General features: G+C 37.0%; 1 protein-coding gene and 1 pseudogene across 1 annotated transcript; one reads left to right on the top strand and one right to left on the bottom strand.

Moving 5' to 3' along the window:
• Nucleotides 1–19,133: 19,133 nt before the first annotated feature.
• Nucleotides 19,134–45,345, top strand: Fas (Fas cell surface death receptor). Its single transcript, XM_026381101.2, has 9 exons — nt 19,134–19,410; nt 33,769–33,922; nt 38,615–38,752; nt 39,798–39,906; nt 40,653–40,714; nt 40,873–40,926; nt 42,097–42,164; nt 43,071–43,095; nt 43,833–45,345. Exons 1-9 carry the CDS (start codon nt 19,381–19,383, stop codon nt 44,168–44,170), a joined length of 978 nt encoding a protein of 325 aa, XP_026236886.1. The 5' UTR covers nt 19,134–19,380; the 3' UTR covers nt 44,171–45,345.
• Nucleotides 45,346–60,322: 14,977 nt separating this feature from the next.
• Nucleotides 60,323–61,028, bottom strand: LOC113176619 (rho-related GTP-binding protein RhoU pseudogene; annotated as a pseudogene).
• Nucleotides 61,029–72,089: the final 11,061 nt, after the last annotated feature.

Here is a 72,089-nt window from a genome sequence, read left to right as displayed (position 1 = left end):
TTTCATTATCATTTAAAAGTATATTTTGTTTTCTTAAAGCAGCTTTATGTTCCCAGTATCATGATAAGGTTTTGGCTGGTTTACTGCTTAAAATTTTCAGATCTCTAGGATGATGAGTTTATCAAGGTAAGATGTCTTCCTTGACCACCGTACCAGTCTCTCAACTAGATCTATCTATTTGCTTTATTTTTGACTCAAATTTTTTGGTTGTTGTTGGTTTGTAAAAGTGTTTTTTTGTTGTTGTTGTTGTTGTTTTTCTTGAGACAAGGTCTTGCCATGTTGCCCAGGCTGGCCTTGAACTCCTAGGCTCAAAAGATTCTCCTATTTCAGCCTTTGCTTTAGCCTTCCGAGTAACTGGGATCTCAGGCACACAACACCATGCCTGGCTTAGATATTTTTATATACTTGAATAGTACTCTATCTTTTCCTCATAGTACTTATCATAGCTTATAACAATATATTTATGTGTGATTATTTCTATTACATCTACCTTCCTCACTGGGCTACGACAGGGACTCTGATTATTCACCATTGTATGCCAGTGTCTATCACAGGGCCTCAGATAGAGTGCTGAGACCATCTAGACAGGTCTAATTCTAGCATTTGGCTTAGTAAAGATTGTTTGCATGGATGTTGTAAATTACAAATTTTACCTTGGCTTTATGATGAATGAATAAATAAATAAATGCCTCTAACTCTTCAAGGAAGGCACTTTTTTTGAAAAATATGCTGATGGTAGATCTCAGATATAACTGTACTGATAACTGGAAAGAATGTGAATTTAGATGAGTTTTGAAAGAATGTGAATTTAGATGAGTTTTGAGAGACAGAACAATGTTCCAAATGTTCAAGCATTCTACATATCCTTCTGTTCAATGGTAAAATTCTGGATATGGTGCTCTGGAAGAAGTTTTAGTTTATGTTCCTACTTCAAGGCACTTATCAATTGTTTCTTGGTTAAAAGGCAAAGTCATTGCCCAGTTCAAGGAGATTCATTTCTCTAATGTCTGCTTCCTATTCTACTCCCTGGATTGGAGACTGGGATTACTGGGATTTGCAGTGTGTAAAAGATGTAGGTACATTCCTGGGGCTCCTTTGAGCCAAACTCTCTGGCATGAGGTTGGTTGTTTTGTCTTCTTTGTTGGGTTCCCTTTGAATGCAGCAAATGTTAAGCCTCCTCCTGACTGCCATCTCTGTTTTCATCCAGTTTTGTTGGAACTCAGATTCCTGCTTTTCAGGGAGGATACCCCATTCACTGTGCTGGGACCATCCAAATAGGCCTAGTTCTAGCTGTGCACAACTCAGCTTAGTTCTAAGGAATGAGAAGAAGAACATTATATCAGAATATCAAAATTACATTGAGATAGTCCAGGAATTAGAGGGTTTGCATAGCTGTAGAATTTCCCATTTGATATCTATATATCCCAAATCTGATTAAAAAAAATGTTTGCATTTTGACATTGGGATTCCACCACTCAAACTTTGTTTTCTATGGCCCTGATCCATGAAAGGTATATACTCTTAAGAGCTATCTTCCTGAAAAATGGAATTTGATTTCTAAGTACTGTTCAGTCACTTGTGGGTTTGGGGAGGAAAGGGTTTTCCAGAGCACCTGAGCTGGAGAAGGCAGATGTTTTGCTTTGTCTCACTTTTCCTAAAGTTGCAAATTCCAACTACTTAAATGGGTATCACACCTCCAAATGTGTACAGTAATAGATAGTACATTTATTTTCCATCCTCATAGAGTTAATTTGATGAAATAAGTATAGCTAAACACAAAAAAGCAAATTCCATGCAGGATGTTTTATAAAGAGTGGCAATGGCAAGGAGTCATCTAATGCCATCTCAATCTTTGCCCATGTGGCTCTTTTAAATTGAAGTTAGGATTTGAGGGTTGAGAAGAGAAAACACTTTTTTATTAGAAATTGTCTCTTCTCCTTTGTAAAGAAAAATACATTACTCCATCTTAATAATCAGATTACCATGGATGAGAGGCAGTGAGCCTTAACACTAGGCCCTGTTTGCATGCAATGTAATGCCTGTCCCCTACTCCTCATATCCTTAAAGCCTTGTTAACGTGGGCCATTCTTTCTTCAGGATTGATGAACTTAGACTGAACTAACTTCAACTGGTTCTAACTAATTTACAGACATTTGAATAACATCCATATTCATTTTTGCTACGAAATCAAATCCTTTTCCAGAAAGTCACCTGGCAATCTACCTTTTGCCAGACCAAATATAAACAGGTACATATGCACACACATAATAAATATTTACCTATCTGTTTTGTTTATTTACATAAATATATTCTTCTGGAGCTTTAAATTCTTAAAATTATAAAACTGGGATCAAATCAGATATTGAGATGACCTAGAGCCAAACTAAAGTGATATTTCAGCCGGCTTGACTCTTTGTTAAAGAAATTAAGCTCTCAATTTAGGAGATATTGAAAAATAGAAAAATGTTCTTGATATTTTTCTCAAAATAGATGTCCAAAAAGTTTGTACTTTAAACTGGATGTTATATGCATTAAAAGTGAGACTGAAGCTAAAACTCCACTCAATTCGTTTGAAAATTTGTATAATGCAATTGCCATAGCATGCGATTTATAAAATTCCGGTGGTCCTCTGAAATAATGGATTCCTCTCTGGTAGTCAGAGAACTCAGTTAATGTTTATCAAGTAATAAAAATATTTCTGTGAATTCCACCTGACTATTGTTGACCTTGGCATAGCTCATTTAAGACCTTAGTAAAATAAATCTCTTTCCTCCTAATTAGGAAGCATTTTTGGGAACCTGACTAATGTTCTAACGTGGGGTCAGAAAATATGTGGGCAGTGGCTCCTGTTTTAAATAATATTCTCTACAATTGACAGGAGCAGGGAGAGGGGCAGCTTTCTGGGACAGATAGTTGAGTTTTTAGTAGTCAGCGGCCTAAAACTCCATGTCTGGAGTTAGCTGTATTGAATTTGAATCCCAGATCAGCCAATTGCTAACTCTGTGACTTGGAGTGATTCGCTTCATTTTCCAAAATCGCATCTTTAAAGTAGGAAAAATAATATAGTTATCTTGAGAGTTTAATGAAATTGATACAGATTGTTTAGCGCAATGTCTAGCATGCTCCATGCATTTAACCATGACTATAGGTTGCGCTAGTATCACATTAAGCTACAAAGTCAAAGTAAAATTAGTGTGTTGTCATAGATTAAAAAAATAAAAATTTAAGCAAGAGCAAACAATGATACTGCCTCAATATTTTCTATCTCTTTGAATATTTGGGCATTTTAAGGTTTGTGAAGAAAAGATTGCTTAATTTAGATAAATGCAGAAGATAAATCAGAGGTGGAGAGGACCCCTGTGATTCAGTCTCTGAATTTCAGTTGAAGTACTATTAGCCTCATGGAGAGAAGGAAAATAGCACTGCTATTTTAAATTTTTTTTTTTAGGAAACAGAAAATGTTTCTCCTTTTTGATCTTTCTTTTCTTTCTTTCTTTCTTTTTGCTTGTTTTAAATTAGATATGACAAAAATTTTCTCTTCCAGTGTTCTGAAAAATCAAGTATTTCAGGTAAAAAGTGAGAGAATACATAGTATATGAAAACATAGAGAAAAAGAAAAACAATCATAAAACACATCTATGGAATTTGGACTCTACAAGATTGAGACCCTAACTCCTTTTTTTCTTAATTGTAAATCTCATGAGGGTAGGAATATTTTTTTCAATTTTCTTCATTATTGCAGCTCTAGGACATAAAACAGTACCTGCCACATAATGTGATATCTGAAAATATTCCTTTTTTTTTTTTTTTGTCCTGAGGGTTGAACACAGGGGCCCTTAACCACTGGGGATGCATCCCCAGCTTTTTAATTTTTTTTTCTTTTGAGACAGTTTCTCACTAAGTTGCTTAGGACCTCTATAAGTTGCTGAGGCTGGCCTCAAACTTGTGATCTTCCTGACTCAGCCTCCTGAGTCACTGGGATTACAGGTATACACCTGCCATGCCTGGATTAATAAAAATTATTGAATAAAAGCCAGTTGGAGGCCACTATACTATTAGGACAGGAAGAGCCTGGTACTAGGGTAAGGCTTTGGCAGTTTGCAGCTTTGGAGGTGCATCCTTTAGATCTGCCTCCTCCCCTGAGGAGTGCTCCCTGTAGCATGGTATATCATTCTAATTCTATCGTGCTGTATTACAATACTATAATTTAATGATCTATAAGTCAATAAGCTTAATCTAGAATCAGTATTTGTGAATAAGTCTCATCTGGCTATTCTTCAGTTTGTTACCAAAATCTGAGTTCCTTATCAGACTTGAGAACAGGGCCCATGGCCCAGCCACTGAATCTTGTGTCCCTTCTAGATGAGGACTCTACCACAGATTATTACTCTTAATTATATATAGAAATTATATAATGCATGTAATTGTATATAAATAAATAATAGTATTATTATCACAAATTACGGAGTAAAACTTCGAGGCAATATTTCATCTCAAACAGAGGAATGGATAGAGTCAAGATTGAAACAGTGGCTCATGTAAAACAGGGTCATGAAAAATGAAGGGAGAAAGTACATTGATCACATTTAATATACCTTACAGTGTACTGATATAATTCAAGGTTTTTCAACCCTGAAATTCTATAATTCGATAATTAAAATTCACTCCCTCTTTAGTGATTTGAAAATGACTAACATATCTGTAATGGATCCTGAACATAATGAATAGCAATCTGTGCTATTACATTTTAAAAAAGTATATTCTAAGTTTGAGACAGATTGCAATTTTAAATTAATTATATTCCTCAATTAAACAATTCTATTCCTCATTAAAAAGCTGTGGTAGAAGTGAAATGTTGAATAGAATTTCTCTTGAAAATGTTTGTACTAAAGAAAAAATGTAAATGTCCAGTGTTTGGGTTGAGACAAGGAATTGAATAATTCTTTCATTCATTAAAGATTATTTGAACTTCTTAGAGGCTAAAACCAAAACCAGTTTGTATGAGAGTTGCTTTGTATTTGAGATGCTTAATTCTAGTTAGGGGAATTTTTGCCTATGTCCCCCTACTTTGGACAATCAGAAAAGTAATACTCCTAAGGATCCCACTGGAGAAACTTGTTCTCTGCTCCTTTGGCATCTAATGAATTCATGCTTTTGTGGACTGAATTGTTAAAAAAAAAAAAAAAAAAAAAAGCTAATTTCTTCACTCTTCATTTCAGATGAAGAGTGAGAAAACATAACTGCAAATACATTTGTTAGAACCTGAAAATTGGCTCATGCTTCTATCATACTTGCTCTTACCTATAAGAAATTGCTAAAAGAGAGAAAAGATTATGTTCCATTGAAACACAACCTCAAGAAGGAAGAAGTGTCACTCGGGCAGGCCCATGCTGAGACTGGGGTAGACACTGGCAGGCTCAGTCATTTTGCACCAGAGCTCCTGCTCAACCTGCTATCAGGGGCCAGACGCAGGCTAGTGTGTCCAGCTAGTGTGTTTGAGAGGGGGAAATTATTAAAACTGAGTACCCTGTCCTACTAATTCATGCTAAATTATTCCACATCTAGTGGTATTGTCTCCAAAATCTCTTTGCTACCTGAAGCTAGACACAACCTCTCCTTCTTTTTGCTTAGATTTTTGCTTAGATTTTTACCTCTTCTGTGTTATCACTAGGAATTAGTTTTTAAACAAGAAACTTGTTGTATATTTGGCACTATGTAGCATGTTTTCTATGAAGTACCTCCTTTAACTCTCATAATAAGCATATAAAGTTTATTCTGTCATCATTCATTTTAGAGATCAGGAAACTAAAAACTCAGAAAAACGAAGTACAGATGATTGGTTTAACTTCAGGTTTTTCAACTTGACAGTGGTGTGAAAGCATACCCATGCAGCCAGTCTGTTTTTCCTTTTCAGCACTGTACTCAATGACTTACATGAGATTTCAACACCTTATCATAAAATTGGCTTTGTTATAGATGACTTTGCTTAACTGTAGGCTAATGTAAGTGCTCTGAGCCTGTTGAAGGTAGGCTAGACTAAGCAAGGATGTTTGGTAGGTTAGGTGTATTAAACAAACTTTTGATTTATGATATTTTCAACTTATGATGGGTTTACCAGGATATGACCCCCATCGTGAGTTGAGGGACATTTGATCCAAACCCTCATAACTACCAGGCCTAGTGGTACATTCCTGTAACCCTAGCTGCGTGGGAGGCTGAGGCAGGAGGATCTTAAGTTCAAAGCACTCAGCACTCGCTAGGCACTAAGCAACTCAGTGAAACCCTGTCTCTAAATAAAATACAAAATAGGGCTGGGGATGTGGCTCAGTGGCTAAGTGTCCCCAAGTTCAATACTTGGTAGCCCCCCTCAAACCCACAAAAGCCAAACAACAACAACAACAAAAAACCCTCATAACTAACATGGATAGAGCTAGATTTTATTTCAGAGCCCATGTTGTTAGCCTGTAGACTATACTCAACTGCCTTGTGTTTTAATGGATTGGACCCAAATCCTGTTCATTTCTGTATCCTAATATTCCTTTCCTCTTCTCACTGCAAAAATAACACTATCCTCAAAATGCAATAAACATTTTTGGAATTGAAGCCCAGAAATGAATTGGTTTTGAGTTTCACTTCTAGGCCAAGGCAGACTGACAATAATTATGAAGTTGTTCCAGCCTTTTATTTCTTCCACTCCACCCTTCTTTTATATCCTCCCTCCCTCCCTTCCTTTCTTGCTTCCTTTCTCCAGTGTTGAGAATAAAAACCAGGGCCTCATGCTTGCTAGGCAAATGCTCTACAATGGGCTACATCCCCAGTCCCAATTTTTATTTTTATTTTTTGATGGTCTTTCCATATTGCCCAGGCTGACCTTGAATTTGTAATCCTTTTCAGACTACTATGTAGCTATCATTACAGAAATGCACCACCATGCCCAGCTCATTACTTTTTTAAAATTATTTGTCTTTTTGGGGGGCTGGGGTTGTGACTCAATGGCAGAACACTTGCCTCGCACATGTGAGGCCCTGAGTTTGAGCCTCAGCACCACATAAAAATAAATAAATAAAATGAAGTTATCATGCCCATCTACAACTAAAAGAATATTTTAAAAAGTTATTGGTCTTTTTAGATATACATGACAGCAGAGTGTATACTCCTTATACACACAAGGAGTACAACTTATTCTAACTAGGATCCCATTCTTGTGGTTGTACATGATGTGGAGTTTCACTGGTTGGGCAGCTCATTACTTTCTAACTGGAGGATACAGAAATGATATAACTCTGGGAATGATATAACAGGTCTGAAGATGGAAAACCTTGTGTCCATAGATGGTTTTCAGGCTATCCTAAAAAATTCCTCTTCTTCTTCCTTGGTGTGTTTAAAATGCAAAGTCAATTTTCATTTGATCATGCCACTACTTAAATCTAGAATGCATTCGTTACCATCCATAAAGTAACGAATGACCCTCAATGTAAGCAAGCTTTTGAATGTAGGAAATATGGGTAAATGTGCCTCCTTCAGACAAAAGGTTAGTTCTAAGAGGATTCAGGCCCCTAATAATCTCCTGGAGCTGAGGTGTACAGGCAATGTTTTCTGTCCTGCTCTACATTCACACGAGCAAGTTGTCCTTCTGTTCCTTCTGGAAAAAGATGGTAACCAAAGGCAGAGATAAATGAAAAACAAAAAATAAAAATCAGCATAAAATGGGCATTGATAAGGAAAAAGGTTGTCATTTTCTTTTATATTGGAAAACATTGTCCACTGTCAAGAACACTGGAAAATTAGGGAGAGAGAGAGAGAGAAAGAGAGAGAGAGAGAGAGAGAGAGAGAGAGAGAGAGAGAGAGAAGCATAATTCAAATGATGGATTCCTTAGCCAGTTGTAATAGGTTACACTATGTGTGTGAGTGTGCAGAAGGCAGTGGCCCAGGGAGGGAGGTGAGAGCTTAGAGAAAACAAATTTTTTAAAAAGAGGGGGAGCAGTGAGTTTCCAAGCCTTGCAGCAAAGAGCTTGGCCAGCCTTGCCTCCTAGGAAGTGAGGTCTTGTGATTCATCACATACCAGATTCTTACTGACTTTAAAGAGAGATGTTCACAAGGAAAAGATGCCAGCATTCAGGAGGGATGAGAGTCTGGCCAAATACCTGTCAGAAGCCCTTAAAATGTAGGACACTCATTATGGCATAAGATTAGACTCTGGTAGGTGTAGGCCTCAAACCCTACTGAAGTATGGGGAAAAAGAAAACAAGACTTTCATACTGAGGCTAGTCTCCCCCACTTCCACCTACCCACCCACATACTTTAATTGTGATGATGATGATGTTTTTCTTGACATGTCTATACATCCTGGGGGGGGGTGAATGACAATATAAACTGTTTGGATACTTCTATAACAAATTAGGACAAAATTAAAACTCAATTCACCCAGAAAAGGTACACAGTACTTGGTCATATAATTTGATGATTGCCTAGTTGGTCCTGACTCTGCTGTCCAATGCCTGATGGACCCACAGAGCCACTGTAAAGGTCATTTCAAAGGGACTATTTTCAAAGCAACCTTTCAAAGGCCACTGCAAAATGTCTGTGACTCCCTACCACTCCTCCTATGTGTAAAATAGGATGGTAACAGGACTACTTCCTGGGAAGCTATGAAACTTTGATCTGAGTTAGCAAGTACACGGAGCCTACATGCAGGTCCGTGTCACTATATAAGCATTGCATGTTACACATGTCATCTTATCTATAATTCCTAAGTTAAACCATCGTTCTCAACATATTTTCATCGTTTACAAGAAAGTAAATTCGAGGAATTGACTGACTCGCCATGTAGAGAGGTGTCTTCAGAGTATCTTGCCTCAGCCTAGAGGATGCTGTAAAAAAAAAAAAAATCTCAATTTCCCTCAGTTTACTGTGATCAGTGAGTCAGACTGGCTGCCTAGTAATTCTGGTTGCTGGAAGAAAAACTCTCAAAATGCAGGTTTGTGGGGAAGGTTTTCAATGGCAAAATGCCTCCTCCTAAGTTGCATAATGGGGGATTTGAGAGCACCCATTTTTAATGGAGCAATTCCAGTTCTGTTTGTAAGTAGTTTCTTTGCACAGTGGATGTTGATCAAATACTTGCCAAACTACAGAAGGTTATAGCACAGGGGAGAATCTGTAACCACTGGAAGGCTCTCTGAAGTGGAATGAGCTGCCTTGGCAAGTGGTAGGAGCCAGGGCTGCTGTAGAGGAGTCTGGTTTAAACTCTGTGTGTGTGTTTGTGTGTGTGTGTGTGTGTGTGTGTGTGTGTGTGTGTACGGGGAGGTGTTAATATCATGGTTCCAAAGGTGTCTGCTCCCTAACTTTCTGCCTACATAGGTCAGAGGCTATCAGGTATGCATGTGAATAGCCCAGGCCCTACATCTATGAAAGGCCTCAAGTAAAACCAGGATACTAGATCCTGGGTCAAATGATAAATGACACTACAGCTCTAGCTCCAAATGTGATCTGTTTTCAGAGTTAAAATCATCAATATGTTACATGGAAACACTCAAGACATCCTATAGTTTTTGTAAATTCCTTCGGTACTTGTGAGTTTTGTTTTGCTTTGATGTACTAAGAGAACTCTAGAAAGCATATGTGGTCCAAGCTCTCTGAGCCAAGCCTCTCTTGACCTCTGATAAACCTTGTCCTTGCTTTTAGTTATTCTAATTGAAGGCAACAATGGACGGTCATGGGAACAATAATTCCTTTTCTGTTCTTCTTTTGGTTTGAATGTGTCCCACAAAAGTTTGTATGCTAGAAATTTAACTCTCAGCTTCAAATTTGATGTTATTTGAAAGTGAGGTCTTGGGAAGTAATAAGGTTCGGATGAGGTCATGAAAAATGTGTTGCATGTCAGATGAAGTCAAGCAGTTATAAGGCATTGGTATGTGAGAGTGGAAGAGTCCAATGCCAAGCGAATCTGGATTTATCTGAAGTGTGTATTTAAAAACAGAGAATTAATTTGACAGATTCCATAAAAATCACTCTCCTTAAATTGTCAAGGAAGCTCTAAGTTTGGAAAGATCTCAAGCAGGTACAGTGAGTCAGGGGACGCTGCAAGTCTTCTGTTTTACCTTACAGGAAAAGTGGAATTTGGTTGGGGCTGTCAAAGTGGAGGAAGAGTGTCCTTCCAGAGAGGATGACAGGTTGGGGACAGGACTTCAGGATGCCAACTGCAAGGAAATCAACCTAAGCAGAAAATAGACCATTAAAGAGGAAGTAGGATTAGTTGACAGAGCCTCTAGACCTGTGTCCCAACCCTAGTTCTAGCACTTACTAGCTGTGTGTACGTTACTTTAACTCACCAAACCTCAGTTTCTTAACCTGAAAAATGGGGCTAATATTAGATTGTAAGAAAAGGTGAGATTATGCATGTACAAAGCACTTTTCTAGTGCAGTTGAACTCTTAATCATTATTATTCATGTTGTTGTGGGGCAGATGAGGCTGGATGTCAAGGAATTAGTAGGAAGCAGGTTTATTGTCTGCAGCCAGGTTCAGAAGGGGGACTTTCACCACAGTCCATCAGTCCCTCTGAACCTGAGTTCAGAAAGTTTTAGAACTTTATACCTAGTGTGTAGGGGGAGGGGCTCAGAGGCTCACAATCTGCAGAAGTTCATATAACAGGTTTTTTTTTTTTTTTTTTTCTCCTACTGTTCTGGGCAACCAATTCAGGTCAAGGACATCGTCTGAAAATCAGTGCCTGGGAAAGGGGGAGTTCTCCCTCTTTCTTTCCAGCTAGCTTCCCTGCCAATGCAAATGTCTCCGTGAAGGCCTTGGGTTAATCTTTCTTATGGACTCTGCTTATGCAAGCAAATCCCTCACATAAAATTCTTTTGCAGAAGTTTTACTGAGAGTCTAAGAACAATTATGGTGAGGGTCTCTGAAAAAGCTTAATTAAGATTTTTTCTCTAGAGGAGGGTGTGCCTCTACAATGTATTAACTACTGGATTGAGAGAGGGTTGGTTGTGAAGGAATTAGGCGTTGCTTTGTCCTTTATTGTTCAGGTTCATGGTCTTTAGCTGTATTTGCCACAAGAAAAGTTGATGGTAAAGTCTATTTTGAGTGAGGACTAGCCTAAATCTCCAAGGAAAGAAAGGCAAAATGAAGACACAAGATCCTAGGACATGGAGAATGGCCAAGGTTAAGATAGGACAGATGTTTTTTCCAGTTCAATTCAATAACCTCTTTGTTTGGCAGCAAAGAGCAGGAGGTGGGCATGATGTCCAAAGAAGGGAGAGCTTTGGGGAAGGTGGGAAAGATGAGATGGGGACAAGGGTGGAAAAAATGTTAGGTAAGGTATTGTGGCTCCTTCTAGAAAGTGTCCCAGTCTCTGATACTGTGATACTGTGTGTTTTGGTCTGGACTCAGTGAATGCAAAGTTTCAGACTGCAACAAGAGTAAAATTTTCTAATGCACAAAAAAATGGCAGGAAATATGCTATTGTGCAAAGAGCACAGGCCTTATTTATACAAAACTTGGTATTTCACTTGGAGCATAAACTTGATCAAACTTACTGTTTATATGAATCAAAAAAAGCTCTGCTTTCCTTATAAATTGGAGTATGAGAATTAAATGAGATGATGTAAGTTTGGCAAGCTGTAACTGCTCAAATAACTTGTATGTATTAGTTTAAGTTGAAGGAAATACATTATTAAATGCAAGAAACAACTGTCTTGATTCAAATTCCAGCCCTGTCACATACTGGATGACTAGTGCAAGATCCTTAACCCTGGGGCCTTTGTTATTTCACCTACATAGTGGGCATCATAAGAAGCTATTCACAGGATTTTATAAGCATGAAATGCAATCATATTTACAAAATCCTTAGAATGGTACCTGGTTCCTGTTAGGTGGTCTTAGTGTGCTAGGTAATAAAAGATTTAAAGCAGCATGTGAATTATTTAATGGCTTTTAACATGCAACAAATTTTTAAATGAGAGAGCCCACTGAGCTTAATTTTTTTTTTTTTTAAGAAGAGGGAAAAGTAAGACATAAAAGGCAGAGCATGTGACACAGAACTGCATGATACATGTCTCCATGACAGAAATAAAAAAGGCAGAGATTCACTGACGGGGTAATTCATGGACTTTTATGGTCACATTATTCTGATTGGTTGATAGAAGCAGCAGGCTTCTAGCCAGTTTTCTTTCTGTTCACGGAAATAAATGCTCAGTATGTTTGAAAATGAACTAAGTTTTCTTTTTTTTTTTTTGATAGAAAAAAATTTATTTATGTAGTCAAGCCCAATTTATTTCTGCTAAGTGAAAATTTGACCCCAGAAGTATAATATTAAGCTAAAGGGAAACTGGATAAAAATGTGTGTTACAAAATTATTAAATTTGTTGATTTTCTTACATTTTTCATCTAATACTCTAAAGAGGTGCTTCAAATAATAATTCAACTGACAAAAAAATGTGCAAGGTAGAGGTAGAATCAGTTTGTTTTTATCTGTGATATATCAAAAAACTGAGTTGATGAATAATGTCCCTGAGCAGAAAGCAGACCCTTGTCACCTCATGGGTCCTTGCAGATGGTGACCTCAACATCATGGGTGCATGAGGGAAGTACAGATTCTCACTCTCCTTGTTTGACTTACTGACTCAATTTGAATTTTAATATTACTAGGTGATTTATATTCCTCTTGAATTTTGAAAGCCACCAAGTGTGGAGTTGTGGCCACACCATCTAAATAATCAACAACATTTCTTACCAAACAATTACTCCATGCAGTAGAGTTCCCTTAGCTCTCAGTATATTATGGTCTTAGCCAATGAAATCTGGAATTTAAGAAAAGAGCATGATAAAAGTATGCTTTTAATGAGCAGAAAACCCTAATGTCCAACAGAACAACAAAACAACCAGGCTTTGTACTCCTGGGAGGTTTACATCTTGATCATGGGACCAATGACAGAACACTATAGAAAAAGTGTGTTTGGCATGGACTATAGAAATTCACCTTTTCTAGGCTGGGGTTGTGGGCTCAGTGCAGAGCACTTATATGTGAGGCACTGGGTTCAATCCTTAGCACCACATATAAATAAATAAATAATAAAAATCAACAACTAAAAAAATATTAAAAAAAAGAAATTCACCTTGTCACTGTGTGACCTTGAGTAAGTCATTACATGTTTCACTTCTGTAAAATAGGATGGTAACAGGACTACTTCCTGGGGAGCTATGAAACTTTGATCTGAGTTAGCAAGTACACGGAGCCTACATGCAGGTCCGTGTCACTATATAAGCATTGCATGTTACACATGTCATCTTATCTATAATTCCTAAGTTAAACCATCGTTCTCAACATATTTTCATCGTTTACAAGAAAGTAAATTCGAGGAATTGACTGACTCGCCATGTAGAGAGGTGTCTTCAGAGTATCTTGCCTCAGCCTAGAGGATACTGTAAAAAAAAAAAAAAAAATCTCAATTTCCCTCAGTTTACTGTGATCAGTGAGTCAGACTGGCTGCCTAGTAATTCTGGTTGCTGGAAGAAAAACTCTCAAAATGCAGGTTTGTGGGGAAGGTTTTCAATGGCAAAATGCCTCCTCCTAAGTTGCATAATGGGGGATTTGAGAGCACCCATTTTTAATGGAGCAATTCCAGTTCTGTTTGTAAGTAGTTTCTTTGCACAGTGGATGTTGATCAAATACTTGCCAAACTACAGAAGGTTATAGCACAGGGGAGAATCTGTAACCACTGGAAGGCTCTCTGAAGTGGAATGAGCTGCCTTGGCAAGTGGTAGGAGCCAGTGCCTGGAGGTTCAAACCAAGGCTGGCACCAATTCCCAGGGCTGCTGTAGAGGAGTCTGGTTTAAACTCTGTGTGTGTGTTTGTGTGTGTGTGTGTGTGTGTGTGTGTGTGTGTGTACGGGGAGGTGTTAATATCATGGTTCCAAAGGTGTCTGCTCCCTAACTTTCTGCCTACATAGGTCAGAGGCTATCAGGTATGCATGTGAATAGCCCAGGCCCTACATCTATGAAAGGCCTCAAGTAAAACCAGGATACTAGATCCTGGGTCAAATGATAAATGACACTACAGCTCTAGCTCCAAATGTGATCTGTTTTCAGAGTTAAAATCATCAATATGTTACATGGAAACACTCAAGACATCCTATAGTTTTTGTAAATTCCTTCGGTACTTGTGAGTTTTGTTTTGCTTTGATGTACTAAGAGAACTCTAGAAAGCATATGTGGTCCAAGCTCTCTGAGCCAAGCCTCTCTTGACCTCTGATAAACCTTGTCCTTGCATTTAGTTATTCTAATTGAAGGCAACAATGGACGGTCATGGGAACAATAATTCCTTTTCTGTTCTTCTTTTGGTTTGAATGTGTCCCACAAAAGTTTGTATGCTAGAAATTTAACTCTCAGCTTCAAATTTGATGTTATTTGAAAGTGAGGTCTTGGGAAGTAATAAGGTTTGGATGAGGTCATGAGGGCACAGCCCCCATAATGATATTAGTAGATTAATAAAAAGAGGAGAGACCCAAGTTTGCAGGCTTCTGCTCTCTGTGGAATAACCTCTGTCATGTTATGACAGTAAGAAGGTTCTTACCAGATGAGGACCATTGATGTTGGACTTCCCAGCTTTAAGAGGTATAAGAATAAATTTCTGCTGGTGACACCCACCTGTAATCCCAGCAATTCAGGAGGCTAGCCTAAGCAATTTAGCAAGGCCCTCAGCAACTTAGCAAAACCTTGTCTCAAAAAATAAAAAAGGTGGGGATGTAGTTCAGTGGTTAAGCACCCTTCAGTTCAATCCCGGTAACAATAAAAGAATGAATGAATGAATGAATGAATGAATGAAATTTCTTTATAAATTACCCAGTCTTTGGGATTCTGCAGCACCAAAAAATAGACTAAAATATTTCTTTTCTGGAAAATTTAGAAAATATGATTTTCTTTGTGGAGAAGCTCAGAGGATATTTTCCTAGCTAGCAAAGAGGTAAAGCAGTGTAGGTAAGCCTGAGGGCACTCATGTTGGTAAAGATGGGCAGGGCCTGCATAATTGTCACTATAAAAGGTGTTGGTGATCCACATGGTCTTAAGAGAGCAATTTGCAAATTACAACACTAAAATAAAATTATGAAATTCAAAATCAAGTCCCATGCAAATCATTATTATTGAAAAGCCTGCCTATGTTTGCCAAGTGAGAAAACTGAGGCTGAGAGAGCTTATGTATCATGCACAGTCTTGCATAGCTTATGAGGTAACAGAACTAGGATTTAAATCCCCGGTGTCTCTCCCTTGCAAGTTGCTAATGTTAGGTGTTTTCAGGGAAAGGAAAATGTCTCTCTGAGCAGGTGCACAAATACTCTATCCAAACCAAGCTCTCCATCTTCTCTCTCCCCTTTCCCAGTTGGACTGGGTAGCCAGTCTATTAACTGGCTGATGCTGCCTTGGGTGGAAAATCATCAACCTCTCCCTTCCAAGAGCAACCAAGTACTTTGTGTACTCAATCAGTCCTCAACTCCCCTATTCTCTCTTCTCTGACCTCTCACTCTACTATCTCTCTCCAGCTCTGCAGGATTTACTGTGGTTTTTCCCTCTTACTTAACCATTGTCTCCTATCAGCTGTCCCTTGGCCTTTTCTAATAGAGAAAAACTGTCCTGGTAGTGCCAGCAGCACTAAATGGGATTCAAGAGACAAGCCACTTACTGCTCTGAAATCTGTTTTGCTTTAACATCATCTACTGTGTAGTCTCCTAGGGATAATCTGTAGCCCAGATTTGCTAGTCTTTTCTCTGGTGGTCATATGGGGGTAGAGAGGAGAGCTGAAACAGAGAGAAGGCATTACCACCTCTTATGTTAGCTGTTCCAGAACGATAAAACCCTCGCCAATGGTATTGGGAAATAATTTTTAGTGGCATGCAGGCAAATATTTTATTTCAGTAGATGTCTATTTATTTTTATGGGTACCTTCTATTTTTGGCAAGGAATGTTGATTTTTCCACTTATGGTGATAGTGTAATATTTTATTTTAAAAATAAAATGACTGAAGAAACAAAGTGATTTTAAAAATACATACTGCTTAAACATATATTTATTATATACAAGTGGACCACAAAAATGGCAAGAGGATGCCTGGGGTTAATGAAGATGCGGCCCAATCTTTGTCTGCTCCAGAGCAGCAGTTATTGAAAACTGTGTCAGTTTTGAACTCCTGGCGTGGGTACTCTTCTTATGTATGGAGTCATGGAGTATCTCTGCTTTTTAGAGCACCCTATACGCAGAAATGGTAGGGGAGGGGCACCCTGAGAATATGAAACCAGGGCCTGCAAAACAGCATTTGCTGACCCAAATGCTATTTGCAGCCCAGGTGCTACAGTCTAAACATCCTTTAGTGCGTTGTATTTTCCAGGTCATTGCCAAGTGGTTGGTTAGCATACCACCAATCTTTGTGGTGGGAGAAATTGGGAGATTTAACAGTGTCCTCCACATCTCGGTAGAGGACCCCCAGCCCTGGTCAGCTGGACACCAAGGCATTTGTCCAAGGGCTATGCAGTCCCTTCTGGCACAAGAACATGCTCATATAGGAGTCATTTCAGGAAAGGAGGTTATGAGCCATTTAATTTGTCTTTATTTCCTTCTGCACTGTGACCCAAATTAGCAGTTTGCCCTGTAAATATTTGCATCTTATTAGGCAAAGCAATGTGAAAGTAGCAACTAGTATTTATTATGATAGATGTTTTGCATATATTATTCCTTTAACCCTATAAGAAATGATATATTCTCTGGGAGATAAAAATGTCTATATGACCGGGATCACAGATTACCTATTAAATAAGGCGCTCTCTCCTCTTTTTCCTTTCCAAGAAGCTAAATATATTTTTATTGTTTCTTTTTATTTATACATAACATTAGGTATATTTTGACATAATTTCAAAAGCATGTAGTATAATTTGCTTTATCAGTCCCCAGTATTTCCCTTTTTATTAGTTGATAGAAAATTCAGTTTATCATTTGGCAAATGTGGGCTCTGATGCCCTCTAGTGACAGAAAAATTCTTTGGTAAAAGTAATATCCCTATATCCAGCTGTCTCCATAGGGTTGTATAGGCAGTTATCTTTAACTGGTTTGAAGCCCCAGAATAATAATTTGGAGCAACTGATTTTGGAAATAAAGGATTTGTTATTACTGATAATAAACTCTGATGATACATCAGGATCCTTTTAAGTTGTAAGAATTTGGCTAAGGTAAAAACAGAATTTATTGAGTTAGTAACTGTGGGTAGTACAGGTTTCAATTTCAGGACAATATATACCCATCCAAGACTCTGATGACAGCACCAGCTTTCACCTCTTGATATGGATTCCTCTTCACCATGAAGTTAATTGAGAGTTGTAGGGAAAATGGATACAAAGCTCTTTAGATCTGTGTATGGAAATGTCACAATGAAACCCATTGATTTGTAGAACTAATACACACAAATAGTTAAATTTAAGTTTAAAAAAGTAATTAATTAAATAACCCAGAATTTTCTAAAATCATTTTCCATGAGATACATTCCTTCCTACAAAGCACCTCTACCAATTTCTTTGAACTTGATCGTAATTAGATGCATAGGTGGGAGGTGATGAGTGGTGGCAGAAAAAGCTAGGCCCTGGGAGCAAGAACATCTAAGATCAATTCCCTCACTCTGCTATTTATTAACTAACCAGTTTTGCCAGTGTTGCTTAAACTTTTTTTGGCTATAATTTTTTCAAGGGTAAATCAATTTTGAAAGTTGCTGACTCAGAACTCACACTCAGGAGATGTTGATTTTGCCAGTTGTCCTCCCTTTCTCTTTTTCTCTTCCCTTTTCTTTCCTTCCCCCTTTTCTTGACATTTTACAATTCAAATGAAATTTTTAGAATAGTATAATATTTACAGAAAAGCTGCAAAGATGACCTAGAGGGTCCCCATAGTCCATCCTCCCTTCCTCCACTCACTTCTTTGCATCAGTTATAGGTCCAGACTGAACAAGACCTGCACAGCCAGAGTCCTCTTCAGATGGCCGAACAATCCACCCCAAGGTGAGGCAGAGACAAGTGAATCAATACTAGGCTGAGTGACAAGTGCAGCAACAAATGCAAAACACAGGGTGAGTGCATTCAGGAGTGAGACCTAACCCAGATTTCCAGATTTGGGAGCCTGAACAGGCTTCCAAAAGAAAATGTCCACTAAGAGGAAGCCTGAAGGATGAAGAGTGGGCCAGGCAAGGATGCTTCCAGAGTAGAGTGCTTAAAAAGATGAGTCCAGCTGAGGTGGAAGACAAGTAGTAGTAGCAAGGTGCTAAGCTTCATGGAGTATGCAAATACTAAAACCTGCACTGGTGCAGTTGATTAACTGCTTCTAGACAAAACCTCATTAATGATGTCATTGCACAGACTTACTTTCTGTAGCAATCATGCAAAACCATCTGCGGAGATATATCTCCTTTTCCAAAATAATAGTGTCTTTGAGCTGTGTTAATGAGAGCACTAAAGAATTACAAGTTGTTGTTTTTTTTTTTTTTTTTTTAAGAACATTCCTCAGGAAATAATGAGTAACAAAGGAGAGGAAGTCGTTGAGAACCTTTAATACAGCTGGGTTTTTTTTTTTTTTTTTATTTGTCCTAAGTAGTTAACTTTGTTCTTCTTTTCAGAAATACAACCTAACAGACCCTCTCTTTTCAGAATCCCATAGCACAATATCTACCTTTCCATTTGATGACTGCCACTTGATACAATAGTAAGAGGCTCCTATGAGCAACCCCAAGATCAAGAGCTAAGTGAACGCCAAGTCTTCTGCTGGTGGTTCCCCGCAATTGGCCGAGAGTCCTGCACTCAGGCAGGAGCTACCAACTCTTAGTTCCAGGTTCCGTTCAAGTCTTCTCCAACCTTCCCAGGTTGAACTCCGGTAGGGTTCTCAGGGTCCTCACCTGAACTGAGCTTGCCAGACAACCGCGGAAACACCCCGGGAGGGGAAATGCCCATTTGTGCAACAAACCCTGACTCTCCCCTCTTAGGCCTACCCAACCCCCACCTCGCCCCGCCCCGCCCCGCCCCGCGCAGGCCAAGTTGCTGAATCAATGGAGCCCTCCCTCGGGCGTTCCCCAGCAAAACTTCCCTTCTTCTCGACCCTAGGGGTTTTCTTTAGGTCGTATCTCCTGTCTCAAAAGAAGCGGCGTACAGGTGTCCAAAGACGCTTCTGAGAAGAGAGGGAAACAGTTTGAGAAAAACTTCGCCGGTGCGCCGGGGCGGACCCTGGCCGAGCACACACCTGGACGCCAGCCAGAGCTCGAGGTGCGGCTCTCCTGGCCGTCACGTCTCCCAGGGCGGGTGACTCGCTCTGCTCCGAGTTGGAGAGGCCCTTTCACTTCGACGGATTGCTCCACAGCCATGCCCAGGATCTGGGTTCTCCTGCCTCTGGTGATCCCTCTCCCGCCGGGGTGGGGCTTCTCCCGGCTTAGCCCGCCCGGAGCGCGCGCTGGGGGGCGGGGGCGGGAGCGGAACCTACCCCGGAGCTGCAGCGGCGGCAGGTCGCCGGTGCTTGCGAATTGGGGCGCGCCGGCCAGCGGGTGCTGCGGGCAATAGACTTACTAGCTCCGGGTGGTCAAGAGGCACGGGGACTTGCTTTTCTTGGGGCTTGCTGGGTAGTGCTGAGCCGCAGAGCAGGCGGCGCACCGCCAACGCTTTGCGGGTTGCGGGTGGGGGGCTGCTGTGCGCGACGAAAACGTGGACGTGGGAGGCGGTCAGGGTTGCAGGCAGGGCCCGGGAGACTTTGAAGTCGCTGGAGGAGTACCCCGGCCAGGGGGAAGAGGAGATCTTCTGGATTTGTCGTGCAGTGGCAAGCCAAAGGTCCGCTTCGTGAAGGGTGGGATGGTGCGCGAGCGCGCTGGGTGCCTGGGGCGACGGGGAGCGGTACTGCTAGTTTTCTGACAGTTCTCAAACTTAGGGAGCGAGTCAGTCTTAGGCAGTGGTTCTTGGTGAGTCTTCGGAAGGCACCGTTTGTTTCTTTTGAAAAAGTTATGTCGGACTGAATACACTTCTGGAGGTTTGTTTTCCTCCTTTTTGCAACACAGAAAAAGAAACTTAGGTTGCTTCCCTTCCGGGAAACTCCTCTCCTTAAGACTGTTAGTCACTGTCTCAGCGGGTTCTGTTTTTGTTTTTCTACCTTCTTTTCCTCTTACCCTACCTCAGCTAGCACTGTCACCATAGTTTCTGAAAGCTCAGGGCTTCTTGCCAGGGTGACACAGCCCACTAAACAAGGTTAACTGTATTACTTGGCCAGAAGCCTCTTTTAGAGAGTCTCTTGCTCAGAAAATGCCAGCTTGATGATTGCAAATCTAAGGGACTTGGTCCCAAGAGGTTCATTTGAGTCAATGGATTATTGTATTGGGCCCAAACGAAGTGCTGGACACAGTGATAGGAATGTTCACAAATATGATCTCAAGTCAGTTCTTACGGAAGCCTCATCTTCAGTTACAGAAGGTGAAATGGTGTCAGAGAGCTTAAATAATCCACCTAAGATCACACAGCAGAGCTGAGCTTGAACTTAGATCTAATTCCAATACATGGGCAATTTGCTGATTGCTGCTGACTTCTAGAACACATTAAGTATAGAAAGGAAAAGTTTGTGTGTCTGAGACCACTTTGTGACCAGAAGAAAAAAAATCCCCCTTAGTTTTTTCAAAAATAATGTGCAATATTTAGGCTCCTTTAGATATTTCCTTAGAGAAGATTTAAGATTAAAATTGAGAAATCAATTATACAGCCTCAGAGTATAATCCTCCTAACCACTCCACAGTTACAGTGTGGGTTGCCTTGACAGTTTACAGTTTTTGGACAGGAGTATTAGCAAAGTGTAAGGAAATTGTCAAGGCCTGGAGGTACGTGTGTTTAACTTACCTACAGTTATATATTTACTAAGTGATGCATGTCTGAAGCACCAAGGAAACTGCTTTTCCAAAAGAGTGCACACATTCATGCATATACATACATTTCTTTACATATGATAAAATAATATATATAATACTAAAATTAAATAAAACATTTATTATGTATTTAAGAAATTAAGGTTTATTAAATAGTATTATAAATGCAGATGAATAGAACTTAAAAGTCAGAAAACCCTATCATAACCTAGATAATCATTGTTTATATTTTGTTGTATACTTTCTATTTTCCCTTTTAATGTTACTTTTTTTTTTAAAGAGAGAGAGATAGAGAGAATTTTTAATATTTATTTTTTAGTTCTCGGTGGACACAACATCTTTGTTGGTATGTGGTGCTGAGGATCGAACCCGGGCCGCACGCATGCCAGGCGAGCGCGCTACCGCTTGAGCCACATCCCCAGCCCTTAATGTTACTTTTTAAAATTTGCAGAACATGGCCTTGTGGCTACTGCCTGCCCAACATCACATCTGTGTTCTTTAAGAAGTTTCCACATTGCTGTGTACCCTTGTGTTTTTCCAGAAAAAATGCTTTTTCTACCTCCCTACTTGGTAGTGCTTTATAAGTAGTAGCAATAAGTAAAATGGAGGCAGAATGTTCGTTATATGGAACACGGAAGCAAATTTTGTTTAATTGGGTTAACGAACTGGAAGAAGATGTGACAGCTCGGAGCTGTTTTGTTTTCTCCTTTCCTCTCTGCTTCCCTTCCCTCTCCCTATCCTTGTAGAGTTAATTTTTTTCTGTCGTAGTTTCTGGGTGGATTTTTTTATGGCACTTACATTAATTAAGTTTGAAATTCCAAAATATTTACAAATTTCTAAAGGAGAAAGAAAAAGTCGAAATAATTTTTTTTTTTTTTTTTTTTGAGAAATACCTTTGGGTACTGTGTTAGTTTTGTTTTTGTAAGGTGGTGGTTGTTGTTTTTAAAATAGTACATGGTCCAAAGAGCTGTTTTGGGGAAAAAAAAAAAGAACAGTTAATTTATAATTTAATAATTTTCCTTAAAGCAGTCCAAAAAGCATGCAATGGGCTGCATGATGTCTCTACTTTTATTTTTTTTTAATGGATTTTTACTTATCACAAAGGACTTAAAAAGTTTTATGAATACAGTAAAATGATGAAATGTAAATCAAAATGTTAACAGTTAGTATGGAAAATATGTTCATATATTATAACACAATTAAGAGGCAAAAAGTAAGTTGATACTTGAGAGACCATCAGGGCCCCCAGTGACAGCTAGTTCAACAGATGGAAAGTCCTTTACTGTCCATCACAGACACAGTTGTCACTCTTAGAGGTAAAGCATTTAATTTGGAAAAATGTTTTATCTCTTGCACTGAGTTTAGAGGGGAAAAAGGTGAGACAGAGGCAAAGAAAAACCATGATTTGGATATTATCTCTGAGTAAGTCTCTTTGGGTCAGTGGACAAGTAATTTACTTGTTAACAATCTGAGAGTGGAAGCGTCAGTATTTCAAAAGAATCTATGAAAGCTATAGAATCTTCATAGCTGATCACTACAGCACTACTGTCAGTTGGAGAGAATCACCATTTTCTGAGATAATCAGAAACCTGAATAAGGAAATCCCCCCCCCCCTTGAAAACCCCTACTAACTTAAGTGCTTTTGGTGAATCATCTTGGGTCCCAAAAGTCCCTTAGTGAGCACATGTTTTCTAATAGGTTCTAAAGTCCACAGCAACTTGAAACAAAATTTAGGATAGGGAATCATCAATTCCTTCTTGTTAAGTAGGTAAATATAAAAATAAATAATCAGATGAAGTGAAACAAAAAGTAAATATTGAAACAATGAAGTCACTCATTTTAGATTTATTCGTATCTATTTTTTGTTTTATTTATAACACCCCAGCCTTGTCTATACCTGCACATAATTACATGTATAATCAGTGCTATTTATATTCTGCTTATTATCATTTTGCATATATGCAAACCATTGTTTCTTTTAATTTTTATTTGATATGTTGTAGAAAGGACAACATATCAAATAAAAATTATTCCTAAATAATTTTTATGAGTTGTGATTACTGAATTTTACTTAAAATTATTGTTTAATTTTATTTTACTTATTATTTTTATTAATAATTTCTTATAAAGACAACATGTCTTACCATAATGGTATATATATCAGCAGATGGACTCAGCCCTTTGAGGTGACCAAACTTACTACAGGTTATGTTAAGCTGTAGACTGGGATAAACTTCCAAAATTGGAATAAACTTGTTATTAGATTTGTGAATGACAGGCTGTTCTTTGGTCCAGTTATGTAGTGTTATAAATATATAAATAAGGTGTATACTTATTCACCTGTATATTCTGTGAGGCTATAAAAATTTAAGATGTGAGAAACACAGACACTTGATTTTTCAGGCAGAGATCTTGAAAAAAGAAACCAAAAAAAAAAAAAAAAAAAAACCCCAGGAGAGACAGAGGAAAGAAAGAGAAAGAACACACAAGCTCAGAGTTAAGGCCTTTAATTCCTTGCAGAAGAAACTTTGATGGTTAGTTGCTCTTACAGCAGGGTCTTTGGTCCTATTAAACTGTTTTTTTTTTTTTTTCCACATGCATGCTGAAAAATCTAGGCCTGATTTTAAAAATTGGGCCTATACTTACAGAAGGACAAATATCATGTGATGTGAGTTACATGTAGAATCTAAAAAAGTTGAACTCGTAGAAGTAGAGAGTAGTCAGATGATTATGGGGGGTGTCAGAGGAAAAGTGCCTGGAGAGATGTTGGTCAAAGGATACCAGTTTTTAGTTAGGATGAATGGATTTAGACAGGATGAATAAATTTGAGACATCTTATCCCAAAGAAAAACCATTAGTATGTGAGCTAATACAGATTTTAAGCAGCTTGATTTAGTCATTCCATAATGTATATGTATTTTTAGAACATGTTGGATATATAAATATGTATAATTTTTGTTCATTAAAATTTTTTTGAAAATTGGCTTTATACTACCCCCAGATTATGTTTTTGTTGAGCCCACATTGTGTTGACACATAAGTATGTACATATGCATTTACTTATTTATTTTTAATATTTGTTGCCACCATTTAAATGTTAGGGCTTTCAGTTTCTCTTGAAAACCTGAAGATCTGAGCAGATATAACACATTGCCTCTGTTTCCCTGAAGCTCAGTAATGGCTGCCCCTTGGATCTGGGTGGAGTGTTGCAGTTGGACAAGCCCCTTCCACTCCTTGTTGTCTATTATATCTGGCTACTTCTGTATTACCTGTGTGGCCCCTGAGACATTTAAGGCCTCTGAGACTCCTGTTTAGGACTTTGTAGCCTTCCCATTACCTGTTTTCTCTGCTCAAAATGACTTCTTTCTTGAGTTATTTTTGGAAAGATCATTAATTCTCCCTGAAAAGCCACATTCTGATTTGTAGGTGCAAAACACAGATGCTGTTAAGTCTGTAAACTCTTTATCTTCCTCACAAATAAATGTAGTAGCCTACTAACCTCAGATTTCCCTTCCTTTACGTGAATATTGCTGGGGGTACATGTTGAAGATGATCATTAGAAGGGCCTGTTCTCAGAGATCCTGATTCCTTGTTGGGTCTGTGGTGTGATATAAGTTTTTTTTTTTTTTTAAGATGTTGATGGATCTTTATTTTATTCATTTATTTATATGTGGTGCTGAGAATCGAACCCAGTGCTTCACACATGCTAGGAAAGTGCTTTTACCACTGAACCATAACTCCAGCCCCAGGTATTTTTTTTTTTTAATGCATCAATCATTGTTTGATTCTAATGTCTGACAGATTTTTTAAAAAATATTTTTAGTTGTAGATGGATACAGTGTCTTTATTTTTTTAATTTAGTTTTTTTTATGTGGTGCTGGGGATCAAACCCAGTGCTTCATGCATGCTTGGCAAGCGCTCTACCACTGAGCCACAACCCCAGCCTCTTTCTGATAGATTTTGAGAATGATTTTTTAGCATCAAATTCGAAATCTAATCCCAGGTTAAATTCCTAGGTTCTTTAACTTAATTTAATTTAATTTTTTGCATGGTCAGTCATGGACCTAAACAGTTATTTCTGCTGCCTCAGGTACATCTGAATTCTCCAGGAACTGCTTTAAAAAAGAAAGAAGATGTCCCTGGGATAGGATTAACTTGTGTTTTTATTTTAGACATTTTGAAAAAAGTAAAAACAAATGAAATGGAATTTTACTTATCTCTTTCATGTAAAAATTTATTTTATTTTTTTCAGTTTTCAATAATATAATAGTATATAAAACGGCATTATTCTTTATTTTTTACAAAAATATATTGGAGATCATTAAAACCTTGACATTGAATTGTGTAATGATGCCTTTAAAAAAAAAAAAAGAAATTGCTCATAGTCTTTTTTTAAAATTTTTTTTTTTTTTTTTTTAGTTGTAGGTGGACATAATACCTTTATTTGATTTTTATGTGGTGCTGAGGATCAAACCCAGTGCCTCAGGCGTGCTAGGCAAGCGCTCTTCCACTGCGCCACAACCCCAGCCCTCATAGTCTTTTCTTTTTTTTTTTTTTAGAATTTCTTTTTCTTTAAGTATTGAAAAGTAACTAAAGTCTAATTAGCAAGCAAGTAGAATTAATTAGTGGAACTTTATATCTTGCTTCATTTTTTGTCATTAGTAGTAGAGGTTTCAACCAGAATAGCAGGGCTAATAGGTCTGGTAAGAAGTAGTTCTGGTTCTTCTCAGTCCCTGACAATTAAGTTTCTATATACCATAAGAAATTTGTTCTCTTACCTGGTTAACTCTGCTTCTCATCATTTCAGATGAGAAGTCCTTGGGCTTAGCTATGCATGATCCCAAGTTTGTAGGTACCATTGACACCCTTCACATCGAGAATCTGAGGATTGAAGAGGCTGTATTGGTTCTTATATTAGTGTACCAGGGCTACCGTAACAAAGAACCTCACATGGGTGGCTTAAACAAAAGAAATTCATTATCTCAGTTCTGGAGTCTGGAAAGTCTTGAGATCAAGGCTTCACCAAAGTTAGTTCCTTCTGAGGGCCACAAAGGAACCATCTGTCCCAGGCCTCTGTCCTTGGCTTATATATGACCTCTCTTAGTCCTTGAACATGACCCTGTGTTAGCGTGTGCTCAGATTTTCTCTTCAAAAAAGGGCACCAGTCACATTGGATTAGGGCTCACTGTGCTCGCCTCATTTTAACTTAATCGTCTCTGTAAAGACCCCATCTCCAAAAGTAGTCATATTTTGAGGGATTAGGCCAACACCCATGAATTTGGCGGTGGGGCACAATTCGGCTCACAAGTCTTGACTCTCTAGAGCTAGCTGTGTAACCACAGGCCAGTCACTGCGCTGGCTTGAAGCATCCTTCTGTCAGAGAGGGGGCTTAAAGACATCACTTTCAGAGCCCTTCTTCCCTAAAACTAAAATGAGATACCACATTTTGGTTCACATTTTGAAGATCTTAGGAATTGGCTAACGGCTTTGCTGGTGTCAACAAAACTTTTAAATTTTTAGAAACTTCTCACTTTCTGTTTCTACCACTCACCCAAGTGCCTCTCTGCATTCTGTTATCTCTTAGTTGAATTCTGAAAGACAATTTAAATGGTGAGTTCTTTTCCCTAGAACCCATCTGTTCTCATCAGTCTATTTGAAGTTCAGATCTAAGTAAAATGGATTCTACTTAGAATTTGAGATGTCTAATGTTCAAATAATTCTACCTGCAAGCATTTAAAAATAAGTTTTAAGCCAAGTATTTTATTATGCTTGTCTATTAGGGTAAGTTATGCTTATTGAATAAGGTTCACTTTTCAAAACACTGGATTCAAATATGAGATAATATTTCTGGCATTTTAAAACAAACCTTCCAGAACTTACACATATAAATGAATGTTTTCCACCCCTGTCCCCGTCTGTGGATAACTAACAACACTGTAATTATTATATGTTTTTTCCAAGCAGTTTATAAATCACACAAGAAAGTTAGTCCATGTGCTCTCTAAGGTGTAAAATTGGTTTTTAAGAAATGTGTCTATTTACTTATAGTAACATGATAGTACAAGATGCTAAATTATAACTACTCTTTACACATCTGTTGTTTCATTGGCAGCCCAGCAACTCAAGGGTTGCATTTTTGACATGGAAATCTATGAGGATATGACTAATAAGGATTCTTTTCTGGTAAATATTCTTTAAGAAAAATAAAACTGAGTTTCAGCAGAGACAGAACTTACTGCCAACTATAGTTACCAGTTTGTGATGATTTGTATAACCGAGCTTTCAATTTCGTAAATTAAACCATTCCCTTTAGTGTGAGACATCTTTTGGTCTAATAATTTTTCTTCCAAAATGAAACAGTTTCCTTCACTGTCAAACAGGGTCTTATATTGAGTGATGGATGTCATAATCTTAGTGGACTAAGGGGAAATAAAATAGCCCTGATCATGCTTATTTAAGGAACAAGTTATATTCACCTACACAAAAGTCGATATTTAAGATGTCTGATTTAGTGAAATCATCGAATTTCTAAAGAAACTTGAGGAAAGTTAAATTTGTGTGAATGAATAAATGCACTAGTTCAAATTTTAGAATTTTTTCCCACCTTCCAAATGCTGGGTAAGCTTTTATTTTAAGTTCACTACCATTATCATCCATTATTATTTCTTACTGAAAAAGAAAAACAGATGATAGTTCAATACAGATCTTTAGACTTAACACAATCTGGTTACCACTGAAGTTATACCTTTTGATTTTCGTTATTGTACGATGAACACATGTCCACTGTAATAAGAAACAGATGAGTTAAGCAAAACAAAGGAACAAAGTTATCCTTAGTCTTAATTATTAAGGAATTTAAAACTACTCAAATTCAGTGTGTTAAAAGCTGGTTTCCTGATGAGACTTTTTTTTTTTAATATCCTTTTTGTTAACCTTGCACTTTTTTCAGTTCCTAACCTTCTAGTGTTGAATTGCCTAGACCACTGTTATTACCCTCTTCAAAACAGGAAAACTTCCTACAGTTGGCTGAGCCCTGTGTTCTTGTGGAAGAAACTGCCTCCTGGCTTTTGGTTAGAAATAAAACCCTGTTCCCCACGATTACTATGGAGCTTGCTGCTGCCTGGCTATGTCAGGACAAACCGTTCGATGACTGAGCTCAGTAGTGAGAAAATCTCACTGACCATGCCAGGCGCGTGTTTGCTCATTCTTACCATTCAGAGGGCTGCCATTTCCCACCACTGCTTTGCACTGAGGTTTTTCGCCACTACTTTACATTAAGTTTTTTCATGTTTGTTTTGAACTTCAATAAGAGCAAGGTGTGTGTATGTGCTGTATGTGTTTTAGCTCCTTTTTTTTTTTTCTTTCTCAAATCCTAGCTCATCCTTTTACAAATTGTCACCACTGACTCTTTGGAGGCATCCTTAATGAGAGTCTGTTTCTCCCAGTGACTGTAAGGAAGGAAGATAGATCTCCCATAGGCAGATAGGAGTAAGGCCTCAGAGAAGGAAAGGATGGGAGGGTGACATCATGCCAACCTGGAAGGAGACTTTGGGTCTGGAGGGTGTCCTTTGACTAGTACTCCTTGTCAGCTCTAACCACAGTGACTTCTTAGTTAGAAAAACTGTTTCTGTGCCTCACAGCTTTGACCACCCTTTGACCGACCTTCCTTAGTTACCTCACCTTTACCCCTAGCAATGGCAACCACAAAGCAGACCCCTACCCAAAGCACTTTCTCTCCCCAACAGATAAGTCAACCCACAAGGTTGGATCCATCCTCTTAATTATGCAGATAAAGGATTGAAATTATGCACCTCTGATTGGCTTATTAAACTCGGAGCTGGAAGAGCTTGTTTGATCCATGCTGGCATCCCTCACCACACCAACCACAGGTGCTGGACCATCAGATAAGTCTTGAAAAGCCCCTAGACCACAGAGACCCAGGAGCATCCCCCTTGAGGGGTCCCTCCCCTTTGGGAGTTCTGCTTTTATTACTCTACTAACTCTTGTCACTTTACTCTCATCCTTGTGTCCATGGGTTTCGTGCCTCAGATTCCCAAGACGAGGAACCCAACTATCCATATTCCATGTTACAATAACAGGAACAAATTCTCATGTGTCCTTATTTCTAGGAGGGCTCAAAGGCAGCAGGTGCAAAGATTCTGGTATGGGATGGTTTCCAGTTTAGACATCCTGTTTATTCATTCCAGAGCCCCACCCTTGCTACCACTGCTCTCATGGTCTTAGCTATTCCCAGAAATAGCACTCAATTGGAGGAATGAAGACATAAACTCAGTTTCTTCCCAAGATATGATTGGGGCTGGCCAGATTTCTATTTCCTGCCAGTCAGAGCCCTGGCTTTGGGGGGTCCTGCTACGATTTTCCCAGACTAAATAACTTGACTTCTGATCCTCAAGAGAAATACTTCCAAACATCTCCATTTTCCCCAACATCCCTTTGTTTGGAAGGTTCATTATACAATTAACAGGCAGGCTTTTTGCCAATGATTATCTGAAAACAATTGAGTTGTTTATGTGCCTAGATGAAGTAAAAGTCATTGGGAAACTAGCTCACAAACTTGAAATGGAGCCCAGACTTGGGCCCAATATATGGTGCCTGAGTCTTTCCTCAGGCTTTCATACTTTTGGGTTATTGAATAAGTCATTGTTGTACTCTGTGCTCAGCTTCAACTATAAAAAGGACAGTAGTAACTCCTCCTACGCAGATTTACTGTAGCTATGAAGAGGTGATATATGGCCTTTGTGAAAGGCCAGACAAATGCCACGAAGGAATGTGAATGGGGGTTGGTCCTCTCACTTAGCGTTTTCATGAATGACTCAGAAGGGGAAAGAGAGAAATAAATTTTCTCATTTGCACAAGATATTAAAATACTGTAGGTAACAGAAGACTCAAGTTACAATGAACTTACATTTAGAGCCATTTAAAAAATCTGCCTTGAAGCTGAATAGAGGCCATGGTCTCCTTCTGCTCTGTCATTCTATGTGGTGGCAGTATCTATGGATACAGAAGGCTGTATGGTCCTACTGTGGCCTTGAGTATCAAATGTTAATTATCTGAGTGGATCAGGAAACCTTTATATCTATTTCTTTTAATACCTCCTAGTGAAGCTTTTGCTGAGAAGTTTGGGTTTTTCCTTACTTGGGCCATGCCCTGGAAAGCCTTTCCAACCACCTCGCTCCCCCTTGCACGTTTGTAAAGTCACTGCCCAAGTGTCTTCTTGCTCATTGGCATTCCCAGACTATGCTTTCTGAAACAGCATCATCCCATTCAAAATTCTTCATGCCCCTAATCCTCCTTTACTCACTTAAATAGCATTTCTCTCTCCCTGACCTGTTGTATATCTCTTTTTTTTCCCACCATTTGTCTTTACATAATGGTTATTTTGTGTGTCAACTTGGCTGGGGCACCCCACTCAGATATATGGTTAAACATTATTCTGGATGTATTGTGGAGATGTCTTTTGGACGAGATTAACATAAATTAGAGTAAAGCTGATAGCCCTGCATAATGTAGGTGGACCTTAACCAACTAGTTGAAGGCCTAAGTAGAACAAAGACTGGCTGCCTCACTAACCTGAGCCAGAAATATTTCTGCTAGCAGTCTGTCTCTGGACTTGATTTCTTGGCTGTAGTTCTTTCCTGACTACTGGCCTACACTATCAGATTTCTGGCTCACTGAGCTTTCACAATCATGTGATCCAGTTCCTAAAGATAAATCTCTCATCTCTCCCTGACCCTCCCTCCCCCTCTCTCTCTCTCTCTCTCTCTCTCTCTCTCTCTCTCTCACACACACACACACACACACACACACACACACACACACAAAACCTGAACAAAACATCCTGATTTTATATAAACTCTGAAAGACTTAAAATGAATTTGCTTAACTAATTTGCTAATGGCTTAACTAATATTCTGGATGATGTGATCAAGATTTCTCTGACTCAAAGAAATGTTATGATGGATATTTAAAACAATTTTTATTCTTCATTATTTTTCCATGTGGTAACCATTTGCCTTAGTTTATGCACCTTTCAGACGTTAGATTTAACCCATTTTCCTGCCTTTTCTGGATTAAAGCTGATAACCTTCCATAATGTAGGTGAGTCTCATCCAATTGATTTTTAGTTAATACACTGTTAAAGCATTACTCAGTCTCCTGGATATTGGATAAAATTTGCATACCAAAGAGCATAGGGCTCTATTACACACACACACACACACACACACACACACACACACAATTGGGCATTAACCTTGAGTGCTTTTGACTTGTCAATCTGGGAATCTGGGCTGGCCCAGTTCCTATAAATTCCATCCCTTTGAGTTTAAATTTGTGTCATCTTGTTTCTAGTTAGAAACCAGAATTGAAAGAGAAGGAAAGCAAGTAATAGCTCACCAGTAACTTTATTCTTCACAATAACAAAGGTGGCTGGCAATAGAAAAGAATTGCTCCTGTTCAATTTGCAAGAAGACTTACTGATCTCTTTTATCTCCTAATGAATTTTTATATTATATGAAAATTTTCATGAGCTCCAATGTCTGGAATGCTGATTAGTTAATATAATTAATTCTTAGCCATTAATTAGAACCTGGAGGTAGTTATAGAATAAGGAGTCTTAAAAATGTGGACAACTTTCATTTGAAAGCCTCTCCTATCTTAGCAATTAACACTTTGGTACACCTCCAATCACATTACTGTTTCCTAGAGTGCCCAATTCTGTTACCTAGCTATGATTCTATGATATAAAAGAGGGATTAATATTAGCAGGATAACAGCATGGCCTTTTGTGGCAGAGAAAGAAAGGAGAATTGTTATCCTAAAAAGAGAGATTGAGGTCAATAATGCTATTTTGTTCAAAACTGCATGTTTGTTGTGTTTTAGAAAAAAGATCATAGATTTATGTTTTAAAACATAAAAGCCACGGACTTGGGGTTGTGTACTACAGTGTTTACTTGGGTTCAAGGCCTTGGGTTTAATTCCTACAATAAATAAATAAATAAAGATATAAATAAAATAAAATGCAGGTATTGGCCTGGAGATGTAGATTCAGTGGTAGAGTATTTGGCATGTGTGAGGCCTGAGGTTCTTCTGCTTTTGGAAACTTGACATTAATTTTCCATTGTAATCAAAGTTAGTTACCTTTGTGTTTTCCAAGCTCGGCTCAACAAATGTGTTAGATACATTTGGCAGTGGTTTGGTGGGAAAGCCCGCATATTTAGTACCATTATTTTCATCTGTGTGCCAATTCCAACTGTTCCTTACATTAAATTGTTCATAATTGGAAAGTCAGCTGTATTCTATATTAAGTCCACCCGCCGCTGAGAACAGGGGGAAGAAAGATATGGTAGAAGTTAGGAGATAAATCTGAGCTCTCCTTTTGCTAGTAAGTGACATGACCCTGGACATGTCAACCATTTCCTTGGTATTTTGGTGTCATTTTCCCTCTTGGAAAGTCTGGATGTTAGAAATGCATCTTAAGACACATCCATCCCAGGAGGAAATGTGGGCCACCGCATCTCTTGACCCCTCCTTATCTTCTCAGTCATAAGTCCTGTGGTATCCTGTGGTCTGAAGGGGATGATGCCAGTTTAAGTGATGAAGGAAAAAGGGCTGAGAGGGAAGTTGTGACTTTTTGGTAGCCAGTATTATGGCTCTGCCATATAGTAGGGGGAAAAAAGACACACAGGAAAGCTACGAAAATAATCTTGAGAAAACAAAGTTCAAAACTAACAGCAAAATGACTGGTAATAGAACTTACTTACTATATGTAAGATGAATGATTTTTAAAAATTATGTTTAGAGAGAAAAAATACTTAGGAAACCCAAAGAAGGATCAAAGCAGGGAGTGTTTTTATTATTTTATAAAATATATAATATTTATATATAGTATACATATACAGTTTTTTCCTCTTCATGTTCCTAAGGAACTCCACTCTATAGCTAGCTAAGTTTGACACAATGTCACTTAGAGTTATGAGTGTTTGTTTGAAGGAGAAAGGAATCAAAGGACATTAAATGTTGGTTCTCTATAAAGAAAAGACTATTTTCCAGAACAAAGATAAAGAATATACTTTTGGTTTTAATGAAATATTTATTGTATGCTTGGATAACAAATGAAGATTTAATCATAAACCATTGATTCTGCATTAGTATATAAGAAGGGAAGAAATTGCCATCCTGTAAGCTAAGTAGTAGGTTTGATAGAAATTATCACTTCTTATTGTCATAACAACCCTTTTAAGATAGAAAATACTATTCTCACTTAGCAGATGAAGAAATCAAGTATCAGAGCAGTTATGTGACTTGCCTAAAGTCACAGTTCTGATAGCAGAACTAGGATTCAAACCACTGACATTTTGAAATTTCTATTTCCCAATTGCATTATGCTATCCTTCACTGCAACTTTATGATAGTCACAATAATACCAGTGTTTAGTATGCACCTATTTATGATGCACCCCTTTCTGTGGTAAGAGCTTTCAGTGCATGATTCTGTTTAATGATTACAGCAGATGTATGAGAAAAGATGATTTCCACTGTGTGGATAAGGAAACAATTTAAGTTCTTTATCTGTGGCACAGGGCAGTGTAAGTAGGAGCTAGTGCTTACTTTTGAGCACAGCTCTGGTTCCTCCCATGCATGACACTGTTTCTTGTGTGGCTTAGCTTGAGCTGTATGCAGGTGGTGTGCTTAGTGATTAGTGAGCGGGAGGGTGGGGCCCCAACATTGACTCTGCCTCTGCACAGCAGACCCGATCATTTGGCTCAGTGATACTCATCCCAAGTTATTTGTTTCAGAAATCAATAAATCCTCTTCATGCTTTTCTTTTACAGATACTTACCTTTATTGTTGGATCATTGCCCAAAAATATCAGTGCCCGAGCGACTGAGGTGTTGGACTTGAGGGAGAATGTTACAAAAGCTGAGACTCAGTGCTCAGAAGGTCTGCATCATGGAGGCCAGTTCTGCTGTCAGCTGTGTCCTCCTGGTAGGTCACACAAAATATTCAGAGATCGGAATGAAAATCAGGGTGAGGGGTAGCATCGGTAATAATAATCTTTACAAGTTTTGATTACCCTGTAGCGTTATAATATTACTGGAGGAATATACCAATTATGAAATTATTTTCAAAAGATCAGCTTTATTTGCCTTTATCAAACTTGTTTGATATGATTATGATTAAGTGAAATTTACAAATTACGTGTACCCCCAAAATGGGAGATTTGTCTATTTAGCTCCATTTCTCATGAGCAAAAGAGGATTTATTTGTGGGTATTAAAGCTTATCATTTAAAACTGACTAGGATATATTATAACAATAGTGAAGCTCTGAAAGCAAGGGACTCTCACCCTTATAGGCTATGTCTCACACTTCCCCTCAGTCAGGTCTCTAAGAAGACTGTTAGTCCTGGCACTGAAGCCTGCAAAATATATTTGCATTTGCACCTGAATAACTAGATGAACTAGAAATGTAATGGACACAAATCAATAAGTTTTAAAAGTCACTATTTTGAAATGCAAATCATTTTCATATCGGAAATCCTTCACACACTAGCAAATTAGAAGCTAAGCCAGATGTAATTGCACAAACTTTTTTTTTTTTCCAACTTAGAGTTGATTACTAGTACATTACAGGTGTGGATCTTTCTCAACTGTATTGTGAAGACAGGAAGGTATAGGAAAGCAATACATGGGTTTGTGTGATTTATGCAACAGATTAATAGGGACAGAAAAAATTGTAGTAGACCTGTAGTAGGACTTGTTGATCTCCCAGGATTCCCACTCTACCAGTGCAAAGCAGGCATCAATCAGGTATGTGAAAAGATTCTCTAAGAGTCCCCCTTAGCTTCCAGTTCAGATTTGGAAAAACATCCCTTATAATACAACTGACTTATACTTACGCCCTTTTATATTTACCCTTTTCCAACAGGAATGAAAAATGGCTTCTTAACTTTCTTATAACTTGCTGAACAGGATCAGTTTTCCCTATGAATTGGAATATGTTCACAGTTTTAAAATCTAAAACAAAAGTTAAAATAAAAAATAGTATGCTTTGTATATATATCAGTCTGTCAAGAATTTTTACCTTTTTGCTTTGTTTTATTTTCCTTTAAGAAGGGATCTCAGCCCTTGTGAGTTAGCTTATGGGATGAGAACTCATTTTACCACTATAGGAATGTTATTGATACAAACTTATATAAGTACAGGTCAAAAATTTAAAAATGTTTAGAACCACTGACACACTAATTTATAGAAAATGCCTTAAGAAAATAGTAAAAAATAAAGAAAAGTATTGAATGCATGGCATTTCACTGTGATACCCAATGATGTGGGATTGCTTAAGTGACTTCTGGAGTATTTAAAAAAGTAGTTTTCTGCCAAAGTCAACGAATAGCAGAATTTCTGATATATTTCTAATATAGTCCTTAATTGTATAAATCCCCTTTCATGATTGCCAACTAGCTTGCTGACTGGATAAACTGCTTCTCTCTGCTCTTTCCTCTAATGATCCTAGGTGGCATCAAATACAGGATAAACGCTCTTTTTACTTTTATTCACTGTTATTGAATTTTTGGCTTATCAGTATTCAAGTTGCTTCCAAATCTGTTTGTATTCATTGTTACTATTATTTTAATGTAATTTAATTAACTTATATAAATCAATGAATTATTAATACTGAGAAAATATAAGTTTATCTCTAGGAAAACTTGGTTGAAATTTTTGGAGAATTTCAGGCATTCAGACAGACTATTGGTGTATTTAAGCTTTCATTTTAGCACTAAAGATGGGAGGAAGGAGAGAAAGAAAGGAAGAAAAAGAAGGAAATAACCAACAGGAAAGTAAATAGGTGATACATTATGGGTATGACAAGCGATAAAGCATCTGGAATTCTAATGTGTTTGTTCAGTGTCACATAATTAGAAAATGATTACATAGTGATTCTTTATAAATTAGAATAAAATGCAGTATTTTTTAATGATTCCATATGTGAATTGACATTTTAATCAATCAAAAAGTCCCAATCATATTGTCATATCCAATAAGGATTCTGTACTTTGTTACATTCATACTATACACACACACACACACACACACACACACACACACCTGTTACACATACATATGTTCACACATATGCATATATGTGTGTGTGTTTATATGTATATCAGTGCAACAAAATAATATCTCAAGGTAGTTGATATATAAGTGCTTTCATATGTCCTTTTCCCAAACTTTTTATAATAATTATGTATCATTATACTCAGAAAATAATGCGTTATACATTTTTTTGGGCGGGACAGTCACTGATTTTTCGTCTAAAAAATTTGTGTCCTGGCTCCGTGGCGCATGCCTGTAATCCCAGCAGCTGGGGAGGCTGAGACAGGAAGATCATGAGTTCATAGCCAGCATCAGCAACTTAGCGAGGCACTAAGCAAGTCAGTGAGACCCTGTCTCTAAATAAAATACAAAATGGGGCTGGGGATGTGGCTCAGTGGTCAAGTGCCCCTGAGTTCAATCCCCAGTACCAAAAGAAAAAAAAAAATTAATTTGTATACTTTGGAACAAAGAATATGTGAGTTCTTATATCTCCTATTACACTGTGCTAGGCACATTCCATGATAGTTCATGGAAGAGAGCAATCCATTTGGAAATCTGTATAATACAACTCACAGGAAACACAGTTGTTATTTCACTGTGTTCCTTAGGATGCTGCCTCGATGTTACGTAGCCCCGATGCCCTGTGTTTGAATTCTGTTCTGGGTTTCCATGATTTGCTTATTTTTTTTTTATATTGACAGACTGTTGTTTTTGTTTACTAAAATATCATATATATATATATATATATATTTAAATTTCATAATTTGCTTATAGTAAATATTTTTAATCAATAAGAATGTTATAAAGTTATTAATAAAGTCACGTACTTGGGGAACAGTGTAAATTATTTTCTGCTGTATATGTGAGTGGAGTGGATTAGACTTTGTGTATCTTTTAAAATTAGTTCTACCATTAATAATTAGTCACTAGTGATGCTTTTCTGTTTATATTTTCTGTCTCTTTCTTCTTCGTTCTCTGTCCCCTTATGTTAATCTAGTTTTACCCATAGCACTTGTCACCCCTGGACTTCACATATTTATTTGCACATTATCTGCCTGGGAAGGTGAAAGTCTTGCAATGAAGGCTTTGACTTATTTCTTACAGCATGTCCAGCTCCTAGAAACTGCCTCTTACACAACAGGCATTTAATAAGCTCTTGTTAAATGTGTGAATTTACCAGAAAATATTGTTGCATAATGCTTAGTATTATCAATGCCATGCTTTATTTTTAATGTGAATTAAAGGAAACCGGAATATTATTTAAAACTGTTTGCATTAAGATAACAACCCTGATAATAAATTTTGTTATCAATATGTTTATGCTTGTCCAGCAAATTGGACTTTATTCCTGGATGGAAACAGAGTAGAAAGAAAAGGAAGAGAGGAGGAAACTGAGCATTAACTATACAGAACAGATGCATTCTAATAACAATGTAAGAGAATGATTATTATCTCCATCTTATGCATGACAGAATTTTGGCTTAGAGAGACTAAATACTTTGTTATAGATTTTATAGGTACTAAAGATTTGACCAAGGTCTTTGGAAGGTCTAATGTCCTTTCCCTAAAACTACATTATCTCTTATTAGTATTTGTGGACTTTTCAAAGTAAAATAAGAAATTAGAACAAAATTAATTCAGTAATCTCTGTGGCCAGTGACAGCCATTTGCTCTGAGTATCTCCCAACTTCTCCCCTTTCCAAATAATTAGTTGGCAAAAGAATTTCTTTAAGTTCATTTGATCATTCTCACCTCTCTTCCACTTTTTTAAAAACAATTTTTTTTAGTTGTTTGTAGATCTTTATTTATTTATTTGTGATGCTGAGAACCCAGTGCCTCACACATGCTAGGCATGTGCTCTACCACTGAGCCACAATCCCAGACCATCTCCCACTTTTTATATGCTCTTATTGTTAATTATCTTGTTTCTCTAGGCATATTACTTTACTCATTCTTTTAGTTTTTGTCTTAGAAGACTTTCTCACTCACAACTGATTTTTTAATAATAATCTTCTCCCCATTGTATTTATATATCATTAGCTTAAATGCCCCTACAACATTTTAGGAGTGTTTTATTGTCATGCCTGTTTTAGTCAGTTTTTTTTTTTTTTTCTGCTGTGACTAAAAGAACCAGACTGGAACAATTGTTGAGAAGGAAAAGCTTATTTGAGGGCCTATAATTTTAGAGCTCTCAGTCCTCAGATAGCCAGCTCCATTCCTTTGCTGAACATCATGGTGGAAGAGTGTGGCAGAGGAAAGTGGCTCATGTAATGATCAGAAAGCAGAGACTCTGCCAGCTAGATACAAAACACATACTCCAAAGGCATGCATCCAATGACCTACCTCCTCCAGCTATACCCTACCCACATTCAGTTAACACTCAATTAATCCGTATCAGGGGATGAATTCACTGATTGGTTTAAGGATCTCATAAGCCAATCATTTCTCCTCTAAACTTTCTTGCATTGTCTCACACATGAGGGGACACCTCACATCCAAGCCATAATAATTCCTGTGCACTCCCCATGCTGTTACATAGCCACCTTACCTTCAAATACTTGATTTTTTTTTCCCCTGCTCAGGTACAAGAAAAGATGCTGACTGCACAGCCAATGGGGGAAAGCCAATATGCGTGCCCTGCCAAGAAGGGAAGGAGTATACAGATAATGAACATTATTCTCCTAAATGCAGAAGATGTAAGTTTTGTGATGGAGGACATGGTAAGTGTCTTAGGAAGCAATAAAAAGAGCCCAAACCTGGTACTTCATGTAGAACCATTTGTAGTACAATTTGAGATTGGCTCCTCTTCTGATATGATGTTGACACACGGGAAGGTGCAGAATGAGGCTGGCTGGAGCAATGCAGGACCAGGTACTGAGCTAAAATTCACTGGTCTGGACATTTGTGGGTGAAGTCTCAGTAGTTCTCGCAGATGAAGGCAAATGACTAAATATCAAATCAAAGGATTCATCATCTCCAGTCAAAACCACAGAAACTATTTTTATCCTGCCTTGATTTTTTTCCTTGTATAATGGTCTTTATTCATGGCCAGAAAGAGCTTAGAAGTCTATAGACTCAAGGGCAGAGAAACCCAAAATGTGGGTAGCATATTCCCCTATCTTTGGAGATCTGATTTGTCTTGATAATTCCACTTGGGGACCTGAATTTTTATGGATATCTCAATCTCTTCTGAGGGAGCAAATTAAAATGTAACAGAAGGACTCCTAGTTTTATTTGGTATCAAAACCCCGCTGGACAAAAAACTTTTCTTTTCCCTATTTAGGCTCTAAAGCAAGGTTTCTCAACCCTGGCTGTGTGTGTGAGAATTGCCCAAGGAGCTATTAAAAATGCCAGTGTTTAGGTCTCAACTTACAGCAATTAAATCAGAATCTCTTAAGTGATGGCCTTGGCTTTGGTCTAATTAGACATTCTCAATTCCAACAAGCTCTGAGTATTGATTATACTGCTAGTCCATGGGCTTATTTCTTAGTAGCAAGGGTCTAAGCTAGAGGAAGAGAGGAACCATCTAACCAATGGCAGGATGATCTTGGTTGCTGGATTGTTTATTCACTTAAAACTTTGCTGGCTATTTTAACCTGTGAGTATTTGTGTTGCTATTTAACATTACCTATGTTACTAAAGGCTTGATGATATAACTTGATCTTAGCAGTGGATCTCAAAAATCCATGCTGCCCTTGAACATTATTTTCATAGTTCATTTATAACTAGCTGCTATAATTAACATTTTCCAAACTGAATTTCTAGGCTTAGAAGTGGAAACAAATTGTACCCAGACCCAGAATACCAAATGCAGATGTAAACTGAACTTTTATTGTGAAACTGCTCTCTGTGAACACTGTGACCCGTGCACCACGTAAGTTTTAGTCTTTCAGTGATGAAAATATTAGCCGTACCCGAATAAAGAATGTCTTCCTAGAGAGAAGCCCACACTGACCAAGACTCAAGGTTCTGGTTTTGTTTCTCCTTCCAAGCAACTAGATGACCATTGACTCATTCAAACATGATTGAATACTTCCTGTGCCCTTAATTGCTAAAGATGATGATGTAAACTGGGTCTCTGTAAGTGTTTGACTTATGAAGAAAATTCCACTTGAGCCTCTTGACTCTCCTTATCACCCCTTGATTCTAGGAATGGCAACCCAAAGAAGCTAGTTGAATAGCTTCCCTAAGCAATATCCTGAGCATTGTCTGTTCTCTGGGCATTTTAATGTTTTATGATACTTTTTTGAAATTTATCTTGGTAGTTCATTTTTTAAAAGATAGTTTATTTTAAGGTCTGTTATTTTAAGAGTTCGGTTTATTGTCAGTTTGAAGTTTGTTTGTCTATTTCATCTTCCCTTGTATGCCAATATTTTATCTTCCTTTAACTTTGGGTCTTAAAACAAAGTTTAACTCTTGGTGTTTTTTTCATCCAAACACCCAAAATCATGTTATTAACTTGCACTTAGTTTTTAGATGATAATCTAGATATATTTGGGAAAAAATATTTCTCAGAGACATAAAGATGAATAAAATGGTCCCAAATATACACGTTCCATTGAAAATGATGAAGGAATCAACCCAGGCTTTCTGAATTTCTCCTGTATTTTTTTTTTCTAGGTGTGAACATGGAATCATTGAGAAATGTACACCCACCAGCAATAGCAAATGCAAAAAAGAAAGTAATGATTCTTTTTGTTTTTATATTCTCCTCTCTCCCATCCTCACCATTAAATATGAAGAAAAATTAATTGATTTTAATTATTTAAGAGTACAATATTTTGTTTAATCTTAAAAATTGCTTGTTTTCATATAAAATGTTCAATGTTTCCTGCTACAGGTTCCAATTATAACTGGCTGTGGCTCCTCCTGCTACTCCCGCTTATAGTTTTTGGTAAGTTCTTAGTTTGTTCAAACTATAGATTTGAATTTTTGCCCACAAGAATTTTTCTCTGTCTTCTATCTGTAAGAAAGCTACCAAGTGTAGCTCTGTTGTATCGTTGATCTCCTGCTACTGAACATACTCCTGAAAGCTAATAAGAACAGATGATACCTTCTGCTGCTGTTTCTGATGAACAGTTTTAGGGAATTGAGTGGTATCCCCATCCTCCCTCTAAGCAAGGGTTCTCTGCAGTAACAGCTAAAAATCAGAAGTAATCCTTCACTATTCATTAAGTTTCTCCTATGAGTTAAGAAAACACAAAAGCAAGGGCCATCCTTGGAACAAAATTGAAAGGACACTTGATAAACTGATCCCTTTTTGTACCTCCTGAACCTTGACCAAGCTGTTTTTTTTTTAAATTAACATTTCTCCTACTTCACTTAAAATATGATGGCAACACATTTTATGCAAGGATCATTTATTAAAGTTAGCAGATAAGCCCCAGATTGGATATAATCATAATTAGTTTGGAAGATAGCTTTAACCATATAAAATACAGGGTCACACCATCTTCCAGTAACTCAGAATTATCACACTTTTCCTTCTTTTTTGGAACAAGTCACTGCTTCTTCAACTGAAATATGATTTTTGTCTTAGCTTTAGAGGTTGTTTAGCTAAAAATACATAATTGGTGTTTAAACAGTTATACTCAGGGGCATATAGATTCCTTTCTTCCATCTCATAATAAGTTCAAGGAAAACACTTATTGAATGTGAGTTACTTGTAAGTGTTATGTACTTGAACTTCTAGGCATTAAATGCCCTGCATCAGCAGGGTGATTTCAATTCCACATCCTATGGCTTCCAAGCCCTTCTGCTGTCATGCCACCCACCATGCTGGAGAGGAAGGAAGTGGTGTGGCCGTAGAGTCAGTCAAAAGTCAACTTTATGTGAGGCCAGGGTGTGATAATTGGATGACTCAGTTAAGATGTGGCCTGTCTCTAGAACACTTGACTCAGTGGGGGTAAGTTTAGCACAGTGCCATTTCCTGTTGTGTTTGGCCACTTAAAGTTTCCGTGAATTTCTCTTTCTTCTTTTTTATATATTTTAGTGTGAAAGTATCTTCTCATGCTTTCTACCAGGCTAAGGTCTGAGTCTGATAGAAATTACTTTGGTCTTTCAGGGATATACAGAATTTTTAAGTGCCGCAGTACAAACCATGGTCACCATGAACTTCTACCCAACAATCGGGTAGGTGAATCAGATTTCTTGAAAAAATAGAGAAAGTAGTAATTCAGCTTTTTGATAGTTACTTTCTTTTAAACAAACATGTATTGTTTTAATGTGTATATGGGTTAGAACAGCATCAAGTATTAGTTAAGATATGGTACCTAGTTTATAAATAAGCTTCTAGCATCTTAAGAAGCAACAAAAGGGAGAGTGGAAGTGTGCTGTATGTGAATTGGAGGAAGGATGTGGCCAAGGTTCCTATTTCACATTGGTGTCACCTCTGCAGGGAGACATCCTTTACCAAAGCCTGGATTCAGCCTGGGCAAAGAGATTGCTCTTAAAATCTATCACAAAGGCACATCCCGACTCTTTCCAGATAACTATTAAGCCAATCTCTTGTTGTTTCTTTTTCTAACATGGGGTCAAGACATTTCAAATAGCAAAACTATACATTGGGAAGAGAAAACAGTTTCTGTTAATTGAATAATGATGTTTTCATTTGAGGCAAGGGCTCAAAGGGAGTTAAGTTCTTTAAATCAATATGGTACATAAGAATTTCATTTTGAGCCATTTTTCTGCTGTTAAACAAAATAGCTATAGTAAAGAAAATTTGAGAATATTTATGTTTGTTGTTTACTTTAATGCATCTATATGGAAAATAATCTCATTTTATTTCATGGATTCCTTAGATTCCTTGTCTTTGTAAAAAATGAGCCAGTATTGCTTAGTTTCTAGTGAGGCCAAAAGCTTTAAAAATTTGAATGATGAAAGAACCTTTCTTAATCACTTAGTCTAGTTTCCTAATTTTACATATCAGGCAACTGAATGTACTTTCTTCAGAATTAAGGAATTTGAAAGTGACATTTAGAATATTCTAAATATGTTTTTATTTGTCTCTTCCCCTGCCTCCATTTTTTTTCTCCCCAGGAAATAGAGCCAATGAATTTCTCAGGTAAGGCTTTATCATTGTATTTCTAAAAGATAGCTTCCTTTGCAGGAGTAGGCCAATTTTAGAATAAAGTCTTGCTAATTTCAGTAACATATTGTGGACTTTGCTACCCCTTGGGCTTACAGTTCTTCTTGCTCACCATTAAGGGTTTATTCAGTAGTTCATTTAAATCTATAGCACTCATTGTTAAAAATAAATCAGGTAGCCACAGAACATCACATTCTGAGAAATTGTTCCTTCAGAACCAGTTAGGTGTATTATAGCACCTCTGTTCAGAGTGACAATTAAATAGGATTGTAGACTCAGTTGTCTTTGTTGTACTCAATTCTGTAACAACATACCTGATGCTGTTTGATTCTGTCATTTGACCTGGGCTTCAGAGATAAAATGATCATAAACTTTTGGCCTATTCATTTAGGCTTGTGGCTCATTGATCTTCAATTTGTGAGGGATATTAGAGTTGATGTCTTTTAAACCTCTTATTTCATACAGGAGGTAGGAAGAAACAGAGATGTTATGTGTCATGCCCTGATCAGAGAGCAAACTATTGGGGCCATAGCAGGAGCTGGAATTACAATTCAGAATTATTTTTATTTTTGTTCTTCCATAATCAGCCATTTGGGTCTCTAGGATTTTCCTGTATTGTTAATTATGGTAAGGGAAGGAATAAACATGATTTTCTGTAATGGGAATTGCATTTAAAAAAAACAAATTTTCAGAGACTATATTCTATTTTTCAGATGTTGACCTGAGTAAATACATCATTAGTATTGCTGAAGAGATGACGATCAATCAAGTTAGAGAATTTGTTCGTAAGAATGGTATCAATGAAGCCAAGATAGATGAGATCAAGAATGACAATCCGCAAGATACGGCTGAGCAGAAAGTCCAACTGCTTCGTAACTGGTATCAATTTCATGGCAAGAAGAATGCATATAACACTTTAATTAAAAGTCTCCGAAAAGCCAATCTTTGTGCTCTGGCTGACAAAATTCAGGATTTTGTCCAGAAAGACGTTGTTAGTGACCATGAAAATTCAAGCTGCAGAAATGAAAATGAAAGACAGAGCTTGGCCTAGGGTGAAAAAGAGCTAACTCAGTTCTGAGTATGTACAGTCAACAAAGTAAAATCAGTGTGAAAAAAGTCTTGTGTAGATAAAAGTTGTAAATATCAATTAATTTTTTATTGGATGCATTATGTTTTTTCATTTGTGAGATCTGAAGAGCTCTAACTTTATGGAGTTCAAAGACCTTAGGATTCTTCCTTCAAGATGTTTAAGACAGGTGGGAAGACAGACATGCATGGTCAAGAGTAAATGCAGTGGCATGATAAACACCCAAAGAGAAGCGTGTACAAAGGGGGAAAGCTTAGGATCATGCTGTAGCGTCTCACATGCAGTTCTGTCAGTGTGAATGTAGTTAGTGAATATTAGTATAAATGTCTGCCCACTGCTGTCCTCTTTCCACACATCAACAGAAACTGTGAACTTTTGCTGCCACATCAGTCACTGGGAAGACTGCTTTGCTTCTATATTATTTCTGTGTGATTCTGTGATGACTCTAGAGATCTTGCTATGTTTGTAAATTTTATTTACCACTCTGAGAGGAACATATTCAGGCAGAGCTTGCATATATATTTGAATGTAGAGTTTAATAAACTTATGCCTCAAAGACCTTTGTGCAGATCACTGGTATTCTGTGGTCCAATTTTCAGTTTTGAATTTGCATGGAAAATGCAGATTGGATTAAAATTATTGAATATTTTCTATTTGTGTACCATTTTACTAGACAAAAATACTTGATTTCTTTTTCAGGTATCAAAAGCATTTTTAACAGAAGAATGTCACTAGACCCTTGCTACCTCCATTGCTGTCATCTTGGCAGCCCAGTACACTCTCAAACATGAAAGGACTGCCAAAGAAATATTTAATGACCCCATAAATTAAGATTGCCCTTAGCCTATCTAGCCTGGTCTGAAACAGACTCACTGTTCTTACCGGCGACAGTTTCATGGCATATCATGAACCCATGTCTACTATCAAGGGTGGTAAGGTTTTTATTTTGTCCCTACTCTGCAGAATGTCCCCCAATTCCTCCTGTATTATTTTTGGCTACAAAGATAAAACTGTTGTCAGGTTTTAGGAATTATTCTTATTATTGTCTGCAGGTTCTCAAACAAGCTCCTTTGCCTACTGGTAGTTGTTTATTTTTACATTAAAACATCTGTGGAAGTTTGTATTAAATATGAATTTTAATAAAGGCTATTTATATTTCTACTTTAATAAAGGCTATTTTGTGTTTATATAGATGTACAATGACCTGAAGATCGTTATAAACTGAAGCAGGTACTTGGAATTACCTAAAGAGCTTCCATCGAGAAAGGATTCTTCCCCATTTAATGTTTGGAAATATAGGTTAAAATATTTAATTAAAGCAATGTTCTTGGATTTCTAGTTCTTTCTTTTTTGGTGGGGGTTTACTTTTTGTTTTTCTTTTACTTTTCTGTAACTACTGTTTAGAGAAAGCTTCAAAGCTTTCTTTGATCACTTAGAAGGTACTTCCTTTTAATAAAGCCCCTTTAATAGCTAAATAATCCCTTCTGTAGATTGCTATTGCCAAGAATACCTCTTTCAAATAGCACACAATAATTTGTTGGACAAGGTTACATTCAGACACCAAAATGAGGATAGGAAAGTACAAATTTGAAAGTGTAGGTTTTACTGGTAAGAAAGCTAATATTCCATTCTAACTATTTGGTGACCACTGATTCTCTCTTAATCCTTAAATGTATTCCTTTTGTTTTTCATGTTGGCAAGAACACAATTTAAACATAGATGTGTCACAGCACAGTAGCTTTTATATGAACCCTAAAGTTAGCTGAAACTTCATCACAAACTCAAATATAATAATAGTAGCAATATTAAGGGAATGTGACTAATTCACTAGTAGCCATATCAGATAATTGAAGCTGACTTCCAGGATCTTATACGAGTGGGGAATTTCTTTCCCTTCGTCAAAGTCTATATAATAGGAAATAATTTTCTTCTCCTAACATTGTCTTCTCTTACCATCTCTCTTTTTAAGTTTGATTTTAATAGTATATTTAATTTAACCCAATATTCCCAAAGTATTAATATTTTAATGTGTAATCAGTAAATGAGATAGTTTACATTCTTTTTCTATACTAAGTCTTCAGAATCTTGTTTATGTGTTATTTATACCTTCAGGCACATTTTGGCTTGGACTACCCACATTTTACAAGGCCAATAGCCACATGTGGCTAGTGACTACCATATTCAATAGTTCTGGTCTATATATTTGTTAGGGCAGGTCTAGAATAGCCTTAATTATGGCCAGTCCAGACCTAAAAGTTTGGCACTGCCCAGATCTGCTCAATATAATATTTTCACTAAATACCTCCTATTCCTGTGACAGCTTTTGGAGTTGTTCTGTTTATAGCTCCCAGTAGTACTTCTCTTGTAATTATTCTTTGCCTGACTCTTAAGAGTCTTACTGCCTCATGACCATATAGTATTTAGTGAGAGACTCCAGAGAACATGTGGGTAAATCTAGAACGATTTTTCTTTTTTTTTTCTTATTAGTGCATCTTTTTTAAAAAACGTATGTTTATTTAAATAAAATAAATAAAAATTATAATTATACATAATAGTGAGAATCATATCACATTCGTATGTTAGTACATTTTAATTCAGAAAAATGGTTTCATTGTGGCATATTCATACATGCAAATAACATACTTTGATCACATCTACCCTCAACTTCCCTTTCTTACCCTCCCCTCTCTCCTGCCTTCCCCTGAGCCCTTCCTTACTTCTAAGAGTCTCCCCTACTTCTATATCATCTTTCCGCCCCTAGATTCCACATGTAAGGGAAAGCATGAGATACTTGTTTATCTGCTAGGAGCCACAGCATCTGAGTGTGGGTTATTTCATTTTTCATTTTTCATTAAATCTTTAGTTCTATTTTCCTGCAAATAACACAATTTATTCTTTATGGCAAAATAATACTTGAAACTATTTTACCTATATATCTCCCTTCCCTCCAGTATATCTGTACTGCAAAGTCCAGCAGCTTTCGCCTCCTCCACTCCAATCTCTGCTCTTCATCTTAGCAAGATGACTGTGCTTTGCTTAGGGGCCCCGCCTGTGTGGGGAAAATCTGAGTGATCACAGGACTCTCCTCATTCGTTTCTCTTTTCTGAGCGTTCACAGGCTGTGTTACCTTGTCTAGTTTTCTAGCTGTAGATAGCAGAAAGGCAAGTCTGGCGCTAGTTATTCTTCATAGCCAGAAGTGGAATTCCTACTTCGCAAGGAAAAAAATGACTTAGAGAACATCCTGTACCCATTTCTTGTGAGTTCCAACCAAGAACTCTGGGCTCATTCAGGGGGAGGAGGAAGTTGAGGAGACCTTTGTACTTGGTGGTATGGCTCTTCTACTTCTGGTTTCACCCAGGGGCCCCAAGCAGGATTCTTTCCACTTCAGCAATCACATTTATGTTCCTGAGTTAAGGGAGCTCCTTGGTTCAAAGTCACCCTCATTCTGGTGAACCTGGCCTAAACTATGGTGGGCATTCTGGGTTTGAGTATCAACCAAATGTCATCTATAAGCTGTAGAAAAAAAGGCTATTTGTAGAATGAGGTCACAGGTCACGTGGTGGCCTTACATACTGGAGTACCTTGGTCTCTCTCATTAGCATGTCCATGGAGTCCATCCATCTCTGATTTGATCAGATATTTTGTAGGTATTGAAGCTGTCTGGATAATGCTTATAAAATTAATATTAATAATGCACGTGATTTAGAATTTTTTCCCCCCAGCACTGCAAAAATAACAACAAAAAGAATTTTTTTCCATGCCAATTTCTGGATGGTAATTTATTTGGATTTAGAATTTTATACCAAGGGGCTGAGGAGATAGCTTATTGAGCATGACCAAGGACTGGGGTTCAATTCCTAGCACAGAAAGAAAGAAAGAAAACTAAAGAAAAAGAAAGTTTGTATTGTCAATGTTATTTTTTTTTTATTGGTTGTTCAAAACCTTACAAAGCTCTTGACATATCATATTTCAAACATAGGAAAGGTAGCAGAATACAACAGTTACTAGTATGGCATTATGTAAAAATGTGAATGTGTAACCAATGTGATTCTGCAATCTGTATTTGGGGTAAAAATGGGAGTTCATAACCCACTTGAAACTAATGTTTGTCAATGTTATTGAGATGAGATCTTGCTAAATTTCCAAGGCTGGCCTTGAGCTCAGAACCCTTCTGCCCTAGCTTCTGAGTAGCTGGGATTACAGGTATGTGCCACCAGATCACCAGATCTGGCTTGAAGCCCTGTTTAGAATTGCTTTGTTTTCTTAATTTCAACTACAGTGATTTTATGTCAGTTTTGTAGGTTGGCTTTCCTTTTTTTTTTTTTTTTTTTTTTTTTTTTTGGTATTAGGAGATTTAACCCCGGGATTTTTTAGCACTGAGATACATCCTCAGTCCTTTTTGTTTTTTTGAGACAGAGTTTCACTATTGCCGATGGCCTCACTCATTTTCTGAGACTGGCCTTGTTAGCAATCCTCCTGTCTCAGCCTCCTGGGTCACTGGGATTACAAACCACTATGCCTGGCTTCTCAACTACTTTTGAACTTGGTTTATAGATCCACCTTGAGTGACAGATGATTTCCAATTTCACTGCAATAGTAATTTTATGGGTTCTCAAACTAAATTTTCCAGAGTCCCCATGAGCGAGGATTTATGGATATTTGAGGCTCATGTCCCTTTGTGACATCAGGGATAGAGCAATTTCAGTCCTGTGTCTGAGGACAGCTTCCTAGCTCCTGAGGCCTCAGCTTCATATAAGTCATAGTTCCAGGCAGTGTTTAATAGTAGCTTGGTCTTGGCTGACTTTTTGTTTGCTTTTGTTTGTTTGTGGTTCTGGATGGACCCCAAGGCTTCACCTCTGTTAGGCAAGCACTTCCACTGAGCTACACCCAACACAGACCCTGATTTTGAGAAGTGAGCCTGTTTCTGTTTTCTGTCTCCAGAAAGCACATTTTTTTTTTTCCTCTACTAAACCTGAGATCAGGCTTTGCTTTTCTCTCGGGTATTGACCCAATGAGACTTTGGCCTGTGCCCATGTCAGCATCTTGTAGTTATTTTCCATTCTTATAGCAAGGAAGGATTTTTCTCATATTTTATAAAAAGCTCTGTATTTTTAGTTTCATTTAAAGATGTTTCATTTATCATTGCTATTTGCTGAGATTCAGAGGGGGTGGCCCTTAGGAAATAAATTTATAATTCTCAATTAACCTGAAGGCCTGCCTCATTTTAGGCATTAGGTGACTAGAAACAATGTTTTCTTTTGGTTTGGTTTACATTTTTGTTAAAACTAATGCTCAAATTAGAGCCCTTTGACAGGACCCAAGAGAGAAGTACAGAGATTATGAGGGTTTCCCATGTGGATCTGCATTTTATTATAGTGGTGAACTGAGAATCATGCAGTTCTTGGATGAAATATTTATTTGCCCCAAAATGGAAGAAACAAATGATGCAATTCTTGGATCCCTAGTGTCTCCATATATAAAATGTGAAAATCGTCTCAACATTTTTTGGTTTTCATGAAGATTAAAGCATGTATGAATTACATATCACTACCTGGCTCTACCTCAAGATAGTAATAAAACCCCTCAATTCATATGCTTATGAAAAACAGAAATTCACTGAAATATCTTATTGGAAGTTCAGAAATAGGACTGATTTGATTAGCCTAATCTGGTTCCTCCTGTTTTTCCCTGGATGGACTCCTTTTATATACCTGCTTGTTAGACTAATAGTCACAGGGGCCTATGATCACATCACTGTATGTCACAACATCCAGAAGAGGGAGCACTTCCGTTCTAGCACTCCGTGAAAGCACACTAAGAAACATTCTTTGGTTTTATTAGAGCATTATAATTATGTATAGCACTTGAGTTCATTTTGACAAAATTATACATGCAAGGAATTTGATTTCAACCCCATCCCCCTTTTTTCCTCCCCTTCTCCCTCCCCCTTTTCTTCCTTCTCTACTCAAAATGAACTTTTTTTACTCCTTTATTTATTTTTGATTGGGTACTATCTACATATACATGAACATTAAATTCCCTTTGATACATTTATATTTGTCTATAACATGATTTTGTTAAATTTATTCCACATTTCTTCTCCTTTCTCTTTCTTTTTCCTTCCCACTCATTCTCCTTCTTCTACTCTCACTGATCTTTCCTGTATCTTTATGATATCCATCCCCTCCACCACTGCATTCTTTTCTTTAATTTGCTCTAGTTTCCACATATGAGAGAAAATATTCAACCTTTGATTTTCTGAGTCTGGTTTATTTCATTTAGCATGCTTTTCTCTGTTTCTAACCACTTACCAGCAAATGCCATTATTCCATTATGTCATTCTTTGTGGTGGAGGAGAACCCCATTGTGTTTATATACCACATTTTCTTAATTAGTTCATCTTTTGAATGGTTTCTGGGTTGATTACATAATTTGACTACTGTGAATCATGCTGCTACAAACATTGAAGTGGCTGTATCACTGTAGTATGCTGATTTTAGATCTTTTGGATAACACGGAGGAGTGGGATAGCTGGGTCATATGGTGATTCCATTTCTATTTTTTTTTGAGGAGTCTCCATGTGGCTTTCTACTGGCTGTGCTAGTCTACAGTTTTACCAGCAATGTATAGTGTATCTTTCATCCCATTTCTTTGCCAGTATTTATTATTGCTTGTATTCTTGATCATCACCATTCTGTTCAAAGTGAGATGAAATTTTGGTGTAGTTTTGATTTGCATTTCCCTGATTGATAGAGATGTTGTTTTGAGTTCTTTATATATTCCAGATATTAATCCTGGTCAGAGTGGTAGCTAGCAAAGATTTTTTCCCCCCATTCTGTAGGCCTGAAATGCATTCTTATTGAACTGTTTAGATGTAAGCAATTCCTGAACCAATGACCACAATGGAGGGAGTGGGTTTTGCAGATTGGCTTAATTCATTCTTGGAAAGTCTAGGGTAGGATCAGTTTCCTTTGAGGTCATAAGATGTGGGAGAGAGAAAAACTTGTTGAGAGGGTAAAAGGGGATTCCAGGTGGGAACACTTGGATGTTTTGGGGCACCCAACTCAAGCTGGCTTAAACAATAGAAAATTTATTACTCATATGATGAACAGTTTGAAGATATGGCTCATTGATATGCTGAAGACTGCTCTGCCAGCTCAAAAGAGCCAATTGTTAAATACTTAGCAATTCTCTAATTTGTTTGCTTGTAATTTATGACATTAGTTCATTACAATTCACCTGAAATTCTACCTCCTCTAACTTGGAATATAAATTTAAGCCATATTTTTAGAAATTTAGTAATCCTAATTATTAGCTACCTCATGGTTATCATATTATGTAGAAAACTTCATTATGTGGAAATCTTATTTTCTGCCTGCTTATTCATGTCAAATGTGTCAATAACTTTCTCATATTCAAATCTTTGTTCTAGGTGCTTCAAGATACACAAAATCTGTTTTCTAACTTTCAGTAACTCTGAGTGACAGAAGAGCTTTAAAATGAAAATTTAAATAAATAAGTAGGCCACGGGTTGTGGCACATGCCTGTAATCCCAGCAGCTCTGGAGGCTGAGTCTGGAGGATCAAAGCCAGTCTCAGCAAGAGTGATGTGCTAAGCAACTCAGGAGCACACTGAGTTGCTTAGCACAACTACAAAATAGGGCTGGGATGTGGCTCAGTGGTTGAATACCCCTGAAATCAGTCACCAGTACCAAAAATAAGTAAATAAAAAATAAGTACAGAAACTTCTGAAATTTGAATCTTAGAATGTGACATGAGGTCTTGGAGTGAATATTTTAAAACAACAATGCAAAAACAATTTTAAATTAACATTATACAATATGCTTAATGAGAGTCTTTGCTTCTAGAACTGGTTATTATTTATAGAATATATCCTTCAGATAGAGAAAAAGATTTAAATACTCTATTAATGGAAGTATTCAGAAAACATGGGGCAATACCATTGCAATACAAATTTTGAAAAACAGACTTAAAATTTTTAAATTTTCACAGTTCTTAATATTATCGAGTGTAAATATAGAACCAAAGATTGAAATAGAGAAAAATCTAACAAAAATTATATGATACTAAAATATAAAGTGTCTCAGAGGAAAAAAAAAACTACAGGCAATGTGCTTACAGCTTTCAAACAAAAGTCATCATGATAACTAATTAATTAAAAATTAATTAATTTAGACCCAAATATTATGTAAGTTGTGTCACTAGGATTTAAGTCACAGTAAATAAGCTTAACAAAACAATCCTTGACCAAATTTCATTTATTCTCTGCAGTTGGAAGGCTCTACCTAATGCAATTATTGTATTACTACACATTTTCTAGCTGCTACCACCTATAAGTGTTGGCAGACCACTGCTATTTACAAAACTTTAAAAAGAAAAAAAAAAGGGAAAAATTCAAAATCCACATATTATTGTTTCTTTTGAAAAACTCCAATAGAAGGTAACCAGAAGATCACTGCTAATTGTAATGGTACACACTTCACAAAAAAATTCACACAAAGAACATTAATTTCACAAAAGCACACTTTACCTTGGTATCAGATTTATTGTTGCCCACATTGGATGTACGCCCATCTTCAACAGGAGTACATTTCCTGGAGGATCACTAGAGCCAAAAAAAAAAAAAAAGAGTAAGGCCAGGTTTTAAAACAAATAAAAGCTGATCAATGTCTAGATATCACTATATTAAATGATTTTTCTAGATTGATACAATTCTGGAAAATGAGCTAAATGAGTGTCAGTCACTGACCTCAGTGTGAACATGTTACCCAACTACTCAATTGAAGCCTCATGATGGCTCTGCCACCCAATCACAACCTTGCCTGACCCTACATAGGAATGGAATCAGTGACTTGGATGAATATGAGCAGACATCTGTTCAGGGACATAGAAAATTGACGTTCAGGAACTTCAAGCTCCATGATGCTTGAGGAAATCTAAGCCTTCCTCACATTTCTCTCTGCTCTTTCCAGTGGCTCAAAATATTTTAAGATCTTTCCACAGAAACTTAAAGCAGAAAAGCATGCAACAGCAACCTCTTCAGCACCCCCTTGGGCACCAAATTTAAATATGTCTTTCTAGATAGCTCCCAACATCCTCTGTCATTCATGTTTGTTTGGTCTTTATTTTAGGTCAAAAAACCTAATATTCTGCTCTATTTTCTCAAAACCTAAACCTCTAAACTCAGCGTTGTTCCTCTTCAAACCTGCTTTTCTTCTATTACTTCCATTCTGATCCTCTAGATGGGGTTTGTGTACTAACTTCTATCTTACCTTCTTCAGTTGAGTTCACTAGACAAGCTCTCCTATTCTATTGTTATAACACACACACACAATGGAATATTAATCAGCCATAGCAAATGATTTTATGACATTTTCTTCTCAGCACCACATGGATCTTTCTCTAAAATAGACCATATATTATGTCACGAAGCAACTCTTAGCAAATACAAAAAAGTAGAGATACCACCCTGCATTCTATCATATTGTAATGGAATGAAATTAGAAATCAATGATAAAATAAAACATAGAAGCCACTCCAAAACCTGGAGACTAAGTAATATACTATTGAATGAAAAATGGATTGCAAAAGACATCAAAGAGGAAATTAAAAAATCGTAGAGGTAAATGAGAACACTGATAACAAAATATCAAAATCTCTGGGACACTATGAAGGCAGTACTAAGAGGGAAGTTCATTGTGTAGAAGAACACAATGAACACAAAAGAAGAAAAAGTCAATGAATAAATGACCTAAAATTACATCTCAAAGCCATAGGGAAAAAAAAAAAAAGAAGAAATCAATACCAAAAGCAGAAGACAGGATATAACTAAAATCAGAGCTGAAATCAATGAAACTGAAACAAAAGAAACAATTGAAGAAATTGACAAAACAAATAGTTGGTTCTTTGAAAAAATAAATAAAATTGATAAACCTTTAATGATGTTAATGAAGAGAAGGAGAGAGAATTACTAAAATCTATGATGAAAAAGGAAATATCAAAATGACACTACTGAAATACAGAAGATAATTAGAAATTATCTCGAAAATTTGTACTACAATAAAATAGAAAATATTAAAGGCATCAGCAAATATCTAGAATCATATAATTTACCTAAACTGAATTAAGACAATATACATAGTTAAACATTTTAATTTCAAGCAATGAAATAGAAGACGCCATCAGAAGCCTACCAACCAAGAAAAGCTCAGACCAGATGAATCCAAAGCTGAGTTCTATAAGACCTCCAAAGAAAAACTAATACCAATATCCCTCAAATTATTTCATGAAGTAGAAATAGAGGAAACACTTCCAAATTCAGTCTATGAGGCCAATATCACCCTGATTCCAAAACCAGACAAAGACACATCAAAGAAAGAAAACTTCTGACAATATTTCTAGTGTACATTTCTAGTGTACAATGCAGAAATTCTCAATAAAACTCTGGCAATTTGAATACAAAAACATATTAAAAAGATAGTGCACCACAATCAAGTGGGGTTCATCCCAGGGGTGCAAAGTTGGCTCTACATATGGAAATTGATAAATGTATTTCATCACATCAATAAGCTTAAAGGTAAGAATCCTATGATCATCTCAATAGATGCAGAAAAACCATTTGACAAAATACAGCACTCCTTCATGTTCAAAACACTAGAAAAACTAGGAACAATAGAAACATATCTCAACATTGTAAAAGGTATCTGTGCTAAGCCACAGGCCAACATCATTCTAAATGGAAAAAAATTGAAAGCATTCTCTCTAAAAACTGGAACAAGACAGGGATGCCATATTTCATCACTTGTATTTAACAGTTCTTGAAACTCTAGCCAGAGCAATTAGAGAGATGAAAGAAATGAAAGGAATACAGATATGAAAAAAAAAAAAACTTAAACTATCACTATTTTCTCACAACATGATTCTATACCTAGGGCACCCAAAAAATTCCACCAGGAAACTTCTAGAACTAATAAATAAATTTAGCAAAGTAGCTGAAATCAACACCCATAAATCAAAGGTATTTCTGTACCTCAGTTACAAATCTTCTGAAAGAGAAACTAGAAAAACTACCACATTTATAATAGCCTAAAAAATACTTGGGAATCAACTTAATGAAAGAGGTGAAAGGCATCTACAATGAAAAGTACAGAATGCTAAGGAAAGAAATTAAAGATGAGCTTAGAAGATGGAAAGATCTCCCTTGTTCTTGGATAGGCAGAATTAATATTGTCAAAATGACCATAGTACCAAAAGCATTATACCTATTTAATGCAATACCATTCAAAATCCCAATGACATTCCTCATAGAAATAGAAAAAGCAGTCATGAAATTCATCTGGAAAAATAAGAGTAGAATAGCTAAAGCAATCCTTAGCAAGAACAGTGAGGCAGATATTATCACTATGCCAGACCTTAAACTATACTACAGAGCAATAGTAACAAAAACAGCATTGTATCGGCACCAAAACAGACTGGTAGACCAATGGTACAGAATAGAGGACACAGAGACAAACCCACATAAATACAATTATCTCATACTAGACAAAGGTGCCAAAAATGTATTTTGGAGAAAAGATAGCCTTTTCAATAAATGGTGTTGGGAAAATGGGAAATCCATATGAAATTAAAAATGAAATTAAACCTCTATCTCTCACCATGCACAAAACAAAACTCAAAGTGGATCAAGAACCTAAGAATTAAACCAGAGACCGTATGCTTAATAGAAGAAGAAAAAGTAGGCCCAAATCTTCATCATGTCGGATTAGGCCCCCACTTCTTCAACAAGACTCCTATAGCACAAGAAATAAAATCAAGAATCAATAAATGGGATGGATTCAAACTGAAAAGCTTCTTCACAGCAAAAGAAACAATCAGTAAGATGAAGAGAGAATGGGAGCAAATTTTTACCACACACACATCAGATAGAGCACTAATCTGTAGAATATATAAAGAACTCAAAAATCTTAACACCAAAAAACAAATAACCCAAACAATAAATGAGCTAAGGAACTAAACAAACACTTCTCAGAAGATGATATATAATCAACCAACAAATATTTGAAAAAATGTTGAATATCTCTAGTAATTAAAGAATTGTAAATCAAAACTAAGATTTCATCTCACGCCAGTCAGAATGGAAGAGGAAAGGAGGGGTAAGAGAAGAATAATACAAGTGGAAGAAATGATTTACAGTAGAGGGGGTAGAGAGAGAAAAGGGGAGGGGAGGGGAGGGGAGGGGAGGGGAGGGGAGATAATAGAGAATAGGATAGACAGCAGAATACATCAGACACTAGAATGGCAATATGTAAATCAATGGAAGTGTAACTGATGTGATACAGTAATCTGTATACGGGGTAAAATTGGGAGTTCATAACCCACTTGAATCAAACTGTGAAATATGATATATTAAGAACTATGTAATGTTTTGAACGATCAACAATAAAAAATGAATTTTATTATTAAAAAAAAAGAATACAAACAACAGTAAGTGTTGGCGAGGATATGGGGGGAAAGGCACACTCATACACTGCTGATGGGACTGCAAATTGGTGCAACCAATATGGAAAGCAGTGTGGAGATTCCTTTGAAAACTTGGAATGGTACCACCATTTGACCCAGCTATCCCACTCCTCAGATTTGTACCTAGATGACTTAAAAACAGCATAATACAGTGATAGAGCCATGTTTTATAGCAGCAGCATTCACAGTAGCTAAATTTTCTATGAAATGTGGATGCTGATCTATAATGGGGGTGGGGTGAGGGAGCATGGGAGGAATGGAGGAACTTTGGATAGGGCAAAGGGGAGGTAGAGGAAGGGGGGAAATTGGGGTAGGAAAGATGTTGGAAAGAGATGGACATCATTACCCTAAGTACATGTATGAAGACATGAATGGTGTGACTCTTCTTTGAGTACAACCAGAGAAATGAAAATTGTGCTCTATATGAGCACAATTCTATGAATTGAAATGCATTCTTCTATGATGTATAACAAATTATAATAAATAAATTCATTTAAATTTAAAAAATAAAATAAAATAATTTAAAAAATGGTCCTGGTTATCAAAACAACTATATCATATATTAAGACAAACTCTTGCACTATATACAATCTTCCCAGGTAACGTCTGAATCAAAATGAACACATAACTGAGATTGAGTTTCTGAATTCATTTGGTATGGATCTACACCTTGATCTTAATGCCTCATGGGTCCCTATCAATCTATTCTCAGGGGTGAGAGAATGGCTTTGTCAGCCATGCTGGTAGAAGATCAGATAACAGGCCAGCTATTTGTTGATTTGGGAATCATGGGATAATCACTCAAAATCTCTGAATGACAGTGACTTAAATAGTAAACAATAGGTTTAAACAATTGTTTATTAGGCAGAAATATTTTTAAGCCACGTGATTACTATTAAGAAAAAAATAGTGGCTGGGTGTGGTGAAGCCTGTAATCCCAGTGATTTGAGAGGATGAGGCAGGAAGATCCCAAGTTTGAGATCAGCCTCAGCATCTCAGCGGGGTCCTAAGCAACTAAGCAGGACTCTGTCTCAAAATTTAAAAAGTATAAAAAACTGGGGATATTGCTTACAGGGTAAGTGCCAGTGAGTTCAATTTTTGGGAAAGAAAGAAAGAAGGAAGGAAGGAAGGAAGGAAGGAAGGAAGGAAGGAAGGAAGGAAGGGAGAAAGAAAGAGAGAGAAAGAGAGAGAAAGAAAGAAAGAAAGAAAGAAAGAAAGAAAGAAAGAAAGAAAGAAAGAAAGAAAGAAAGGAAGGAAGGAAGGAAGGAAGGAAGAAGGAAGAAAGGAGGAAGGAAGGAAGGAAGGAAGGAAGAAGGAAGAAAGGAGGAAGGAAGGAAGGAAGGAAGGAAGGAAGGAAGGAAGGAAGGAAGGAAGGAAACACAAGTGTCAGGCACATGATAGGAGCTCTAGCTCAGAACAAAACACTCAAAACATCCTCTGTCTCTCTGTATGCTCTAGGTACTTAACAAATACACTTTTTAAATCCATAAATTACTGGTTAAAGTTTCATTTTTATAACTCTCCTCTGTTGTTAAATAAAATGGTAAAATAATTAAAAGTATAAAAATGTAAAATAGTAAAAGTATATGAGACTGATATTTTGTTACAAAGTATTTCTTTGGGACCATTCCTGGAGACTCTTCTTGAATGAATATTATTTATTTTACTGATAGGCAACTAAGGCACTAAAAACTTATATGTCCTTTTTTTTGGGGGGGGGGATTTGTCAAATGAAAGAACAAGATTTTTCAGTGTTTGTTTCCTAAACTGATTGTTCAGGCCTATAACACTAACTGAAATCTGAAAGACTGACAGAAAAACAAGTCACCAGCAAAATCATTAGCATATAACTGACAGGGCCAAACACATAGCAGGAGTTTTCTGGAACAATGGCAATAGAACAACTATAAGGATTATATTTATTGTGTCATGGCACACAACAGTGTACCCAAGTTTTTAGTCAAAACTAGTTTGGATGAAACACCTCACCACAAGGAAGCTAGTTCTGTAGGCAATGTACTTAGTAGCATGGCAAAATACAGGAACAGACAAGGGACAAATACTTACAAAGAAAATCCAGTTTTCCATTGAGAAGTGCTTGTTAGAAATTGTTGCAATTACTCTCACTAATCCTCTTTTGCTAATTTCATAGTTCCACCTGTTAGCTGCAGGGCAGGCTGAATAAATGTTAGCTGCAGGGTGGGCTGCACACTCAACCCCTACCCTACTGGTTCCTTATTGATTGTTTGTCTCAAGGCTGAACACTCAGCCCCTCTCAAGGCTGAACACTCAGCCCCACTCAAAGCTGAACACTAAGCCCCCACCCGTCTGGTGCAATGGAAACCCACATCTGACCCCTGCCCATTCTGCCTGGGCAGAAGATGACATCCTTAGCAACTACTATATGATCCAATCATTGTTTGCCAATAAGGCAGCTTGCAGACCCAGAGACCCCATTAGATTTTGGCTATAAAAACTCTCCCCTGCCAGAACATTCTCTCTCTCTCTCTCTCTCTCTCTCTCTCTCTCTCTCTCCTCTTCCTTCCCTGTCAGTCAGACACTGCCTGCTGCAATAAAGAACTCTTGGTTACTCGGAGTGTAGTGATCACTTTCCTTTCACCACCTATTTTCTCTCTCTTTGTGTGATGCAAACAAGGCTTTTCCTTTCACAGAGAGAACCACTGGAAAAATGACTCTCTTATAAGTTTGATTACTCTGATCCATACATAATTGTCTTATAGAAGCTTACACGGAAGCTCTAAGGAGACAGTAGCAATTCTTGGAGTATTAAACAATGGAACCAATTAAAGACAAAAAGGAAATGACAAAAGACTGTGAATTGCCACTTTATCAGTGAGATAGGAGACATTAGTATGTTCAGGAAAAAGTGTCCCGTTTTCATTTTCAGTGCAAAAGAATACAAAGAATCTGAAATTCAGAAGTTATCATCCTGAAGGCAGATCAATTTGCCAGGTATGTACACCTTAATCAATGAAATGATATTGTTTTTATCCAATCTGGAGTGCCAGTGGGAAGCAGCCTTTGACTTTCCTGGTTCAGTATACTGTTTCCTTCAACAGTTTGATTTTCTCTTATTTTTCTTTCAGTTTTCTTGTCTATGTTTCTCCATATTTCCCCACATTTTAATATATTTTTATTCATTTTTTTAACTTTGAACTTTTCCAATTTTTCAAATATCTTTTTCTGTTATTGTATTATTTTGAACTTTTCTCCATTTTGCAAGATGTGTGTGCACTGTATATGGTTGTGTTTTCTCACTGTGAATAGATTTTAAAATATACATATATTCATATTAGCAATACATTCAAATGACTGCTTTCCTCTTAGCCTGTTTGTAGTTAAGCCTTGGTTTGACATAGGTAGGTATAATTATCCGTGGGTTTCAGTTGTTTTGATGTTACCTTTGATTGTTTGCTTGCACAGAGTTTTTATCCCCTTATTGAAACTTCTTCAATCTCTTCCCCAACTAACAGCCAGATTTTCCTATTTCTTCTTCCTTAATTTTTTATTTCTCCTTCTTTACAGCAAACTTCCATATCCGAGGGATCTTTCTTTACTAGGACCTGGACAGGTCCCTCCCTTTGTCCTGAGTCCTGCCTTAATACTCCCTGGGCTGCTGCAGGGAGTCTGCTTGCTGGGTGCCAGATGCCAGTCATAGCAGTCCTTGGCCTTGAGGCTTTTCTTAGTCAAGGCTGGACACTTCATGTAGGAGGCATCTTCTGTTTCCTGGGCCCCACAGCTTGGCTGCCTCCTCAGCCACGGGCTTCTCCCTGCCTTTGTCCAGCTAGATGAGCACTTGGACATCTTCTCTGAGATCTAACTGCATCTCCACCAAGATGATGGGAGCTTTGGGGCAGTGGCACTGGATATCTGGCGACCACTTCTCACTGACGTTTTGAAAAGAGGTGGGGCTCACCACACTGAAGTAGAGCTGTAAGATGTCTGCGTTGGTACAGCACAGGGCCCTCAGCTTGTCAAACTCATCCTGTCCTGCTGGATCACTGAGCTGGAGTCTCACAGGCTCACTGACACCACACCAAGAAGTTGTTCAAGGCAGTGGGGATGTATGTACTTGGTGGGATAGCTTTTGGTGGTGTAGCTCCCACCAGGCTGGTCTTGCCCACCATGCCATCGCCTACCAGCGAGCACTGGACACCATGCTTCTTGGCGTCAGCAGTGCCCTGCCCAATTTCTGCCCTTTGCCCTGGGCCCCAGCTCTCAGCTCCCAGCTCGATTACTGGGTCACAGTGGCCAGACAGCATGGGCCCCAGTACTGTGGGACCATTACTCCTCAGCTGGGCACAGACCAGAGGCCACCTCTGGGGCAGCTCTACCCCCAGCTGCAAGGTGGCCCAAAATGCAAGTTTTAAAAAAATTACTATAAGATTCTTGAGAAAAATCTTTACTGACACTTTGAGGAAGCTTTCTTATTTTTTAGTTAGTTTTTTTCCCTTCGGCACGATCCTTCTCTCTGAGCCAAGGCTCATGCTGCGGTCTCATGCCTCAGCAGCAAAAGTCCAGTAGATTTTAACTTCCAATAGTTCTCTTTCTATCTGTAAGTATCTGCTTCTCTCTATCTCCATGGGATATGTCCTGTTTATCTGTACAAAAGAGTACATGGACTTGTTTCCCCAGTTTGGAAGCAAGATTTGCTGATCTAAGATGTCTTAGTCATTTTAATGTATAAATGCTTCATTTTTCTGGTTCATTTAGTTTACTTTAGGTAGTGATACACGTTTTTTTAATGATGAAAAAGAAAATATCACCATGGACACTATGGAAATATATAGAAAAATTAGAAGCTATTTTGAAAATTTATACTCCAATAAAATAGAAAATCTTTTTAGGGACATTTAACTTACACAAAATGAATCATGGGGACAGAAAATTTAAGCAGATCAATTTCAAGCAATGAAATGGAAGACTTCATCAAAAGACTTCCAACAAAGAAAAATCTATCAACCAGATAGATTCTCTTACACCAATCTTCCTCAAATTATTCCATGAAATAGAAAAGGAGAGAACTCTTCCAAATACTTTCCATGAAGCTAGTATCACCCTGATACTGAAACCAGACTATAACATATCAAAGAAAAAAAAACTTCAGACCAATATCTCTGGTGAACATAGATGCAAAAATTCTTAATAAAATACTGGCAAATAACATACCAAAAATATTAAAAAGATAGTGCAGCATGATCAAATAGGGCTCATTCCAGGAATGCTACATTGGTTCAACATACAGAAATCAATAAACGTATTTCATCACATCAGTAGACTTAAAGACAAGAATTACATGATTATTTTATGATACGGAAAAAGCATTGACAAAATTCAGCATTCATTCATGCTCAAAACACAAGAAAAACTAGGGATAGTAGGAACATACCTCAACATTGTGAATGCTAGAAACTTTTTAGTATGCTAAACCCAAGGCCAACATCATTCTAAATGAAAAAAAAAAATTGTAAGCATTCCCTCTAAAAACTGGAATAAGACAGAGATGCCCTCTATGACCACTTCTATTTGACATAGTTCTTGAAAACCTAATCAGAACAATTAGAAGAAGGAAATTAAATTGATCTGAATTGGAAAAGAAGATCTCAAACCCTCCCTATTTGCTGATTACTAGATTCTGTATCTAGAAACCACACCCCCCCCAAAAAAAAAACTCCACCAGAAATCTTCTAGAACTCATGAATAAATCCAGCAAGGTAGCAGGATACAAAGTTAACACCCATAAATCAATTGCATTCATATACTCCAGTGATGAATCAGCTGAAAGTGAGGAAAAACTATCCCATTCACAATAGCCTAAAAAAAAAAAAAATCTTGGGAATCAATTTAACAAAGGAGATGAAAAACCTCTCTAATAAAAACTACAGAACACTAAAGAAAGAAAGTGAAGAAGATCTTAGAAGTTGGAAAAATATCCCATATTCTTGTATTCTTGGATAGGCAGAATTTACATAGTCAAAATGGCCATACTACCAAAAGAACTATAGAGATTTAATGCAATTTCTATTACACTTCCAATGACCCTCTTCCTAGAAACAGAAAAAGCAGTCATGAAATTCATTTGGAAAAATAAGAGATCTATAATAGTTAAAGCAATCCTTAACTAGAAGAGTGAAGCAGGAGGCATCACAATATCAGACCTTCAATTATAGTAACAAAAATGGCATGATATTGGCATGAAAACAGGAGACCAATGGAACAGAATAGAAGATACATGGACAAATCTACATAAATATAGTTATCTCCTACTAGACAAAGGTGCCATAAACATACATTGAAGAAAAGATAGCCTATTTTTTAATTAAATTTTTTTATTTATATATGATAGTGTAATGAATTACAAGTCTTATTACACATATAGAGCATAATTTTTAATATCTCTGATTATACACAAAGTATATTCACACCAATCCGTGTGTACTTTGGATAATAATGTCCATCACATTCCACCATCATTTCTAACCCCATACCCCTTCCCTTCCCCTCCCGCCCTTCTGCCGTATCTAGTTTGTCTATTCCTCCCACGTTTCCTCTTCCTACCCCACTATGAATCAGCCTCCTCGTATCAGAGAAAACATTCAGCATTTGGGTTTTTGGGAATGGCTAACTTCACTTAGCATTATCTTCTCTAATTCCATCCATTTACCTGCAACTGCCATGATTTTATTCTCTTTTATTTGTGGGTAATATTCCATTATGTATATATGCCACATTTTTAATCCACTCATCTACTGAAGGGTATCTAGGTTGGTTCCACAGTTTAGCTATTGTGAATTGTGCTGCTATAAACATTGATGTGGCTGTGTCCCTGTAGCATGCTGTTTTTAAGTCCTTTGGGTACAGACCAAGGAGAGGGATAGCTGGGTCAAATGGTGGTTCCATTCCCAATTTTCCAAGAAATCTCCATTCTGTTTTCCATATTGGCTGCACCAATTTGCAACCCCATCAGCAGTGTATGAGTCTTACTTTTCCCCCACATCCTCGCCAACACTATTGTTGTTTGTCTTCATAATTGCTGCCATTCTGACTGGGGTGAGATGAAATCTTAGAATAATTTTTATTTACATTTTTCTAATTGCTAGTGATGATGAACATTTTTTCATATATTTGTTGATTGATTGTATATCATCTTTTGAGAAGTGTCTGTTCAGGTCCTTGGCCGATTTATTGATGGGGTTATTTATTTATTTTTTGGTGCTTAGCTCTTTGAGTTCTTTATATACCCCACAGATCAGTGTTCTATCTAATGTGTGAGGGGAAAAGATTTTTTTCCAAGATGTAAGCTCTCTATTCACATCACAGATTATTTCTTTTGCTGAGAAGAAACTTTTTAGTTTGAGTCCATCTCATTTAGTGATTCTTGATTTTAATTCTTGCACCAAAGGAGTCTTATTAAGGAAGTTGGGGTCTAATCCCAAATGATGGAGATTAGGGCTGACTTTTTTTTCTATTAGGCATAGGATCTCTGGTTTTATTCCTAGGTCCTTGATCCATTTTGAGTTGAGTTTTGTGCATGGTGAGAAGGGTTTAATTTCATTTTGTTGCATATGGATTTCCAATTTTCCCAGCACCGTTTGTTGAAGATGCTATCTTTTCTCCAATGCATGTTTTTTGCACCACTGTCTAATATAATTGTAATTTTGTGGGTTAGTGTCTATAGTGTGTCCTATATTCTGTACTATTGGTCTACCAGTCTGTTTTGGTGCCAATACGATGCTGTTTTTGTTACCATTGCTCTGTAATATAGTTTAAGGTCTGGTATAGTGATGCCACCTGCTTCACTCTTCCTGCTAAGGATTAATTTAGCTATTTGGGTTCTCTTATTTTTCCAGATGAATTTCATGATTGCTTTTTTTTATATCTATGAGGAATGTCATTGGAATTTTGATCAGAATTACACTAAATATGTATAGTGCTTTTGGTAGTATGGTAAAGATAGCCTCTTTAATAACTGGTTCTGGGAAAACTAGAAGTCCATATGTAGGAGAATGAAATGGAAGCTCTATGTCTTAGCCTGCACAAAGCTCAAATTGGATCAAATCCTAGGTATTATAACAGAGACCCTGAGCCTACTAGGAGAAAATGTAGGCTCAACATTTCAACATGTTGGCATGGGAACTGATTTCCTCAACAAGACTCCTAAAGCACAAAAAGAAAAATTCAGAATCACAAATGGGATGGATTTAAACTAAAAAGCTTCTTCACAGCAAAGGAAACAATCAAGAACTTAAAGAGAGAGCCTACAGAATGGGAGATAATTTTTGCTACTTGCATCTCAGATAGTGTTGATCTCCAGAATATATAAAGAACTCAAAAAAAATCTAACACCAACCAACCAACCAACCCACAAACAACAACAACAAAAATCCAAATAGCCCAGTCAACAAATGGGCCAAGGAACTGAAAAGACACCTCACAAAAGAAGTACAAGTGGTCAACAGATATATGAAAAAAAAAATGTTCAAATCTCTAGCAATTAGAGAATGTAATTAAAATTACACTGAGATTTTATCTCACACCAGTCAGAATGGCAACTAATAAAGTAACAATAAATGTTGGGGGGGATGTGGGGTAAAAGGTTGACTCATACATTGCTGGTGGGACTAGAAATTGGTGCAACCACTCTAGAAAGCAGTAAAGATATTCCTTAGAAAATATAGAATTGAACTACAATTTGACTCAGATATCCCAGTCCTCAATATGTACCCAAAGGACTTAAAATCAGCATACTACAGTGACACAGCCACATCAATGTTCATAGCAGCTCAAGTCACAATAGCTAAGCTATGGAACCAACCTAGGAACCCTTCAACAGATGAATGGATAAAGAAAATGTGGCATATATACACAATAGAATATTAATTAGCCATAAAAAAAGAATGAATTTATGACTTTTGGTGGTAAATGAATGGATTGGGAAACTATCAATCATGCTGAGTTAAATAAGTCAATCCTGCGCTCTGCAAAAAATGCCAAATGTTCTCTCTTGCTATGAGCATGCTAACACACAATAGGGGGTGAAGGAGGAAAGAATAGAAGTTCATTGGATTAACCAATGAAGGGAAGGGAGGGGATATGGAAATAGGAAAGGCAGTAGAATAGATCAGACATAACTTTCCTATGTTCATATATGAATACGTGACCAGTGGAACTCCACATTGTGTACAACCACAAGAATGGAAGCCTAATTACAACAAATTATACTCCATGTATATTTGATATATCAAAATACACCTTACTCTTTTGCATATCTTTAAGGAACTAGTAAAAAATATATTAAAAAGATCTATTACATAGCAACATACGTTCATGAATAAATACTATCTTCCTCTACCTCTGGTATCTATCTATTTAAATTAGTTTGCCCTGAATAGAGTGAATATGTGCCCTCTGTCTAAAAGAACAAATGGACAGATGACTTGGAAATAACAGATTTATGGGTGCTGAAAATTTTGTTATTGTGGGACTTTATTTGTATCAGATTTGATTTGAGAGCATCATGCTTGAACTGCAAATGACCCCAACTTCCATGATTGAAGAGTCATTGGCAAGACTCACCTGTGATTATCATCTCTTTGCTCAAATGAGAGCAATTGCTTGAGGATGACATTTACAAATTATGCGGCTTGTTGTTATTATAACCGAAATCAGCAGTATTCATTGTCTTGCTCCTGTACCTGAAAAAAGTCATTTTTCTAAGCCTGGAAATATTTAGCCTGACAAGACCATGGGCAAATGAATAGTTATCAGCTCATTTTGATTTTTTAATGTCTTTCCACAATGTGTTTTTATGCTGTTCTTTGATAATTTTTGAATTACTGCATTACTTTTTTTTTTAAGATGACAGCTTATTTTTCTTTTTCTCCACTGATAGACTCTGTATAAGCAGGGACTATCAGTGAGTGTAACATTGTAAACTAAGGTAAAATATATTTGTGGAATTATCCACCATCTCATACTCCATCCTGGGCCCCTGTGAGATGTGACTGTTACCATCATATCCTCTGTTGACATACATAACATAGCAGTATTTTTGGTAAAAAAAAAAAATAGGTGATAAGATTAAAAAGAAAATAACTAAAAAGGTAGAATAGACAAAATGAGAATCTGGACGGAGGCATCGCTTTCCAGGAATGTGCGTGTACTGTCCAGTGGCTGTTAGTCTGTACCCCAGGGGCATGGTGAATCTGGGTGTTAGAAGCCCTTTATACCTGCAGAAATTTGGCATTATGTGGACTATGCAAGTAAGTCATGTAGTCACCCATAGGACTACATTTGTCTAGGGACATGGCAAATGTCCAAGGCTCCAGTATTCACCCAAAATGCGTCAGGGAGTATGTGGGGAGCAGTCAAATCAGTGGGTTCTATCCTAGGCAGGGAATTTGGAAACCAAGCGCTTTGCTACCCTTATCTCAGTGCTCTCACTAGAGACTCCCTAAAGATAACTCATGCTACTGGCCTTGCTTCTGCCTCTAATCACAGAGGGTGGGACCATCAACTGCTGATTCTCCATTCTTCATCTCAACACAAGCTCCCTGCTGTTCAAAACACATGGTGGCTTTTGTCCATCTTGTCCCTTATCTATAACTGTCTTCTGTGACCATCTGCTTCCCCATCAATACAGCATGTTCAAAAGGACTGTGAGTTGTGATTGCTCTGATATTTTTCTCCTTAGATCAGTTAGTTCTAAACATGCATTTTCTATTCAATTTTTACTATAAGTAGATTGCATTTAATAAATAAAAATTATTAGTTATTTGTGTCACCAAAATGAGTTTGTCACTAAAACAAGATGATGAAATATTCTATGATATTAATTATTTCCTTACCTAAGTTATGTCATTAAATTATTCATTTTGTGTATTTTCAAAATTTTCAACTTAGGAGGTAGTGTCCATATTCTATTGTTTTGCTCTTTGCCCCCAATTTGAAGGTGACTGTCTTGCTGTAATAGAGGGGGAACAGTAGGTTCAGTGAATATCTGGTTTTTTTTTTAGTCAATAGTTTTCTGTGTGTGCAGTATGGGGGACCAAATTCAGGGCATTATGCATGCTCGGAAAGTTCTCTACTACTGAGGAATACCCTTGAACCCTAATAACTTTACTTTTTAGAGCAGTTTTAGGTTCACAGTAAAATTGAGAAGAAGGCACAGACATTTTCTGTATTCCCTGCACCACCCACACATGTGAGTCCTCCTCCATTATCAGTACCCACCACAAGAGTGGTACATTTGTTATGAATGGTGAGCTTACATTGATAATATCATTATCACCCAAGTCTGTAGTTGATGTTAGGCTTCATTCTTGGTGCTTTACTTTATATGGTTTTGGAAACAAGGGTAACAGCATGTATTTAAAATTGTAGTATCACATAAAACCAGTTTCACTGTCTTAAGTGTCCCTAGTGCCCCACTAATTATCCCCTGTTATAATTATCCCTGTCAACCATTGATATCTACCCCATCCGGAATTTTGCTTTTTCTGGAAAAATCATGTAATTGCACATTCTATTAGGAATATTTTTGAATATTTAAAATAGTAAACTTTCTAGGTAATTAAATGCCATCATTTAAGATTGCTTTTTCTATTTTCTTTTGTGGTGCTAGTCATTGCCCATAGCATCATGCAATCTAGGAATGTACTTAATGAATAGGCCACATTTTTAGCCCTTGTTTTCCAATTTTTTTTGTGATGCATTTTCATAAACTTAGGAAATGAGGACATATAGGTTACATGCTTAAAAAGCATGATGTCTGTAGACATTTGCTGTCTAATGAGGAGGATTGAGAAAATTGATAGCATGCTCTATGACACAGCACCAAGTTTACCATCCTGGTCTATTGGGATCAGATGTACTCTTCCCAAAAGAAGGAGAAAGTCTCAAGAATTGGAATTCATAAAATTATCATCTAGAGTCTTTTACAAATAAGCACCTTTCTGTTGAAATTAGGACCAGAAAGCTGATAAATAGTATGCATAAATTAAAATGATCTAATTCCTTTGTGGGATGAGTAGGAAATCAGTCTAAATTATTATCACAGCACTGATATTTTTAAAAATGATTATTATCATTATTATTATTTCAGTGCTATGGATTGAACCCAGGGCTCACACATGCTATGAAAGCTCCAAATTCCATCCTCTGTCCTGAATACTTACCAGTACATTCTGTCTCATGGAAAATGTCACATTGTTATTTTGTTTTGTTTCATACTTGACACAAGTGAGAAGAGTGTTTTATTCCACTAGGGAGAGCCAATGACTGGCATATTCTGAAAACTTGAGTGAGTTAATAGATTTATTGAAATATTTTCTCATACTACATATTACTATTTGGCATCTTTCTGCTATCTCCCTAGTACTTCTTTTTAAACTTCTCTATGACATTGAGATATGAATCAAAGTGTATGAGCTCCCAAGGGTGTCATCTTGTTAATGGTTCTTTCTACTGGAGATAAAGTCCTGTTTGCACCAAATGCAAAATAGAGAAAGTAGCTGGAACTAAGAGATTTGCATCTTCATCAGAATAGCATTAGTGAGTTTAAGCACTTAGATTTCTAATAAGATTTTCTCAACTTTAAACTGGAATGTCTTTGTAAGCATCTCCAGTCTGTTGCCTGCATTTTTTCCATATTGCAAAGTGCAATGCTCAAAGCCTGCCTAAGATAGTTTGTTCATTCTAAACTGAGCAGCATTGACTGAAAATCTGGAGAAGGTGCTGTGTGTCATAACAATGTCAGTGTAATCTCTTATAATTGTTCCTATTGCCATTAACCCAGAAAAAGCATGCTATTTGTTCAACACTGTCAGCTTTATGATACTGATTCTGCTAATGATATTGTTTTGACAGTTTTTAGTTATGATTGTGGTCACAGAACACAATAGTTTACATTTTGCAATCAAAGTTTGAAGAATTCCATTTTCTTCATAATTGATAAATACAGCACAGCCACATCAATGTTTATAGCAGCACAATTCATAATAGCTAAACTGTGGAGTCAACCTAGATGTCCTTCAGTGGATGAATGGGTAAAAATATGTGGCATATATAGACAATGGAATTTTACTCAGCATTAAAAGAGAACAAAATTATGGCATTTGCAGCTAAATGGATGGAGTTGGAGAAGATAAAGCTAAATGAAGTTAGCCAATCCCAAAAAACCAAATGCTTTCTCTGATATAAGGGGAGTGATTCATTATGAAATAGGGAGGGAGAGCATTGGAGAATTAGATTAATTCTAGATAGGGAAGAGGGGTGGGAGGGAAAGGGAGTGGGCAGGGGATTAGCAAGGATAGTGGAATGTGATGGTCATCATTATACAAAGTACATGTATGAGGACTTGAATTGGATGTCGACATACCTTATATACAAACAGATATAAGAAAAATTGTGGTATATATGTGTATTAAGAATTGTAATGCAAAAAAATTACATGTATAATGGCATAAATTGGCGTGAACATACTTTACATGTAGAGATATGAAAAACTGTGCTCTCTGGGGCTGAGGGTGTGGCTCAAGCAGTAGCGCGCTTGCCTGGCATGCATGTGGCCCGGGTTCGATCCTCAGCACCACATACAAATAAAGATGTTGTGTTTGCCAAAAACTAAAAAATAAATAGTAAAAAATTCTCTCTCTCTCTCTCTCTTTAAAAAAATGTGCTCTATATTGTAATAAGCATTGTAATGCATTCCACTGTTGCCATATATTTAAAAAATAAATAATAAAAAAGAAAAAATAAATAAAATAAAATACTTGAGAATTAATATATCCAAAGAGGGAAAAGACCTCTACAGTGAAAACTACAGAACAATGAAAAAACAAATTGAAGAAGACTTTAGAAGATGGAAAGATTGTTCCATATTTTTGAATAGGCAGAATTAATATTGTCAAAAATGGTCAAAAATGCAAAAGAAGGGGACATAGGGGCTGTTAATATATTAATTTCCCATTAGCAATATAATTGATTTTCATTCTAGAATAGTCTCCATGCATGTTCCCATAGAAATACTGTATAAGAAAGCATTAGGCATATATTTTTAATATTTTATAGTTTTCTTTTGTTGATTAAACATATATTTTACCATTTTCTTTAATAGTGAATGAGTTCTAAATATGACTCTTTAACCAGGTGGGATTTTATAGCCTTGAAAAATTCATGTTGATTATTTAGGGAATGTAGAGAAAAGGAACTAATATGTGTTGAGTGAGTTAATCTGGAATACAAACCACTTTAGGTTTTTCACTTGTTATAGTCATCACAATAGCTTTGAAAGTGTTCTCTTATAACCTGTTACTTACCAATTAAGCAACTGTCATTGAGAGAGGTTGACTAATTGGCCTATGACCTACTAATTGATAGTAGCTGGCCTGTGATTAGATTGTCAGCCTATCTAGCTTACAATACCATTCTCTTGACCCACTGCATAGATTGATAGGGACCCATGAAATATTATAATTAAGATGCAGGTCCATATCAGATCAATTCAGAAAGGCAAAGTTAGTTATGTTAATTCTGATTTATGCTTTACTTTAGAATCTTGGTTACAATCCAAGAGTTTGTTCTGATATTTTTGATAGTTGCACTGATAACCAATATCTTTTTCATCCATCAAATCTTTTAGGGAAAATCTCATGCAGCTGTAGTCATAGAATCATGGTTTTTCATAAGCAAGATCAAGCAATTCCTGGAGAAGAATTAGTTAACTGGAAATGAAGAATACTTATATGTAGACCATTTTATGTTAATTACATTAAACTTCGACTTAGATGATATTGCAATTGATTTCTGTACTTGTTGATTTCCCTGTTTGGTTTTCCCTTCAGACTCTTACTCCTATCTAGTCTTGTAAAGACTGTTCTTCTTTTATAGTCTTTTTTCTTTTTCTATGACTAAATTTTTTTTGAGTTTTTGTTTTTACTGTCTATTCTTGGTGTTTCTTTAGTTGTTAAAAAAAATTCTGTTCAGGGCTGGGGTTGTGGCTCAGTGGTAGAGCGCTATCCTAGCATACGGGAGGCCCTGGGTTTGATCCTCAGCACCACATAAATAAATAAACAAACAAACAAATAAATAAATAACTGTATAAAAAATAATAATTAAAAAATTCTGTCCACTAAATATATTTTTTATTGACAAAATGCAAAGCACAGGGAATTTCAGAATTGTAAGGATTTTAACGACTAGAAGAAATACCATCTAGTACTTCAAAATGTGTTTAATATGGACTTCAATTGTGGTTATGGTAATAAAAAAAAATTTCCAGGTTTAGAATGTGATAGCAATGAGATTTGTGCTCAGGTTTCTTA

This window comes from Urocitellus parryii, chromosome 5, assembly GCF_045843805.1.
Source record: "Urocitellus parryii isolate mUroPar1 chromosome 5, mUroPar1.hap1, whole genome shotgun sequence".
NCBI lineage: Eukaryota > Metazoa > Chordata > Mammalia > Rodentia > Sciuridae > Urocitellus > Urocitellus parryii.
The sequence above is the reverse complement of the archived record's forward strand: the minus strand, read 5'-3'. Positions and strand labels throughout refer to the sequence as shown.

Excerpts from the sequence above, each read along its gene's own strand:
- Fas (XM_026381101.2), top strand. The coding sequence starts at position 19,381 with ATGCCCAGGATCTGGGTTCTCCTGCCTCTG. Across the intron at positions 19,411-33,768 it reads TCTGGGTTCTCCTGCCTCTG|ATACTTACCTTTATTGTTGG; the intron begins GTGATCCCTCTC and ends TTTCTTTTACAG. Across the intron at positions 33,923-38,614 it reads CTGTCAGCTGTGTCCTCCTG|GTACAAGAAAAGATGCTGAC; the intron begins GTAGGTCACACA and ends TCCCCTGCTCAG.